The sequence below is a fragment of the Anthonomus grandis genome, chromosome 8 (genome assembly GCF_022605725.1).
Source record: "Anthonomus grandis grandis chromosome 8, icAntGran1.3, whole genome shotgun sequence".
In the NCBI taxonomy this organism is placed as follows: domain Eukaryota; kingdom Metazoa; phylum Arthropoda; class Insecta; order Coleoptera; family Curculionidae; genus Anthonomus; species Anthonomus grandis.
The window spans coordinates 12,271,092-12,336,652 of NC_065553.1; the positions used below are offsets into that span (position 1 = coordinate 12,271,092).

At 28.0% G+C, this 65,561-nt stretch overlaps 1 protein-coding gene across 1 annotated transcript; it reads left to right on the forward strand.

Moving 5' to 3' along the window:
* The first annotated feature begins 19,525 nt into the window (after positions 1-19,525).
* On the forward strand, positions 19,526-57,826 carry LOC126739790 (zinc finger protein 888-like). Its single transcript, XM_050445605.1, has 10 exons — positions 19,526-19,667; positions 35,218-35,316; positions 35,764-35,877; positions 35,974-36,168; positions 37,079-37,096; positions 39,251-39,376; positions 44,025-44,261; positions 46,287-46,507; positions 54,372-54,510; positions 57,627-57,826. The coding sequence occupies exons 1-10, from the start codon at positions 19,526-19,528 to the stop codon at positions 57,824-57,826; spliced, it is 1,491 nt and encodes a 496-aa protein (XP_050301562.1).
* The last annotated feature ends 7,735 nt before the right edge of the window (positions 57,827-65,561 follow it).

Below are 65,561 nucleotides of genomic sequence, written 5' to 3' on the forward strand. Positions count from 1 at the left end.
TTGTTTTTATACATGTTTATTTGTTGTGTTTTTTAATTCTATTTTATATTAGGTTTAAAATTTTGTGTAGACTTAGGTTTCAGTATACTAAAAGATATATTCAAGTTTAGTTTTTTTTTTTTAATTTTTTTTGGTAGCAAAAAGGGTAGCCCTAGTCCCACAGAAATATTGGCATCATAATTAATAAAATTATCTTTGTATTTATTCATTTTGGAGAAATAAAAATGGATTCCAATATGAATTGATATTGAATTAAAAACTAATTATAATGAAGCTTCAAAGATACAGTTTAATACGCTCGATCCTAATTTGCTATTGCCTTGAATAAATGTGGATTGTACTAAGTACTTTCGACATAAGAGTAGGACAATCTTTCTTGCTGGCCTAAAAAACACGGGGTATTTATTAAGATACTAAACTTGCTATGATTTTTCAGTGTTATTACCTGCCTTATTTGTTTAAAGTCCAAAATATAAAAGAGAAGCCAATCAACTTTTGTTTCAAAAGTTTGTTTATAATACCTACGAAATCCCCGTAGGTATAGGTGCAAATATGACAAACAACCTCGTACCTACGTATATTTTTTCTAATTATTACACAAAAAATAAACTTCAATCAACCCCACACAAAATACAGTTTTATTTCCAGTAGTTAGCACAATAATCCTCTATAAATTTACTAACCTGAATTAATATGAGTCCTTTATTATATATTTTATACGGGGTTTTTTTTAGATGTCTCCAGATTCTATTGTCCTGACTGTGGCAAGTCATACAAATTAGCCAAAAATCTAAAAAGGCACATGAACGTTGAGTGTCAAAAAGAAAAACGTTTTAGGTGCGAATATTGTCCCAGTGCGTATTATTACAGAACTGACCTAAGGAATCACATGCACCGGGTCCATGATGTTATTGTAAATAATTGGAATATTCCTAAAGTTTTGGGCAATTGATTGCTACTAAACTCGGAATTTAAAGAATTGTTCTTTTATTTTGTTTTATAATACTATTATGTTATTCAATCTAATATTACGCCATAAGATTATTGATAATTAAGTTGAAAAGTGTTTAATTTTTACTATATTTTTAAAATTCTTACCACTTATAATGTAAGGCTTCAGTAATTATTATTTGTTAAATAGCTTTAAAAATAATATAAGCAATAAGACAAAGCGAGTTAGCTGTTATGCATTAAGTGCCTTATTTGCAGCAATAAAATGATTTTTAGTTTTGTACTATATGTTTTGGATTTCTTTTTAAAATTATTAAATTCGATTTTTCTTGCCATTTTAACCTAAACATTTTGAAAATAATTTTCAGAGTTTAGATCTACCAGATCGACAAATTATATTATAATAGTAAAGAAATTAGAGAAACTTTTCCAAAAACAACAGTATTTAACGTTCAATCAACGTACCAGGATTGCTGAAGTATTACACATATCAGAAAAACAGGTTCAAAAGTGGTTTATGAATAGGAGAAGAAGAGGGAAGCCACCACAACGAGCTATTGAATAAAAATTATGTTTTTTATAGAAGTATTATCAACATGATTTTGCATTAATAGAAAGTTACACAATAATTTCATTCTTCTCTAATATGAATAGGTGTACAAGTTAATAGAATTAGCGTTTTAGGAAAATTAGATAAAATACAAAAATAGTTAAAATACAAAGATAATTTTTTATTTAAAAAAGTATATTATTAAAAATATGTTTTAAAATTATGCTCAACTATACACAATGTGAACCGCAATATCGTTGCAATAAACACTTGGTTTAAGCATCTTAATCAGTATTTTCTTAATTCTAATATTAATTTATAATAATCCTCAGTTAGTTGAGGAATTATTAGATTTGTTGCGAAGGTTTTGTTGGTAATAAAGTGATTTTGTTAGTAATGATGATCACTGGTTTTTGTTTTTACAACTGAATTTTAAATGATAAAAAACTAAATCCTTTCCTAAACTGGCTTATTTGATTCGAATATTCCATGACATAAATTGTTTAACAACCCAGCTTTGCAACTGTTAAGCAAAAATGATTTTTTTGTGTTAAATTTCACTTTAAAATCCTAAAGCACTACTTTGATCACCCTTTATATGATAATGATTTATTTTTCTAAAAAAATTATGATGCTTATAGTGCTGAAGCACTAGCCTATAAATTTGTTTCTTTACATTCCTAACAGAAGAGTTGTTTATTGTTTGAATTGCTAAGAAAAAAACTCATTTAATTTTCTGTAGAATATTTATGATAAAATGCTCTTTCCAAGCATTTGGTACAAAGAACAAATAGTTAATGCAAAGTATTGATTACTTACAGGCATAGAGCATAGTTATGTATTCCTAATACTGGAATATTAGTAAACAACTCGGAATTCTAGTGCTAAAATAAATCATAGGGTGTCAAGGTTAATTAAATATTTTTAGTCTACGTAAACTACTTACATTTCGGGTATTTGATAAACGTTGGTATTTATATTTGATAAAAGTAAATCAGGCATAACTTAAATGGGTATGATCTCATGTTCCCTATCAAATATTATCTATTACTATTAAAATTATAAAATATGCATAAAATTAGTTTTATTATCGCTACGTAGGTTTTAATATACTGATTTGGTACTTAGTGAGACATATACACAAACAGAAGATTTTAGACTTATTTGGATTACTTGGAACAAGACTATTTTATTAACTAACAAAATATATTCATTATATTAATATATGATTTCATACAAAAAATTGTAAGCAATATAAACTTTATATTGTGCAAAAAGTACGGCATTTTATTTTGTCCCTCTATACTTTTTGTATAAATTAAATAATACCATATTTAATATGTGATTATATAGAGCCTAACAGTTTTTTTTTAATTTTTGAAATAATACATATCTTTTGTTCTTTTATATATTCATAAAAAAATTCGTATTTAAATAGTATTGCATGAAAGCATTATAAAAATATTAATCATTAATATTAAGTTGAGGCATACAACTTATGTATTTAATACATACGTTCTTTCGTGATAGAAAACGTATTTAAAGTATATTCAGTCTATCATGCTTCATACGAGACGCTTCTTAGCAAAATGTTAATTATTAGCTTCTAATTGTCAGTTATGCACAGCAATTTTACGCAGTGGGAAAAACATTCTTACAAACTAAAACAACATTTAAGAATAGATTCAAAACTATGTCCCTCTTTTATTACGCTTCAATCCAATACGACTACTTGACTTTTGTACTTTTAGAAATTTAAAAAGGAGCGGAAAGACGCCTCTTGTTTTTTTTGTTATAATTTTGATCGCCAAAGTTTTTTTAGGAAAAACAAGCATATCATTGCTATTTTTAGCCTAAATTAGCTTAAACCTAATTTGTTATTTTTTACTGCATATACTGCCAGTGCAATTACAGTTTAAAAGAATTTCAGTTATATTGGAAATAAAGGACTATGTTTTAAAACCTTTATTACGATTAAATCCTAGGACTAGTAATAAACTGTTTTAGTTCGTTTATATTATTTATAAATCATTATCCGTACATTTACAAATTACATAATTAAATAAAGGCATAACTTAAATGGACATCATGTTCCTTATAGAATCAAGACCTTTATAGAAATTCAATACGACACAACTCTTAGATCGAGAACGACTCATATTCGTTAATCAAAATCGGTTTAATTTTGTTTTTGGCTATGTTGACTCTAGATTTTACATTATGTTTTATTTTAGTTATATATAAGAAACTAACATTTTTTTAAAGAAAAAATTATATTATTAATATTTTGTATCATGTTTTCGTTTATTTAAAACTTAACTTAACTTTTTATTATATTACAAGTATATAGAAACTAAATAGACAATTAAATATTATTTTATAGGAGTTAAGACGACTAAAATGGATAGTAATACATTGGAAGTACTAGAAGATCTTTTTCAACACCGTCAGTACTTATCACTAGGTCAACGCAGAAGGCTTGCTCAAGACTTAAATATATCAGAGAAACAGGTGCAGATTTGGTTTAATCATAAAAGAAGAACTGACAAACGTGTCATATAATAAAACAATTAGATGGTATAATTTTAAATATATTTTTATATATTAGGGTATAATGATATTTACAAGTTATGTTTGTTTAATATTATGTTTTTAGTAAATATATAGTGACTTATTTAGTAGTTTATAAACAGTAACAGTAATTTAAGTCAAGGGGCTTCTAAAAGAGATTATTTCTTCATGAAATACCTGACTCAAAATATCTTTAATTTATATTTATTAATTAATCCATGTTAATATTTAAATATCGGGTACATCTAATTTTTTTTTTAAAACGACATAAATAAATATATTTTTTTTAGTTGTCTAATTGTAAGTCTAACCCATATCTTAATCTGAAACACCATATATAATATTTGCCTCATATTTTTAAATTTATCTGAATAACATATTAAAGGTGGCGTGTTTCAGCTTATGTTTTTGATAAAAAATGAAACAAATATTTAAAAAAATGTCCATATATCCATAAACTCAACATTTTAAAGCAATAAAGTCTTATTAAAGGTCAAGTCTTATCAAAAGTCTTATCTTATTAAAGGCAATATTAAAAAACAATTTAGAAAAACTAAAGTAGCCTAGACTGGGAACTCATTTTTTTGGTTTCAATTTGCACCACTAGAACATAAAATCACGGAAATTTCTGAGGAATGTTTAGTTTTAAGGTTAAATTATTGTTCGTAAACAGATAAACATATAACAATCATCTAATTTAAAAGTAATAAAATTTACTGTTGAAATTATATGTAAAATAGGCAATAATGAATATGGCTAAAGACTATTTTAATTTTTCGACAGTCAAATAGGCATAATAAAAATCTTTACCCTTTCTTTATGCGGATTTGACACCTGGTAGAAATATTTGTCTTTATGTCCAGGTGTTCTATGCCCCCGGTTTTACCAGTTACCCTCTATTATTAATTTCACATGTGATCAGTTGTTTTTTGGTTTTTCTCGTATATACGTCATGTTTATGATTAAAAAAAAAAGTTGAGAAAATTGTTCTTACTGTTGAAATTGTTTTTTTACGTTAAAATTTATTTAAAATATATACAAATTGGAGGTAAAAGGATTACTTTAATTAATTTATTTATAAGGTAAAAGTTATAAGGTTAATACCATTTATTGTCTGATAAATAATCCATGACAAATTTAGTTATATGTATAAAGGTGTTTTTAACTAAGATTTTATCGGTTTGTTTTAAATATTTTGGATGGTGCTATTTATTTTTCTATTATGTATAACTTTCGTAGGATTTTTATCGTTTAATGACTAATTTAGTAAATTTAATGTTTTCCTTTGAAAATATTTATGATCTACAATTATTAAAACAATTTTTTCAATTTGTTTAATATATGAATATTATGAAAAACTAATTGTGTAAATTCTAATTATTTTGTTTTGCTTTTCAAGTTTTCTTTTATTTTATTTATATTTTGAATTTGATATTGTTTTTTGATAAGGCGTTAATTTAAAGCTAATAAATTGCATTTTTCTTTATATATTTTTTATTTTTCGTGATATAAGATATATAAAAAAGTTGTTGACTTTAATAATATTATGTTCATACTTTTTTTAGATATAGTACTAAATTAACATTTTGATCAAAAACATATTAATTAACTAAGTTATCTTAAGTGTATCTCGATTTGCAGCTTATTTTAACGCCTTTTAAAATCTGTGATTCATTGCAAAATAAAAAAACATTTTTATCGCCTTTTCTCTTCATTGTCACTTAATCGATTAAAAACATTTTTTACAAAACCCTTTAATGAATTTTAGGCAAAGTAAAACGTCCAGCACGAAGGTTGTTTAACAGAAGACAACTGGACTACTTAGAATCAGAATTTTTAAAAGGCCATTATAAAACTTACCAGGAAAGAATACAGATCGGGGATATTTTGGGTATGACCGAGAAACAAGTACAAATTTGGTTTAAAAATAGAAGGTGTAGAGAAAAAAATGGTGGAGTTTGTGCATATATGGGTGCACTCTAACAATTATTGGAGTGCACTCAAATTTCCATTTACATAATATCCCTGTTACTGTAATCCTGGTTTATTTTGAGGGCACAATTGCAATACAAGCTTATACCAAATATTTAATTTTACTTAATTAATTTTTTGTTTATTGTTATATTTTGTTCTTTTTATGCATGTATATACATACATTTTATTATATATGTTATTGCAATAAAGAAAATTATTTTATTTAAAAAAAATTTTGTAGATTATCTTATTAATGTGCGTAATATAATTTTATAAATGACGTGTTTTTAGCTAAAAAGTTTCAATGCTATAAGTGCCATAAACGTTACAAAAGGAAGATACACTTGAATAGTCACTTAAAATACGAGTGCCAAATGGAACCTCAGTTTTGGTGTCAGCTATGTAGCAAAGCGTTTCATCAAAAATCGAATTTAAAATCCCATGTTAAAATGGTTCACTATAAAACAAACTATGTCTATGAATAATTGGTAAAAAATAAAAATTGAACATAATGTTTATTTAAAAAGTGGTTTTATAGCTATTAGAGATTTTAATAATCATAAGTGGAATGAAAAAAGGATGCTGAATAAGTCATTTGAGACAACCAATACATCAGGACTTATATTTTTATTGATTGTAGAGGAACTGCCTACCTTGTTAGATTTTTAATTAAAACATCTGTAGAGAATGATTCCATAACTTATTTGCTTAGTTAATTTTGTTTTAATGAAAAATTTTAGATTTGCAACTACTGAGGTAAGTAGAAAATTATTACGAAATTTTTAATAGAAAAATTAACAAATATTCTTGTATATAATTTTTTATGTTTTATTTTATAATTAAGATTAACGGAAATCTAGGTTAACCGTAGCAAACTTAATGGCTCTTTTGATTTTGACGACTTTTTTTAAATGATTATTTGTTTCAGTTATATCTACCAATCAGATGCTGGATGTTATAGTATTCGAGAAAATATTGTTTAAAGCTGGATACTATCATTTATCCTTTTTCAAGGCTTCTCAATTCGGTTTTTTCCTTCTTACAGCAGTACTTTCTTTTCTAATTTACCCCTTCGTTGCTTCTTTCTTCTCTTTCTGGTCATTTATTAATCACGTCTTGTCTTATCTTTGCATCTGTTATTTTACAATGTAGTTAAGTAATGTATTTATTAACCGATTCATAACTAACTACCTTTTTTAATCAATGTCTATCTAAGTTTATCATTCTTAGAGTAAATAAATTATAAAACTAAAACGAGCAGGAAGAGGTCGAAGTTACGTCAAGGCATCTTAGGACATGAAAAGTAAAACTTGGTGATTATATAAATAATAAATAACTGTGTTTGCATTAATTCACTTCTACAAAAATCCAGCCTAGATAAAAGGTTGTGTATTATTTTCGAAAATAAATTTTTCACATAATTTTTTAAATGTTTTGAAACTATGAACACTCGTGATGTTGTTTGGAATTTATTTTGGTGCAAGATAGTTAAAAGATGTTCAAGTTTGTTTTAATTTTTGGAGTAACTAAGTGGTTATTTACGCAATTTCTGTTATTATAAAATTGAAGTACATATTTATTTATTTCGTATTTATTATTACTGATGCAACTATTTTTTTTATAAACCCTACTTTTGAATCCAGTTGATGGGCACTATATAATTTAAATTATGAGTAGAGGGAGAAAATTTTAATTTTTTTTTACTTCATCTATTTGAAGAGACTACTTCTTCAATTTTAGGCATTCCTGTTTAGTTTATGTTAGTTTTTTAAAACCACCATTGGTATGTTAATTTCCATTGACAGTATTCTTCTTTCGCTCAGGTCAGGACAACTCATTCTTAGATGTCCATTTTCACCTCTATTTTAAGAAGCAGCAATTAATTGTACAATAAGAATTTAGAGGCTTATGTTCTCTCTTGCTTACAGTAAACCCAAAGTGATCTAGAAGATTTGTGACAGTTTCTGTGAATGAAATCACTTAATAATTGAGGGATATTATTTAATGATTTGAAGGATTTATTGATTTTTATTATTTATTAATTCATTTTATGATAGTAAATAGCAGAAACAACAGATAGAGTGATACTGGTAGTCAATGAACGTGAAAGATGAGTGAATAATAAGTATTTGACTTTATATTGATCGTAGTTGTGTTTTTTCTATTTAAATAAAATTTTCTGTTTATACAATCAATTTCTTTTAGGTGACAGATTTCAATGCACTAAATGTGATAAAAGTTATAAAAGACGAATCCACCTTAACAGACACGTAAGGTATGAATGTCAGATGGAGCCTCAATTTCAGTGCCACCTGTGTCCCAAAGCGTTTCATCAAAAGTCGAATTTAAACTCACATTATGTGGTTCATAATAAATATAAAAAGAGTTTAAATTTTTCTGGCTTCGGATTTATATAAGTCAACATTCATATAAATAATTGAACATATATTTAGATAGACTTAATTTTTTTTATATATTACATGAATAGAGTAAGGTATTATGATTAGTATGTATTCGAAATTTATACCATAAACTTAATTGTAAAGGAAATGTTTACTCTAGTTAGACATGTATAATAAATTCGATGTGCCTTACCAAGAGCATTTTTAATATCTATTAGGCCATTTTAAAAATGTTTATTCATTTTTTTACTTATTTGCTTTTGTTTTGAGTTATTTTTATTTTACTTTATTGTAGATAGCACGATTTCATCCTAGTTTGTTTGTTTTTATCATCACAACGCATGGAGTTTTTGTAAGTATATCTTTGTGTGCTTTTATTTAGTTTGATGTCGTGAGTCGTCCCTTTTTAAATATTATTAAATAAACTAATATGCACACCCACATTTCAGGCACGATCATGTTTTTCGCCGAAGATTTTGACGACTACCAGCAACTGAAAGTCTTTAATCATCCAATGGTTCGTTACGGTTGCAAGAAATGCAATAAAGTTTACCAGCAAAAGAAAACCCTTGGTCGTCATTTGAGATTTGACTGCGGTCAAAAGCCCGCTTTTACTTGCCAGTTATGTCAGAAGCAGTTCAAACATGGATACATTCTTTTAAAACACATGCGCAATACCCATGACATTTATATTCAGAAGTTGCGTCAGAGGAACACTAGTATTGTAGATCTGAACAATCCTCAGACTTTACCAATTCAGACTATTACTTTGCAAGCTGAAATTGTTGGAGATAAGATCGTGTTTACTGATACAAATAAGGAGTAGTCAGTCAGAAGTTTAATATTATGGATTTGGCCATAAGCACTTTATGTCATAACATATTGAGAATATTATATAAAATATTAGGAAGATTTATTTCTGCAGGTCAGCGAGGATTATGTCCTATAGGGTATTTAGATTTTAATTGAATTAAAGCTGTATGGCAAACTTTACATTTACCAAAGGATTTTAAGGGTCATGTATAACCCTTTTTCTAGACTTAAGTATTTAAGAAATAATATGATATTAGTAGTTATCTAATATTAGATATAGGTATTTAAGGGTACCTGATGCCTCTGATGGTATGGCTCTCAAAGGTATGGCTTAGTTGTAAAAATATTTATTCTAGCTATGGAGTTAGCTTAAGAATTTTTAGGTTCGGTAAATAGAAATACACAATTTTTATTAAATGAGTGTTAGAAATTTGTGCGCTACTACTGAGAATTAGGTAATAGGGATAATTTAAGGTAAAGATGGTTAACTGGCTATATGCTTAAGTCTCTGTAATTAATTACTTAGAAATACTAGTTACTAAGAAACTCAACTTAAACTTATGGAAAAAATTAAAAATCAAAAAAGTGTGAATATCTGTCAAAATATTGAAAAACCATCGAAAAGAATAATCTGTACGATAACATTTTATTTTAACATATTGATATTGTAATTATTTTGTTAAACTACGAATTACACTTGCATGTTTTGTAGATACAATTTTTCAAAATTTCGGATTTTCTCGGGTGTCTCCACAACTGTTACGGATTCAATAAGGAAATTATTCTTCTAATAATTATATGAATATTTGGAATACATATTGAGCTTTATACATTACTTATATCAAATAAAACTACTTTTTATGTTTTAATATCACTTATCAAAGTAGCAACAGGACTTAATGGTAATATTTCCTATATACATGAACACCCTGTATATTAGCAGCTACAGAATCTCTTATATATCGATATATAGATGGATTTTATTAAGAATATATGCATGATTTTTTACTACTACCTTTCCACTATGTAATTCCCTAGTGAAGTTCTTAAGGGGTGGAGAAGATGTAAATAAAGTGTATTTGAAAGTGGTTTATAAATATCGCACTTCACTCAATAAAATTGTATTTTTCTATTTCCGAATTTTGTCTCTATATTATAAGATTTGTGTATCTGTGTTTCGTTTGTTCTAGTCTTTTTTCTCTAGTCGTTATAAAGTACTTATTAAGTAATTTTAACTAGATGAGATACTCATTAGGTGAATGTTGTGTTCAAAGCAGTACCTTTTTAGTTATTAATTAAATTATTTATTTATTTATTCTATATTTATTATTTAAGTAGTAATTTTACTAGTCATTTGTTAGTTGTGATTTTTTTGTTTGACATATAAATACTCACTCGTGTGCAAATATTTAAAAAAAAAAATCTAGTCTGCTTAATGTAAAGCTTCAAAATACTCAAATAAAAATAATACAAAATATCTTATAGAGATAACTGTATTTGTTTTATTTATTTTTCCAAATTCTTAAATAACTCATATTTGGCTCAATATAACCATAGACTCATACGTTCTGTATACAATATAGTTCAAACAATATACCACTAATAGGACATTGACCAGGTGTAAAAAAATTAAGTGTGGACCACAAGCTGGTTTTTAATTAAAAGTAATCGTTAATTTTTAGGTCTTTAAGAGAATTACATAGAGAGACATACTCAGTATCAATTTTTCTTAGGTCTGACAAGGCCTTTAGGGGCAAAACACGTGTTATCAATTAATCATTAATTGTAATATAAATTCAAGGCTTTGACCAAACTTGTAGTTCTCTAGTTTTCAATGCTCATGAAAAATAAACATTGCCATTATAACTAGTAATTCGTATAACTTGCATATGATTTTATTAATACATTTTATTTAGGATTCGATAACCTTTAATAATTTATAATTCACTTTATTCTGGTCACACATGAACGTCACAAACCTAACTACATTAAAATAGAGATTAAGAAAAATCAAAGCTGAATCAGAATTCAGCTAGATAGAGATACCTCAGAAGTTTCAGAAGACACCTCAGACTTAGTATTGGATCAAAGGGATTTTTTTTTACGAATTTAGTATATGTTCTTGACTTTATAATTTTTTTTAGGTGTTAGATGTGACTGTGGTAAAAAATTTAAACACCAAAGATATAAGAAGCTTCATAGGATGAAAGGTTGCGGAAACCCACCTACTTTTTACTGCCCATACGATGAATGCGGATACAAATTTACCGAATCGATGTTCCTCGGTTTCCATCTAACTGGATTTCATATGAAAGTAGTTTCAGCTAGAATTTAGATAGTGCTTAAATAAATTATAATTTTTTAGGAATGGTATTTTTTATTAGGTCACTTCACATGTTTTTTTTTAATTTTTATCCTGCAAGTCTTTTATTATATTTTTTGATAGCAAGGCTCTGGTTTTATTATTTATGGTGTTTTTTATTATTGTGATAAATTTTCTAAAAACATGTCATTTAGAAGTACATGGTAGTAAAGTCTAAGAAAAATTTATTGTTTTTTTTTACGATGCTTTTGATACCCTTTTACCTGAAGATATTTTTTTTTTAAATTAATTCGCAGTTTCTGTGCATTTTTCGACACACAATTTAAATAATTTATTTTTATATTAATTTATGCACAATTTATATTCCTAGTGTGAAATTTCTTATTGAAGGCAGGGTGTCTTTTAAATATTGCGACAAAATCTGAAAGGAAATATCTTATTGTACTTTCCAAAATCTAATCAATAAAAACAAACAAATAAATAATACATTTTTAATAGAGTTTCTAATCAAAACCAAACAATTCTTTAAAGAATCTTATAAAAACCTGATGAAACCACGTAAAATTAATCTGAAGTGACTTGATATTTTAATACCCTCATAGGCAAAATTGTAGACAAAATTTTCTATGGATTTCGATTGCTACTAAATTTATAATAGTATCTTTTTAAATGTGCATTTAAAAAATAGTTCTTTTTTTTAAATAAATTGTGTTTAAAGATTTTGTTTAGAATGTTTAATAGCGACTATGTGATGTATTAATAATAAAATAATTAGTACGTAAAAGCTTTTCTTTCTGCATTTATCCTTTGTTAAAGCATTTGTCACTGAACTAATATTTTTATTTTTATCTTGTATCAAACTATAATTTTATGAATATAAGAAATTCATAAAATGTACTTTACGTACTTTTGTGTACTTTTTATGTACGTAAAAAGTTTTTCCTTAATTTAAAGTATGACAAGTTTATAAAACCCCTTTAGAAGCATTGGCTTTTTAGCAATATAGTTAAAAAAATAATGTTGGCGCGGATTAAAATCGATAATGAAAAAAAAGCTAATTTTATTGGACATTAGCTTCTTTAAAATAACCATAAAATTAAAGAAAATAAAATATTTACCTTGAAATTGGAGTACCTCTAATCTATTGGATACCTCTAACTTTGGAAAGAGAAAACCTTAAAAAGCCAATGAGCATAAACATGAGTTGTAGAGTATCACCCTTACTTTGCCTTATTCTGCTTTACTACTGCCCTACTTTTGAAAAACCTAATTTTTTGTTTCATCCATATCTGGTTTAGTGAAATATAGTTTAGTAACAAATGTCTTTTGCAAAAGATTATTGCATCTAATACTTAAAGGTCAATAATTGCAAATATGGGTATTTTTATTAAAGTGCCTTTAGACATAGAAATATGTTTTTTAATTCATGGAATGAGATCTTAATAAACGATATTGTGATTGATCCTGAATTTCGTTTTTACATTCAGTGTCTGTTTTCAATACAGTATTTATCAATGTTTTTGTAATCAGAAATAGTGGATACTGTCTAGACTCTAATAAGTGAAGAAAATTTAAGTTTTTTCTTATATCACCGTTTCATTTCTATAATACCAACTGGATTGTCCATCAACTTTATGGAGAATCTAAAAAAATTACTTTCAAGTTATTAAACTACTTAAGTAATAACTAATTATTTTTAAATCACCATGTATTATACCGCTATAGATGAAAATACGTCCTTCTAGCAAAGCAGGAGAGTCACTCTAGAGGTGCAACCTTTTCATTAGACTATCATGTACTGTACCTAACGTTATAGTATATTATTTTGTTAATAAATAGACAAATATATAAATGAAGTAATGATGAATATTGAAGAAAGGTACCTATAAAAACTATATTAAATATTATAATCCACTAATATTGAGGAGTCGATGTTTCAATATAAAATTCCTTTTGAATTCAAATAAGTCTTGTAAATTCTTTTTATGGAATTTTAATTGAAATCGGGGGATTGTTAGAGTTTAATTAACCAGTTTTTGAGAAATCAATATTTTTGTTTGAAGTCATCGTCTCGCTGGTACATCAATTGCATTTACTTTATAACATAAAACCAACTATAAGTACCATGAAAATAACATCTCCAGCATAATCTGGTATAAAAAGTCTATTCTTCTATATAAATAAAATTTTAAGAAACCAAATCAGTCAACAAAATAACAATTCTCAATTCTTCCACCACCAGGTGCTCATACTAGAGATCCACATTTTACACAGAAATTACACAACATTTTAGAAAGAGATAGGTTCCAAATTTTTGTACTTAAAAAATGTGTCCATAATACCAATTTTCCATCTAATGTAATAAATTTTGCGACCATTTGCTATGGAAACAAAGGGAAATTACCAATTTCAAAGAGTTTAAAAAGAGCCAGCTCTATTTCTTATGTGAGCTAGATCCCTACAGTAAGGAAGATTTTTATTCCAAATCTGAATGTAAGAAACTGCAAAAACATTTCTTACTAAAGTCTTAATTTTTTTTATTGTTTTTTAAATACTTACTTATAGCTATTAAGGTTTATTTTAAATAGAGTAGGTTTGACCTAGTGAATTTGATTAAATTTATTTATATGTGGTCATATTTAACTGAAAGAAAAAATAATTGATCGAATGTCCCTAGGATTTTGGTTATGAAATTTTTAACATAAAAAATAACTTTATGCTTTTGGATCCGTTCTTTACTTGCCTTGTTTTAAAACTTTCAGGTTATATATGTCCTAATTGTGGAAACATCTTTAAACATCAGAAAAATAGAAATTACCATTTAAAGCATCAATGTGGCAAGGAGCCTAAATACGGTTGCACTTTCTGCACATACAAGTCACGGCAGACCGCCAATTTAAAACGACATATAATTCTCGTGCATAAATTTAAATAATATTTAGTATTTATTTTAAAGCTACTTTAATACCACCCATTTATTTATTAGGTGGAAATGTATATTCATGCCGGTAACATTCGGGATCTTTGCAAATGATCTTTGGAAAAACGCCCAGCTACTTTTGCACGAACTGTAGCTTTTCTACAAAATACTTACCATCATTTACGAAACCATATGTTTCGTAAGCATGATATACAAATTACAAAAAATTGTTTTATCAATTTTAAAAGATAAACTGAAGTAATTCATACAATAATTATCGATTTTTGTTATGACCAGTGTACAATAAAGACAACACGAAAATAAAATGATATTTTATTGTTTCGTACATATTTATACATTAGATTTGTTTCAAATAGATGAGGCAACTGAATTCCAAATAATATAACAAATATTGACATGCTGATACAACGGAGAAAAAAATGGGTTTGTTTTAAAATATTGCTTTTTGTAATACTACTTTTTGAAAATTTACTTTTTAAAATCTTTTTATTTATTAGGTGAGGATATTTATCAATGCGATGTTTGCGGTAAACAATTCCAATATTCGGGATCATTGTCGAACCATAAAAGATTTACATGTGGAAAGACCGCCAACTTATTTTGCACGAATTGTACCTTCTCTACGAAATATTCTTATCATTTGCAAAAACACATGTCTCATAAGCATAATATACAAATTACTAAGAATGACTATATCAATTATAGAAGATAGAACTGCATTAAGATGTTAAATGATTATTTGTTAATGAAAACTTGCTGTAAGTGTTAGTGAGACGTTGATGTTGTAATAAATTATTTTGTATTAAATACTGCAATAAATCTCTAATTTTGTGGAAACATAATAAAAGACCAACTACGCCATATCTATTGCTACTTACTAACCAAATGAGGTGCAAATCAAGAAAATAACAATTATTATGTATGGATCAGATATTGTCAGCAGTAATATATCAATTAAGAAGCTGCTCTTTTATATGGTCGCTTTTTAGTTTGGCTCTCCAAGCCTGCAAAACACTTTTGCAAATCTGTGCACAATCCCCTTCATAATTTCCTTATTACGATTTTTTACCCTTCTGTTCATAGTTCTATTTGATGTTTAGCTTAGTCTTCAAAAGTTTTACGAATCATTAGAATATTAGATCCAATGCTGTTGCAATGCAAACATAGTTTACATTTTGCGTACCATAATAGGAAGGAAACCGAATGATTCCAACTTAGTTTGTTGCGGAATATCAGCAAACAAAGAAATTATAGCTTATTAGGGTTGCATTGGGTTGGTACGTAAATAAGCACGCTAAAGTTTGCAGCTCTTGCTGGCGTTGATTGAATTAAAACATTTTGGATTATATGTGATGTAAATCTTTAGAAGTTACTATTTGAACTAAATAGTTTGTGGATTTGTAGATTATCCCATTGTAATATTTGTTTACTTACAATTTACTAGTTAATTTAGTAAATTTAGAAAACATATCCAGAATTATGTTTAACTGCTTTTGTTTTAGACCGAAAGTCCTGCGATTTAGACACAAATCGGCCAATTCCTTTAGTAGAACTACAAGAGAGTGAAAATATAACTACACAAGAAGAAAAACCCACAACAAAAAGACAAGTCAAAAGGAATAAAGGAAGTTTTCCGTGTCCTAAATGCACTCGAGTCTATATTAGGAAGGACTCACTACAAAGGCACCTAATGTACGAGTGCGACAAAGAACCACAATTTCCATGTCCATTTTGTCCACAAAAATGCAAGAGAAGGTCTCATCAAATTCGACATATTACCAGGCAACATTCCCAGCAAGTGGGGATGCTTCGTGAGAATAATCCCGATTGGAAAAATAATTTCTTAGTTTCCCAGGCTAGAGAATAAATCATTGGTTGTTTATCAGTAGTTTTTAAAAGTTGGAATTAGCAATTGAAGGTTACATAAAAACCAAAGTATTTATGTCAGAATGTAAAATATAACTTACCATACTTTTTTTCAAACATTTTTAGTTAGTATATATGTTGTTTTTCTTGTATTTGTATGCCCTTTTAATTCTACTGTTAAAATCTTCAATTATTTTTTTTTGTCTTGAATTATAACCTGGAATTATAAAAAATGACTTAGCATACACTTAAGTTATGCCTTAAAATATCGAAAAGATATTTTAGACTGTACTCGGTTTGAATTATTTATTCTATTATCTTTAATTAATGTATTGCCTTACATTATAGTTTCTGAAAAATCCAACTTTTGAAAACCTGTTCCTTAGGAAATATAATTTGTGTTGTAATAATTGACTACAGCTGTGAGCTTCTGCCTTATATATTATTTTTATAGGTATAAAAAAAAGGAAGAAGTATATAATATTAGCTTCACATTATTTGTATTTTATTTAAGATGATGTTTTCTGCTTTGTAAATAATTTTTGATTTACCGGGTATGGGGACAACTACATTACTGGGAAAAATATTTTATATTTTTAATAAAAAACATTTAATTTTGTATTGAGAGATTTATCTTATAGGGAAACACATTTAAGATTTTAGTTTTAATTTTGATTAAGTACTCCGGTATATCAATTTTAATAAGTTTCTTCAATGTTTTGCCTTAATTATAATTTTATATGACGACTGATATATTTAATAAATACTCATGTCATGTGTTCGTTTCTTATAATTTGTACTTAAATATAACTTGCACCGAATCTTACAGACTTTTTTTTAACTAATTAAGTTGTACAAAGAGCTTTTTTTAAATGATTGTAGGCGGGAAAAAGGTATGCCATAATAATTTTCAAACCATGTACAGTAAACCTTTACCAAACGGGATGAACATTTTCTTTTAGTATTTTATACTGACGAAATTTATTTTTAGCTCAAGATCTACGTTTACCAAAACCGTTGCCTCAATGGCCTCCAAATTTAGTATTACCCATGATGCTTTTGAGGGAAAATTTAAAACAATCAGTTTTTCAAAATATGGGAACTACTCAGCCTATGCAAAATCCTTATTTTGATTTATCCAAGTTACCCAGACCAAAAGGTAAGTGGTTAGGGTAATTTTGTCTAAAGTTTAAGCTTCAATAGTATGCTGTGTTCTATTTTGGTTATTATTATATGGAATATTTCTTACTATTAAAGATAGAGCATTTTAATTTTCACTAACAGATGCCACATTTATATCAACATTTTTAAGCTGGAAACAAAAATGATCTACATTCTTCTACTTTTACTCATACTTATATTTATTTTTATTTTAGTACAAAATACACTTATTACATACATATTAAAATCTACATTCAATAAACTCATTTCATTTAGTTCGAGCATTGCAAATAGCATCTGCTTGGTCTTATTTTCATTGTATAGCAGCCTATTTAAATAGAAACAAAGTACAACCCTCGCTTGTGCATCCCTAGATTCTAAAACTGCCAGTTTCCTTGTATTATCGGATTAGGCTATAATTATATCATCGGCAAAGAGAGTAAATCAAACATTTTTATTGCTTGCAATTAAGTCATTTATATATATTATAATTATTGAAAGATGATTGGTCCTAGTCTCGAGCCTTGAGGCACAGCTACATCTATTGGTCTCTCTATGTCACACCCTCTATGATGAATTTAATTATTTATTTTCAACGATTTATGTCTGATTTAAATTTCGCGCCAAAATTCTGAACTTTACTTCACTGAACTGATAAATATCGGTCACGCAGCTTCTTATATACTCGGCGGAACGCTGTTCTGGAAGATTCTCGTTAACCTTCAAGACGTCGTGCGGTGTGCCACTTGCGTCATATCGGAATTACATTAAAATTAGCCGGTTTCTTTGTGTTTACAATATTAAATCTACAGTTTTTTATGAAAGTTTTTGAAGTAGGATCTTATGCTGAACACAGTCGAAGGTCTCACCTAGGTCACAAAACACAGGGCTGCAGTGTAATGTTTTTTGTCAAAAACTTTTTTTATCTAAGAAATAGCATCTCGGATATCCATAACAGTGATCCTGCCTTGGCAAAATCCAAATTGATGCTCTGTTAACAGGTTGTTACTCTCAAAGTACTTCTCTTAATTCAATACATTCTTCAAAGATTTTTGATATCATAGAAGACAATGATAACGGTCTATAATTTGCACCAAAGTTTGGTTTTGTGTCACCGATAGGATTTGGTTTTGTTTTGGTTATGGTTTTTATTCAATTTTCTGCGATTAAAGAGAATAATTTATTGAAATTATCAGGGGACATCCTTGTGTACATTAGGGGACATATTTTTGTTTATATGTTCCACTTCTGAGGTATAGATTAAAAATTAAAAGTTTTGCTTTTAAGGGTGATGTATTGAAGGCTTTGTATAAGTTAACAAACAAGTAAACACTACTATGATTAGATATTTCTTCGTAGACCTTATCGTCTTAGTCAAAAAAGATGTGCGTCATTCGTCAAAGGATATGAGCAAATTTTTTTCTAATGGATCTATATTTTATTGTTGCAAAGAAAAATATATTTTCTCTAATAAAAACAATGTATAATAGTAGGAACCTAAAATGTTAAGAAAAGGTATGAAAAGACTGTGGAAGAACTTTGTAAAAACTGCAGTTCTATCTTCAATAGTAAGAAGAGATTTTGGGTTTACAACTAAAATGGAATACAGTATACAGGTCAGGGAGTTTAGTTTCAAAGAAGATGCTTTAAAAAAACTTTTGAAATACTAAAATCAACATGGTATGCATTTGGTTTTTATGTCACACTCTGTATATTTAAAATTATTGTCAAAATGTGATCGAAAAAGGGGCAAAAAAGTATATTTTATAAGACCTTATACTTATATTATTTTAATGAATTTACTCTTAATTTTAGGTTTAAAAATCCCAGTGGACAACAATGGTAGCCACGTCTGCCCGGACTGTGGACGCATCTACAAGTTGCGCAGCTCGCTGCGCAATCATCAAAAGTGGGAATGCGGCAAGGAACCCCAGTTTAAATGCCCCTTTTGCAGTTACAAAGCGAAACAGAAAATGCACATGCTGCGCCACACAGAGCGCATGCACAAAGGCATGGATTTGAGCGCGATCAAACGCGAAATGAACGCTGAAGATGACGGGCCCAATTACGAAACGCCCGAGGGTGTTAAGGATTTGTCTTTGAAGCGTTCCGATAGTGAGATTGAGGCCCAAAGTGCCTCTAAAAAATGATGAATTAGTGAATTTTTTGTTTGTTAGATTTATACTTATTGGTTATTTTTTTTAAATATTACGGGAGACCAGGCAGTAAATGAGGAGAACAAAAACCTATGAAACTGAGCCGATCTTTATGGAAATTTTGAATTAAGTTTATTTTACCTTACGGATCAAATGAGGAGCAACTTTTCAAATCGCATTTTGTCCAAAAAATACTTTTTTGGGTATTGACGGAAAACGATTTTCTTTTAAACCCTGCTATATATTTTTACAACATGGAGTTGTTTTGATAGAAATTAACGTAAAAACCCATTAAGCTATCTCAGTTAAATCAATATTTATTAGAAAATCTGGAAAAATCGAAAAAATGTTTGGACTTCAAGCGTGTTGATTCGTAACAATGTATAAAATTCGTTTTGTTTCGTTCAAAGTTGGACATAATGCTGTTTGTTCCAGTTTATTCGTTTTACAAAAAACTGGTATTGGTAGTGAAATTATTCGACTAAGAATAAAATGTCAACTAAGTACCAGGAATATGTTTTTTTTTTGTTTTTGTTTCATTTCTTCGAAAAATACAAACTTACAAAATAATACTAATGTTAATAACATACAAAGTCCACTTGAAAAAAAAAATCAAATTTGTTCCTGGTTAGGGTCTTCTTCGAGGCAGTCGCACATGGGATTTTCTTCACTACATCATCTGCAGGATCTGGAATTTCAGCTTCTGGTTCCGTCGTAGTGTTTAAGGCATGATCAAAAAATAAGAGCGAAGAAAGCGGGACTTTAAATTCCCAGTCTTGTCCAAATCTTGCACAAAGCAGCTTTCGCACATCAGTTTTCTTTTCTTCTTTGATGTTATTTACCAGTGGTATGTTACAGCGATCCTGCATATCCCTTATCAAAGTTTGGCCTCGTCTTGTTATTGCCATCGGGTGCTTCATAGCGTCGTCAAACATATAGGTGGACTCAAGTTTTATCTTAATATCAACGTAGCTGTTTTTTATAATTTTTTGTAAAAATATTCTTTTTATGTCACTAATTCCATCAATTTTTTTCGGTATTTCTCTGAGATCTTTGTAGTTTTTAAGGAACCAGTCTTCGCCTAAAACCCTGACAATTCCGTATTGTTGGTAAATTTTGATATAAGCCATGAGGCTCAACACCTCTTCAGTTTTTTGTAGATGTTTCTCAACTCGACCGAATTCCCTGTCAGCAGGTAAATAGGAGTGGCCGCGAACTGGGAAATATATTACTATCTGTTTTATGTTTCTTGGGGACTTTTTATGTAGCCAGTATGTTAAGGTATGGATGACATGTTGGTTTTTGTTTTGGCCTGCGCAGCCGTCCGCAAAAAGCCTAATTTGCATTACCGAATCTTCAATATGTACTTTTTCTAAAAAGTCTATCAAAGCTGAAGAAATTTCTTCAGCACCTCTTGCAGCTTGTGTCTCGTTTCAGACATAAAAATGTGGCTTTTTAGTTGCAACATCAGTCATACAAATAAAGTAAAATGAAATTTGTCTGAAATAGAAAGCCTCACCAATACTGACTTTGGGAATTGCTTGCACTTGTTGCAAGTCAAACACGTACGTTATACTCCCTTCTGGGATTTGCTTCATTAAAGTATGGAAAGCTTTAGCTTTCTTTTTGTTAATTACAATGTTTGAAATTAAACCTTCTTTGATAACACCATTTTCACAAGACTGAATTTCACTTTTAAGTCTAGCGCAATAGCTACAGGTATCCGAAGCGGGAGAGCCAAACCCTAGATTAAACTTTGTCTCAAAAATGTTCACGAAAGACGTTGTTTTACTTTCAACTCGTCTTCAACGGTAGTATTGTAAAGGTGAAGAAGTCGATTTATGTTCAAAGATGAATGCAAGTAAAGTCGACGGCTTTTATTTCGTGCATAATGACTTTCGCAACCTCACAAATTTGAAATAAACTCGTACACTTGCTTTCTTTTTGCAGAAAATTTCCGAAGTTTATGATTCCCTCCTCGTTTCTCTACGATCCCAATTCCAGATAAAATTCCGTCAGCAATTGTGTTTAGTTTTCGCTGACCGACCCCAAAAAACTTGGAGCATTCAGGTAGTCTCTGTTTTTCTCCAGATATTAAGAAATATTTAACTGCAACGCGATGTGGCTTGTTTTTTCTCACCTCACCACGAACTCGGCTGCGTTTTGGTTGAGCAACATCCATTAAAAAGGACAGTCTTTTATCTTGCTCCTTCTGTCTGGTTTATAAAAAACTTTTCTCTTTGCTTTTGCTAGGATGCTTCTTGAAATACTGAAACAGTTAAATTTTCCTTCTCTGTGGAGGCAGGGTGGTTGAAAATTAAGCAACAAAGGGTCAGGGTCTTGATATCTATAAAAAATAAGTATAGGTGTGAATATTTTTTATTGTAACAAACGAGCAATACTTACCTCTTCTCATAATCCATTTCCCTTTTTGTCTTTTGTCGTTACCTTTTCCTTGACCCTTCATTATAGTTGCCCAAAATAACACTGTTATCAAGGTTTTCCATTATAACGCACTTTAGCACCTATACTTTCTAGTTCCTAAATATTTTATTTAAAGAATGTAACTGGACAATATACACCTGTTCCACTGCAGAAACTTACTGAATTGCAGGTTATAACAAACAAAACTAACACAACACTAGCTTTATATATCAGCTGTTTTGTTCGAGACAGCGCCTTCTAGTGGCGAAATAGCATAATGCGTTTTGATTCGACTACATCTGTGGACAAAATGCATTTTGATGTGAACCCTATACTTTGCACGTCGATTACACAGTGACATAATGCCGTTTGAAACGTTTCATTTTTACAGGATTGTAGAACACAATAATTAATTTGCAAATCCGCTTCAAGCTCAATTTTGTCCAATTTGGACAAAATGCGTTTTGAAAAGTTGCTCCTCAAATGCTATACAGGGTCTCCCGAATTGCAGTGTCCAAACTTTTACAGCGCATTCTATATTCAGAATAAACCTCTTCTTTGCATTTTCAAGTAATTTGTGCGGGCTATAGCTCTGAGGGGGTGGATTTTAAGACACATGTTCATAGGAAAAAAAAGTCTTATCTTAATTCCAACAATATGCTCTTAAAATATTTGCACCGAGTTTTATAACATCCTGTATATAACAAGATAACCTTCAAAATGTTGACTGGTAATGTTGAATGTATTAACCTTATGTTCAATTTTGAGCATTCAATACAAAGCAACGAATATCAAAGGATGAATCTTAAAAATAGTAAGCGGCTGCGTATGATGGAATGTACATAATTACTACATTAACTAACATATGGCATAGGAAGATCAGAAATACCTCCCTAGCTCATATATTCCAAGCCTAGTACATAATTTTATCTTTTCTAGCATTTTTTTATATTGATAAAATTAATTTTTTTCTAAATACTTTTTTTGTAGTACTAGGCCTTTCTTTAATTTTCTTTTATTTATAATCTTTGCATGTTAATCTATATTCTACTCACTGCCTAAGTTACACATTTCTGCATTCAGTTTCAAAAAAATTCGGCTCCTCATTTACTGACCTGAGGTGATTACTTTACGGCAATAAAAATTTAATTTAAAGAAGATCGTAAGACCAGTCCATTAATTAATTAGGAAAATCTTATTGCCAAATCAATCGAGAACTTGGGATAACACACGTTTAATTGTTCACAAAACATTCCCAGTAAATTGAAATTAGCTTTTTCTGCTAATACATTTGAAATAAGTTACAATAGCAATATAGTAAGTAACCTTTGTACGGTGATATATTTTTAGGTTAGGTGCTTAAAATTTGGTGCATATGGTGCGAAAATAATTTTTACCCGCACGAAAGTTGCGGGTACGCTTTTTATTATTTAGGCTTTGATTTGGTGGCGTACTTTGCTCAAAAATTATTAAAAATCTACTTCTCACGAAGGTTTATATTATAACAGGATAAAACTGATATAAGTTTTTAATAAAATTTAAAATTATTTTTTATATAGTCGTTGTTTGTAAAACGTCATTAAAAGCTTAATGTGATTTTAGAAAACACAAATAATTTATTAATAATACTCACCATAAGAAATTTTGGCTGTTAATATAAATTAAAAAAAAAACTGTTTAATTCAATAATCATAATATGGCATATAATATTTTTGCAAAGATATACAGGAAAATTAAACTGGTGTATCATAAATTGTACCTTACAATGCACTTAAAATCTCGAAAGACATTACATTAAATAGTTCCTCTTTAGCCATAATTATTATGGAATAATACTCTTTTTTTTGTTAATAATTAGTTCCTACCGATGTATTTCTTATGACAATTCACCAGTTTTTTATTAATATACATAAATAAAAGTGCCTTAAAAACAGAGAAGTTTAGCTGGACGAGGTCTAAAAAAATTATAGAAATCAGTAAATGTTTTGATTATTTATTTGGTTATCCTCAGAGCCTTAAAAAGTTTAAAAGGTTAGACAATCAGAATAAAACATTCTGATTGAGATGTTTGCGGTCCACAAACCTCTCTACGTATAAAAAAGACATTAACTTTTGATAGAATATTATATAAAAATCATTCCTGTTTTATTTGTATAGGTGTAGGGTAAATTTTGCGCTTATAATATTATTACTTTCCAAATTTTTTTGATTTGGGAATAGTTCTAGGACAAGTATTTCATTACAATTTGATACCTGGTTGGCAAAAGTTTGGCATCTTTTCATTTCGATAATATTACAGTAAATATATTAATTCCAACTCAAAGCACTGGATAGGTTGTTGTTTTTATATTGAAAATCATACCTAAAATATAAGGTGAACATTGTAAACAGAGAGATTTTTGAACTATAGTGGAATACCTATTTTCAAGAATATTTGTTGCTACCTCTCGGTCTTGGCTAGACTTGGCTGCCAAAACCGTTAAATCGGTGTATTAACTATTAGTCTGCTATGTCTCTCATTTTTAGATATTATTATATTACTATATAATTTTATTACAATAATTAGGAACTTCATTATAATAAACATCATAATTCTAGTTCTATTCGTCTAAGGCGTTGTCAAAACCTTCACATTCAGGTTCATTTTCTACGTTGTATTTTTGCACTACATTGAATCATACTTAAGATGTATACATAGATTCATAGAGCTCCTGCGAGGACTACTATTGAATTTGATTTAAAATATATTGATTATTGAAAACGATGACGAAAGTAGAAACGTAATCTGTCGTAATTCCAAATTTTTGGAAATCTACCTGCATTCACTCATAATATTTAATAAATGACTACTGTGGATCTTCTTATATTGCAAGAAACAATATTTTGTTTTGCAAGAAATCTAAAGAAAAGCCCACTGACTTTATTGACCTATATGGAAGTTACATTTCTTTCTTATATTAGAGGTCGATTCTATTTTCGTAATAAAGGCCTGGCACAGAGTCTATAATTTTTTTAACATACATTAGGTTTTTAGATGATTTATATCAGATCATTTATATTTAACTTATAAGGCTAAAAAAATTATTAACTATAAAGGTGGAAACAGATTTTCTGGTTCTTCCTCCCACAAGAAATACCTATTTTTAAACCATTTTGAACATCAGGAATAAGTTTAAAGTAATTGCCTGTGATTCAAGTCTCCAAGGTTTTCTATTAAATTAAATATAAACGAGTAGATTACAATTCTGAATTTTCTTATACGATTCATCTCGGTTAATATTAAAACTTTCGTATACTTCAGTTTAATTTATTATAATTAGTATTTTATTCTGTTCAAAGGGTATCTTTAATCAAAACTGCACATTGAGAACCAAGGAATGCAACAAAATTATCCTATTCAACCTCTTTCTATTCGTAATTTCTCAGAAAATCGAATACAAATGGATCCAATGAGGTTTAACAGGATTGGTACTGACTGGCAGGTAGAGACTGTTGTAACTAAAACATTTTTTTTTCACGGTAGAACTTTTTATTTAGAATTTTTTTTCTAATATTAACGGTAAACCTTAAAAATATAAAACTCTGACAAAAAGCTCTTAGCTTCGACAACGCTATTTGAAAATTGTTGTTTTTTATTTCAGTCAAGTGGTTTTCTTCTTTATGAAAAGGCCTAACAAGTAAAGAAGGCAGATTGTATGAGTTTTTCATAGGTCATTTATAGAGAGCAACTATCTATTATATTAGTAGGTAATCGTAAAATTCGAAATAGCCTATCCAAGATATAGGAAATAGCTATCCAGCCTATATTTTTCAATGAATTGGAAGTAATCATTGTAGTTCAAGTCTATTTCATAGGACTATATACTGATTATTCTCAACTTCTCAGTCTTTATCTGAGTAACTAAAATCTTATTATTATCAGTCTTCGTTTTTGGTTAGAGATCTACAATTTATAAGCTAGAAATTAAAAAATAAAATCAATTAAGTCATTCTCTTGAACCTTTTTTACTCCTGTTATTTTAGAAAATTCTTATACTGCGTTGTACTATACGTAAAAGATAAATGGATTTCAAGAGATCTCGCCGGGATTCTGATCTATTAGAAGATATATATCACCTGACGCAATCCAAACAAACCTGTTGACAATTAATTTATTCTACATCAAAAGTTTTAGCAAAAAGAGGCTTGTATGAGTTTTTCCAATGTATTTCATGTGAGAAGAATAAATGAAAAATAATTTTCATATATTCTTTAAGCTCCTATACACGTAGTCCTTGGACAACCTTACTATTGTATATTTGGAGTTGAATTGTGAGTAAATATCTTTGACTTATAAACGAAAATTTAGATTGGATGATGGCTATGTCTATCATTTATCAATTTTAAATTCGAGGCAATGTGAACAAAGAACTAGAGGCTGATTTTATATAATTTAATTTTTTATCAGTCTTGGTATTTCATATATTTATTTTAGTTGTGAATTTCCATTGTTAAAAAAAAATATTACCTTAAAGAAGTTGGAGTTGAGTTTCTTATAACATTTATTTTACATAATTGAAACATTGAATTTTTTAATAAAAAATCTTTTTCTGCAAAAATTGAAATATCTATATCCAAATATCCACAGTTAAAAAATCAATGACTTAGGTCTGGTGTACAAACACATGCTTGATTGGTCTTCAGCAAGTTCAATCTGCTACTTGAAGTTGACAGTTATGATATCAAAAAATCAACTTGGCAGCATACTAATAATAATTAACGACTTAAGATGCCGAACTTTTTCCAACAAGCTTCTAAATTATTACGAATTTCGTTCTTTTATTGATATTAAAAATACTCCTTAGATTGTAGTTTACCATATTTTTGATAATCATGTACCATGTTTGGAAAACTTTTTTTCTATATTAAATAGATAGTTCCTAAAAAGTGATCGAGAGCTATATTTTCTTAAAAATCTAAGTGATGTTATACAACACAATATTACTCTTAGGGATTATTATTTTATTGTTTCGCTTTTTTTACAAACATATTTTTGAACGATACTGCCCCTAGAAAGTAATGTTCAGTAGGTATGATATCCATAGAAGATTTTTATAAAATTCACGGGAAAGAGTCTAGTATTAAATAGAGAATAATTTGGAAGAGAAAAATACGAAATGGATACCTCCTTTGTCATATAATACCACAAATGTCTACCTCAAATTTTACAGGAGGGCTCTGCATATGTCATTTATGTATATTTTTTATATTCTTTACACCATTTTTATCATGTGACGCATGAGCCTTTCAAAAATTCACTAAAAAATATGTTTGTCACTATATATTTGCATGATTTATTACATTATTACATATATTACTATTCTTATTATGTATATTTAAAATTGTGCTTTTTATATGGATATTATAAATATATTATACTTATTTTTAGCCTGGATATTATTATTAAATCATTTTCTTATTAAGATACGCCCAAAATTATAATTTTTTTTTACTTTTATTTTCTTTCGTAATTCAATCTGTTACAATTAAATTCATGAAGGAAAACAGTTAAAACCTGGCATAACTTAATAGGATTTGATTGCCTTTTAAAAAAATGCGTGCATTTAATCCTTAGCAGGACTTTTAAAATAATTTATATTAGGTAAGTTAACTAGTACTAAAATATTCGAGTATCGCTAGATGTATACAAGTGTCAGTTGCTTTTATTTTAAATTGGTGTGTTGTAATCTTTAAAATATATTTTTTTCAGCCTATTATTGCGACGCCTGTTCCAAATTTTATAAAACAAAAAGCTCACTACAAAGGCACAAAAGAATTGAATGTCAGAAAAGTGGAAAACACATATGTACCATTTGCAAGAAATCTTTTAAATATAGTTATGTATTGGCAAAACATACGAGTAGTACACATGTTTAATAAATACATTTTAGTGTTTTATTTTTCTTTCTGTTTTTTCCCTTATTTCTTTATCGTTTTTCTACATGTATGTTATTTTTAGGTGCTACCACAAGTAAAATACTTGCAGTCAAAAGGACTTTGGATGAATTATTTCCAGAATTAAAGAAGCAAAAAGTTGAAAATCTGATTAAAAAGTACGATACTCAATTTAAAATTCCAGAATTGAGAAGTTCCAGTTCCAGAGGAGAGAGATTTGTTTGCGATAAGTGCAATAAGAGTTTTAAATTTCACTATTCGTTTACTACTCATGTTAGTTTTTTGTGTCAAGGACGAAAATAATTCCACTTGTTTAGTTAGGAATTTAATTATTGTACAAGTAGCTTCGTTGTTAGTTATGTCAGACAATTAATAAATAGATAGATGTTAATATTTAATAAAATTTGTTTGAAAAAGTTTGCATTTTCATGGTCTTATTGATGAAAAAAAATAGGGTTATCATATGGTTATTGCTACCAAGATCTTATATTATTTATCTTGATACAAAATTATGTTACCAGTTGGTTTACTTTCTAGTAAGTTCATATTATGAACTAGCTAACTTCTTGCGGTTAAATAAGTATTATAGGCAGTCTAATAAAACAATAAATAACCACTATTTTAGAGCAAATTCGATGCCCAAAGTGTAACAAATTGTACAAAAATTCAAACACCTTAATTGCTCACATGTACCAGGACTGCGGAAAGGAGAAGAAATTCGTTTGCAAGGAATGCGGGGTTAGTTTTAAAAGGAGGCATAACTTAAAAACTCATATTGGTCGAAGGCATAGTAGGAAATCTAATGTGGATATTTCTGAATATTTAGGATGCTGAATTAGCTAACAAAATACGTGTAGAGGTTCAAATAATTATTTTTTGGCGAAGTAAAACTATTAATATTCTAGTCTAATTATAATCATAAATACCCCAAGAATTAAAAAAAATATATTTTCACTCTGTAAGTTGAAATAAAATGTATGTTTCACCATTTCAAAAATTGATATTAATATATATATTACGTTTTGTACTTAATAAATCCTTTTCTGTTTATTGAAATTGCGCTGTTTAAGACAGCAATTTTAATGAATAATTTCAATATATTACCATTCACACTGAATGGAAAGTCTACCTATTTATTTGTGAAAAAAAATATCATAAATACAACGTTTAATTTTAGGTGAAATTGTTTGTTTTTGTGGGAAAAGATTTAAGAATAAAAATTCCCACTCTGTACACCTTTCAAGGGACTGTGGCAAAGGGAAGGATTTTATTTGCGAATTTTGCACAAGGCAGTTCAAAAGAAAAGAACATTTAAAAATGCATGCTGCAAGGGTTCACAAAGAACTTATAACTTAGAGACGTGAAATTAAAAAAAAAAACTATAAATATATATTTTTATAAATTGTAGTGCAGTTTCTTTTTTTGATTTGTGATCAATAACCTCATTTATAATTTAACAAGATAAAACCAGGTAAAAAATATCATGTTTGTTATATTTTGCTATTTAAATAAAGTAATAATTTGTTTTTTCTAGATGCTAATTCAACATGTTCCAGCTGTGGAAAATCTTACAAAAACATACAGACCCTTCGAACACACGTTAGCCAAGATTGTGGCAAAACAAAAGCTTTTAAGTGTACCGTTTGTGCAAAGTTATTTAGACGACACTATCAGTTAAAGGTTCATTTGTTAGGCTTTCATAATCATGACAATGTTTCAGATATAGCAGCCTACATTGTAAATAATACTTCTAATTAATATATTTATTATGATTTAATATTAAATAAAATTATTCCCTATGTTTTAGCAAAATTTGGTTTAAATAAGGTATCAAAAACCCATTTGTCAACTGAATATTAAGACTGTTGAACGTGCATATATCAAGGACAAATATTATTTACTATAGCATAAATGGATACGATTCGAAATTAAATTTTAGTTTTTGTACCCACTACTATGTAAATTAAATAAAAATTATTGGTCGATTTGGAATATCTGTGTGTGTGCGCATTAGTAACTAAAAAAAAGGCATTGTAAGTAGGAAGCAAGATGAGTTTAATTGATAAAAAATTAGTATTACAATGTCTATTGGTAATAATAATAAGTTGTAAGTAACATGTATTTGTATAAAAACATTAATATCTCTATAAATAATTTAACTTGGACTTTTTTGAAGTTCAATAATAATAATAATAATACAGGGTTGGAAAATGTAAGTGTTTCTCCTTAGGTAAGTTTTATTATTAGCAAAAATTAAATGCAGTTGGTGATCGAACTCATATATATACTATAAGGTACAGTATCTCTAGAAAATTGTGTATTGTATTCATCTATTCCCTTAAAAACTGATATTTAAGGTGTCATAAAATATTTTTGTTAAATATTTTGAATAAACCAATTTTTTTATTTCTTTTTAAAAATTTATACATAATAAATTGCCAGTATGCAAAAAAATTTCTCTTGAAATTCATATTAATGGATTCAATTTATGCATCAACGAATGGGACCTTAAGAGTTATAGCATGATTAAGCATCGTTTAAGATTATTTTTACAATAGTACGGAAGTAGCAGAGAACAAGTAAAATTAAGAACCCATGATAGGCAAAATTTTAATACGAGTCAGTTGGCAACTCCAACATTTCCAGGGAATTCCGACGGCGTTGAAATTTACAAAACTGAATTTATTTGTACATCGAAAAAACACGATTCATCATGACTGGTGGGCTCTAAAGTTGTCAAGAAAATTATTGAAAATAAATAAAAAAAAAAGATCAATTTGAAAGACCACTAGTGTCTAATTAATACTAAGTAACACTCCACAAAATTATAATAAGAAGTGAAATTTACATCAGACAGGATACACGTTTTGCTTTACACAAAGCACCATCAACCTAAATTATGTGCTCAGTATGAGAGGAAACAAGTCATCGGTAATTTAATAAAGCTGAGATTTTCTTTAGCAAAATATAAAGTCCAGCATTATCATCTGATTTTAATACTTTTGCTACTGTACATCTTTTAATTCTAGCAAAATATCAATGTCCAACCTGCCAAAAACACTACAAGAATCCAATGACTCTCTCAGTTCATAGAAGCCAAGACTGCATGAGAACTCTTAAGCATGTGTGCTCTTGGTGTTTCAGTACTTACACTAGGAAATATGATCTCGTGAAACATTTAAGAAAAAAACATCCTGCTGAGCGTTAAATTATTATGTGCAGTTTAAAATATATTATTGTGATGTTTTATTGTAGCTGTAATTAAATTTTGTAAATATAAGTAAATAAATTATATTTTTTGAAGCTAATTTATCTTTTAAGAAAGGATCTTACAGTTGTGGTCTGACTTTTAAGAGTATTCTATTTTTTAATTAAAAAATCAAATTTTATTTAAAATTAGGTTCTTATTTCCATAATTACAGACTTGGGAAGGACTTTGCAGGCAAAGTTTAGGAAAACCTTTTACCCTCTGAGTAGTACATCCTGTAAAATTTGTTAAATAGGAATAGCAGTCAAATAATACGATATTATATATTAAATAGGGCTTTATATTCCTTATAGATTGCTGATCATTTTTGCGTCAAAAGTTTTCTACCTCAGAAATCAAACTGTAGTATTTTTGAATTTTGCCTTACAATTTCGGTGCATATAAGAATTAAATTTTTCTGTTTGCTCTGAAAAAGGTCTAATCTAGGTCGAAAAGTCGGCATTAACGGAAAAAAATATTTGAACAGCTGGGATTTTAATATATTCAGCATCCAGCTTAACCCTTAAAAATCAACACAATTTTACTTCTTTATTAAAACAACATAAAAAAAAATAAAGAGTGATATGCTTAGGAGGCACATGCAAGAGTGCGATGACAAACAAAGAAATGCATGTAAATTTGACACATGTTCAGAGCAAAATACTGCTTTTTTTTTACTCAATAAAAAAAAACAAATATTTTTTATTTATTTACTTATGACATCAATTTTTTATTGTGTTTGTTAACGATTTCTTATAGTTTTTTTTTTGTGATTTTTTGATCGTTTTAATTAGTTTTTTTTTGTAATGTTTCTTCACCAGTTAAGTTTTTCTATTTTTATTTTATTTAAGACTTTATTGAGTTTTTTTGATAGTATGTCATACATATCAAACTTGTTTTTCTCTATAAATGGTAATTTATTTAAATAGCGATTATTTATTATTATAGAATTGCTGACTATCACACAAAACTAGGATACATATGCATAAATTAAACCTTTTTGAATATAATATACTGCGTTATCTTCCAATTATATTTTTATTGCATCGTGTCCACTTAAGTTATGCACTCATGTGGGATATTTATGTTCATCATTTATTTTTGTATTCATTAGCTATTTGTTTGTTGTTTTTCTAAAGTAAGGATCTTTAAATTAAAAGAATTTTTTTTTCCATATTTTTATTTGTTTAAGTTTTTATGGATTTTTAATTTTTCACTTCTTTATACTTGTTTTCTAAGCAAATAGTTAAATGTTCCTTCTAATGCTTAAGATATTAGGATCTGAAAAAAATAACATATAATAAAAGAGGGCCAAAATATAGAAATATATTTATAAAAAAAAATTTATATTACAAGTAAATAATAATAAGAAAAACAGCTTTTTAACTGCCTAGAAGTATTAATAAAAAAATAATACTTCGGCAGAATAAAACTCTTAATATAGAAATTTTTTTTTACATCGAATTTAAAATACAATTTCAAATCAAAGAAGTTAAATCACTTATTATTGGAGTTTTGAGTCACAAAGTTATTTTTAAAGTTTTTTTAAAATATATTTTTGAAATAAACGAATTGAAAGGCTTTAATTAGAGACTTAATTAATACGTTTAATCTAGTTTATTATAACTAACTAGTTTATTCCTAGTTTTTTCCCGAAGATGCTAACATCGTATGCGAAACTCGCGTCGAGAGTAAAATATAGAGTTTTGATTGGTGGTAAAGCTCTTTTGATTTGAGTGTCACACCAAAGGTTCCAACCATAGCACTATCGCTTTCCTTAGTTTTTTGCAAACCCTCACTGTTTGCTCAAGTCGCCTATTATAGAAACGTTAATTTTATTTCACAAATACTTCTCTAAAATTTCTAGAACGTCTAAAATAGTTAGAACATAAGGGAAAGAAAATGCTCGAAAATTAGATATCGAATTTAATATGTAACTGCAGTGTCAGAACCTATAGATTCCAAAGCCTATGTTAACAGATGCAAAATATTCAATATTTATTTATTATTAGTGCATAACTCAAATAGACACGAGTTTTCTTAAGAATTTCTAGTGTTTTCCTTCAATATCATTTTGAATATTTCCAGATTTATCATTTTAACGACTCAGATTCATAATCTTATGAATGATCTCATTGGAATTATAAAAAAAAATAAAATTTTCATGTAACTTTTGATATAAAAAAATTACATTATAATAATTTAAATAGACATATTTTTTTTCCTAAGATAATTAATATTGTCATTCAAATTTATTTGTCTCTCATGGTAAAAATTATGTTTTAAATAAGGCATAACTTAAATGTCCACTATGCTCCTTTTCCTATTTTTCAAAATGTTGTTAATTATTGTTTTAGTTTCGAATATAAATTATTTTTAATATCCATTCTTAAAGGATTTATGTTGAGTTGAAATATCAAAATATGTATTTAATTGAATTTATTAATGATAGCTGGGAGTAAAATTATTTTTCATCGCTTCAATCTCATTGTATGTACGGTTAACAAATCTCTCACTTTTTAGGCAAAAAATTGAAATGCGACAAATGCGACAAACGGTATAAATTAAAAAGTTCTCTCTACACCCACCAGAAGTTTGAGTGTGGAAAAACCAAATCATTTATTTGTCACCATTGTAAAAAGGCCTTCTGGCACAAGCACAGTCTTAAGGAGCATACGTCTAAGAACAGATGCCTACCTTATGCCGTAAGAGGTTTCGCTGTTCAGAAAAATATTAAAGAAAACACTGGAGTTTAAGTTAAGAGTTTAAGCTGTTAGCACACAAATAAAAAAGTAATATTATATAATAATACCGTAATAAAAAGATTTTCTTTTCACCCTATAGTTTAGTTTGTGTACTATACCATTTTATGAATTTTCACCTGGCTCTAATAATATTATTTTGCAGCAGCTGGTAGGAAATTCGTTTGTCCCACTTGCAATAAGACGTACAAAGAAAAGAGATATTTACAAAGGCACGTGCGATACGAGTGCGGAAATAAAGGAAAATTTTATTGTAAAAACTGTGACACAAACTTCAAGCGAAGATACAGGTTTCTTCAGCACAATTGTAAAGGAAAAATTAGTTAAAGGATAAGGCTTTTAAGGCAAATTAAATTATTTTGACGAATAACATATTGTGCTTAAATTTAGAAAATAAAGGCTGCAGTAATATAATGTCATATTATAGTAATTTTCTATCTACAAAACCTGTAAAATATATTTGTTATGTGATTACTTTTTTACTGCTATCATTGCTCAATAGCTAAATCCCGTTAAGATCAATCTAATGTGATAAAAACTTCTCAAAATGAACGCAGGAAAGTAGTAATTGCAATATACATATTTTAAAAAGGTAATGTTACTGTATTTTAATGCATATAACTTTTAGGTCCTTTCCAATGTGAAATATGTGGCAAATCGTACAAACATAGGACACACCTAAGTCGTCATAGGAAATACGAATGCGGAAAAACTGCCAATTTTTTTTGTCCTTTTTGTAGCTACAAAGGCAGAAGAAAAGATCACTTTAGGCTTCATGTTATCAGATCCCATTCCGAAGATCACTATGAAGCTGTTAAGCAAAAACAGGATTTCTAGTACACTACAGATCTTAATGGATCTTATTTGTGATAAGTTTCACAGTAGAACATCAAATTTATTATTATATTTTTTACACCTATTTGGCATTTTAAAAAATATATTTGCCTTATAATGTAATAAAATAATAAACAGATTCATATTTTGGACCACAAAATGATTTTGTTTGTAATGTTAATTAAATGTACATAAAAACCTTTTTTAGACTAACAACTAACCGAACTTATCTAAAGTATACTGTGTAAATTTAACATACTGTAATAATAGAAATGTTTAATATCACTAATTTATTTGTAATGTTTTAGACATGTCGATTTATTGCAGCATATGTGGAGCAGTTTTTAAGCATGTTGCTTCCTTGAAGTACCATTTGACGAACAATGTTTGTACCAAACCAAAAAAAGGTATGTTAGTTATCATTAAAACAAAAAACTAAAATAAGTCTTGAATATAGTCATAATTATAATTTTAGAAAATCTTCTCAACACGTCATTACGTGAATTAAGATTAATCAATCAAAAGATAAATAAATCATCAATAAATTTAAAGCAAAATCAATAGGCAAATTCATAAGATGGATTATTGGATTATTTTTATTTTAAATTTAATACGATATTTTGGTTGGAAATTATTACCAACCGTTATTACGTTACCAACCGAGTTATCCAATTTTTTGCCTAAAAACAAAAATACCAATTTAAATAAAAAGTATGTTTTATGTAGTAGTTATACAATCCTGATAGTTTTTAAGACGTGTATTATAAGATCATAATTTTTAAAACAAGAAAAAAAATAATTTAAAAATTTTAAACTAGAAAGGTATAATTCAAAAGCTTATTGCGATTTTTTAGATGAAGAACAAAAGCAACTAAAATGTCCAGTTTGCGGGAAAACGTTCAAAGGTGTCACTGCTATGCAATACCATGTAAGACGTAGGGTGTGCGAACAAGTTAAACCCGCTGTTGGTAAGTTAACAACTATTCATTTCAATCAATTATCAATATACTAAAATTGAAACTTTTTTTTGTATTGCAACAAATAAATCTATTTTCTAATTTTAGGTCCTCCATGGGCATGTTCACTTTGCGGAACTCTATTTAATTTAAAACAAAGTTGGTACGTACACATGCGCAGAGAAGCTTGCAAAAAGTACCCCCAGAAGTACGGTTTGAATAACTCCAAGACTCTTATTCCTAAAATTGAATTAACTGAGGGAACTGATAATTTAAATGAACAAATAAATGAGGATTCCGAAAGTCTGGATAATTAAGACGATTGATCAACTTGTTTTTTAAATATTCTTGATTTACTATTAGCTTAGTTTTAGAATCTATAGTTATTATAGTTACTATAATCAGGGTTGAAAACGTGCGTTGCCAAATAGTACAACCTAACCATAAATTAGTTATTTTGGGATATCCAGTATTGAAAGTAAATACGCAATATAAACTTAGTATTATTAGTTATAATGTAAGTTTTAAATAAGTTTAGATGTTTGTGCCTTGCTTACTCATGTACTTTTTTTTTTAAATTTTAATATTTTAAGATTTTCTGTTTAACAACGAATGTAATTTTTTAGGATTTTATTAACATTGTGCCTTGATCTAATTAAATTAAGGAATATAATGTAATTTATGGCGCATTTTTAATCATAATTTGCAATCAGTACAGCAATTATTAATAAATTAAAATTTGTATTACCTAAAGCTTACACTCTTTTATTTTTAGGTCAAATTCTTCAAGAATTTTTATTCAGACATAAATGCAATAAATGTGGAAAAAAATACAAGCATGCTCCATCGCTTTATAACCACAAACGATTCGAATGTGGAGTTGAACCCCAGTTTAAGTGTGGCATATGTGACTATGTAGCTAAACGAAAGCATGCTTTAAAAATGCACACATTGAAGCATGGTTCATTTTTTGGGTATAATTCACCCATGTAAATATATTTAGGAAAATTATTATTATCAGTATTAATTGTATTTTAGTTGTAAGCACTAATAACTGTTACTACTGCTTAACTTGTATATGTTGCATTTTAACTAAATATATTATATATATATTTTTTTTAAAGTGTTTTTTTAAATTATTCATTAATTATATAAATTTCCGTTAATTTTTCCTAATTTGTTAAGCCTGTTACTAACAAATATTATATTTTAGTTATACCCACTGAAGACGGTAAGTTTCTCTGCAGGAAATGTGGCAAAAAATACGCAGGAAAGCAACTGGTTCTCAGTCATATTTTATTTGAATGCGGGGTACAACCGGTCATTCAATGTCCGCTTTGTCCAAGGAAATGCAAAAGGAACGACGTCCTACAAACCCACTTAAAGAATATCCATGGCATTAATTAAATTTAAGACGTTAGTGTGCTACATGTACTTGTGCTTTTTGTATGTTTTCTAAGTCCCAGTTTTTTTTTGTTTCTGAATATACTTAGAAAAGTCTAGAAGTATTTATTACAGTTTTAAATAAGTACACTGCATTTGTATCAAATTTATGAGCATCTGAACATTTTATAATAATGAAGTGTCTAGTTTATTCTTGTAAAGCATATCTGATAGCCCGGTTATTGGTATTACACAAATTAACAGATATTAAAAATAATTTTTAGGTCTCACAGAGTTCTGAGTGGTTCTGATTTCTTTTTCCATAAAACAAAATCTTATTTCAAGATCTGACGTATCTAATCACCTGTCACTTGTCATTCAAATTTGTGCTACTTGGTCAAATAGTTATTCAGCTGATAGCCATCTATCAATTTATCCATACATTCATAGATTATCTTTAAGTTAGGAGTTACAAGTTACAGGTCTTATCACAAGATCTCACTCACAGATTATATATCTGATAAAATAGTTGTTTAGCTGATTGACAGCTATAACCTTTTCAAATTAGACGTCTCCAGATCACTTTGTACTATGATGGTATTTGAAAGTGGGGAAAGTATGATGGAGCAAAGAGCAAAAATAGATTCCTTTAAGAAATTACGACAATGTAATTAAAAAAGCTAGACGCATTTTGGTAGAGACAGATACTATTGATCTAGAAATTATAGTGAAAAAAATCATTGAAAAATATAATCTCAGTTAATAACAGTTTTAATTTGAGAGGCTCCAATAGTTAAATTAAATTTATTTAATAAAAATGATGATCCTTTAGAAATTTAGTGATGCATCAAGATCTTTTGAGGCATATACGCTTAAGCTTTTGACACTTATGGTATACGGTTATACTAAATACAAATGTCAAATTTCTTACAATAAACCTATACATTTTTACTCATTTATAAATTGACGGTAGACTGTAATCATATATCTAAATTAAGATAAACTAATAAAGGCACATACCACCGATCTTCTCTCTTTTAAATTTTTGCCAAACTAAAGCTTTAAGCAAACGTCAGCATTTTAGTTTTAGAAATTGAAAATTTTGAGGTCTATCAGACACAAGAGAATTGAAAATTATGAAATTTTCGGTTTTTGTTTCTCTTTTTATGCACACTTGATGGTAAAAATACAATATCTATTAAAACTACAATAAATGTTGACTTTAGCTCTTCTGACGTATATGAGGTTTTTATCATAGTGCTCAACAATCTTTAAATAGATTATGCAGGCTGTTTTCATAGTTTATTCTGCAGGTATATTATGGTTACACCGGATATATTAATTTCAAAAAATCATGGAATAATTATGTCACTTCATAATTTTGATACAAATTAACTAGCTTTCAACTAGTTTAGGCATAAGGTAGAATAGGGATGTCCAAACCTATTACCAAGATACTCTACCCATGACATTATTCAATAGCCTATAAGTGACAAATTAACTTAATAATTTTATTAGGGTTAAATTATGCCATAATAACCCTTAAGTTACTTAAATAAATTATTTTATATATTTAAATAGGTTACTTAGTTACTTTAAATTATTTATTTCTCAAATGAAAGACTTATTTTGGGTGTATGCCAAGTGATTTGCCAAGCAATTTTTATACTTTTAAAGTCTGATTTTTTATCTTATAATTTATTGTATTTATTCATATTGAAGTAGAATTTAAATATATAGATAGATATATGAACTTTTTGCGTATTTATTTTTTTTACGGAGAAAACATATTTTTCCAGCCCTTTTTTAATTTCTAGTTTTACGCTTTTTAGGATAATTGCACTTCTAGGAAACTACACATTTTTTGAGAAATATATATATTGGTAAAAAAACATCACATGGCTTTTCTATGTTGAATAACTAAATATTACTTTAATTTCTTTAGATCTTTTGTTATTTTTTTACCTTAGTAGTATAAGTTACTTATAATATTTATTTTTAGAATGTGCCTATTTGCAATTAAATGGATTGTTTGTCTGCACTAAGTGCGGCAGAAGTTTTGCAAAAGTAACTAACCTATACAGACACTACAACATATGCAATCCTGATGACTTATCTTTACCACCAGGTAGGAACACTAGAATCAATCAAAGTAACAATTTTCAATTATGGTTCAACATACTTTTTCAATTTGTTTATATAAAAATACTTATAATTTTTTTTTCTAGTAATCAGACATAAAAAAATTTATACCAGGTTCTCGAAACTCTTCTGTCCAAATGTTTTTTTTGAAAAAGCTTAAATTAAAAAAGTCTTAAATTCCAACTTTTGCGAAAAAAGCTTTCGTTGATTTTTTCTTGGTTCTTCACATCTTTTTTACAAAAACTCTTAGTAAATTATGTGTATCACTATTTTTCTCAGACCATTGAATGACTTCTTTAAGATCTATTGCATTAGAAGTAGAAGATCTTCATAGAATTCTGATCTGATTTGCGGATACTCTGATAAATAACTTATTCAATAAAAGATTTAAGCAATATCATAAATGTTTAAGTCAAGAAGTTTGTATTCTTCTTTCACTCCTTCTTTCTTTTATTTTTATTTTCTTTACATTTTGTAGTAGCTAATATTTTCACTCATGATATGTTTAAATTATTTAAGGTTTTTTTTCTGTAGCGTATTGACTTTTCACAGAATGACCCTTTTTCTTGTTGTATCTCAATTTTTATATTTGATCATCAGTCTAATTTTGTCACTAATAATACCAGTCTTTATACAGTTTTTTTCATTCTCTCGCAGACTTTTCTGTAGTTGGTAATTTGATGAATATGAAAGAGATATCATGGCTTGAAAGTCGTATTGCTTTTAAATTTTGACGTTAGAATGATACTCGAAATATTACACATCTAAGAATCTCAATTACCCACTTTCAAAGATATAACAGTGTGTATTAGTCAAATGGAATAAATTCGAGAATAAATAATTCTTACAATCAGTAATCTTGAAAATCGGTATTTTCAAAAATACGCTCAGACAATTCGATAGGTATTTTTACTTGCCTATTTTTTCCAACAGAAACATTATAGAGGGTCTGTCATGTAGCAGTAGCCAATATCAACATTCAGAATATTCTTGACATATTTCATGTCCTTTACCAATTTTCAACTGTTCCGGAGATATTAAGTGTTTGCTAACTTATTTACAATGCATTTAATACTTATTTCCCTTTTTAGTTTTGATAATGATATAAGTAAGCAGAAACCATTGTAACATATCTTCTTACTGATATGAGATTAAAACAAGCAAAATTGTGTTTTTTACTTTAGTTTAAGATGCTTGGCCTTTGAAGTTATTATCTGTCAGTAATAGTTATTAGTGTCATAGTCGTTTTAATTCCGTTAAGTGCTTATCAGAAGAATGGTTAATTTTTACAGAAACGCACAAAATAATAATTTGACAGATTATTGATCATGGAGACAAAGGAATGACAAAGTGCAGATTGCGCGCTTATTCCATGAAAAATTTTGCAATTTTCCTTCTAAATGAATCATACAAAATTTGATATTATGCTTGAGTTTAAGGAAAATCCACATTCTTTTGATTGAAAAGCAGCGCCAATGTTTGATGTTAGCCATTGATCAAATATTTGAACACTGAAAAAAAATAAAATGCATTTCTATAAAATGATTAGGAACTCATGAAAGATAGAACGGATTTTTATGAACAAATGATGGCAAAAGAAAGATCCAATATTTGGGCAGAAATTGTTGGACATCATATCATAAGTCCCTTATTCATCGATGACAATTTGATTATTGATAATTATTTATTACTGCTGCAAAATAATGTCGTATCGACTTTAACAAACCTATATCGTGATCCAGCAAATCTAGAAGCTAATATCAAATGGTTTCTGCAAGATCGAGCACCACCCCATTACCAAATCAATGTCTGGTAGTACCTCAACCGAACATTTCCAAATCGGGGATAGGGCGACGAGAACCGATGGAATGGCCAGCACGATCCCCTCATCTAACATCACTAGATTTTTTCTTATGGGGATATGTCAAAAATATTATCTGCAAAACTGAACCCCTCGTCTTAACTGACTTAAAAACACGAATAACGCTTGCGCTTCGTTAGAAGAATTTTCTATTGAAGATTACGATGTTGCCAGGACGTTTATGGTGAGCATATTGAACGTCTCGTACATTGACGTTAATGTTTTTTGGTTAGTTAGGAGGTAAACAGTATTAGTTATAAGTTCTTGAGTATGTTATCACGAATTTATGTAATCAAATAATTTTCTTTGTTTTTTATTTTAATTTTTACAATAAATCGGGAAACACTTAATATCTCCAAAGCAGTTGAAAATTGGTATCAGACGTTGTAGATCAAATATGTCCAGAATATTCTCATGAATACAAAAATGGAGTAATATACATGATGTCTACTGTGTTAAATTGATCACTGTTACATAATACTCCCTATATATTTTTTTATTGAAATAAATAGGAAAGGAAATCAATCGACGACTCAATCGAGTATTTTTTCGAAAATTTCTCTATTTATTCATTACAGAATTCATTACATTTAGCTATGCATGCCATACACACTGTATAATTAGTCCCTTAAAAATTATTGTTGATTACAAATATTAATTATTCATAAAGCCAAACTAGTTGGCTTTTTATTTTCCCGTTAACTTGCTTCATGACAGATTTACTGCATTGGATGCTATCCATTGACACAATATTTTTCTGTGATGGTAATCTTTTGTTACAAATGCTGCGAAAAAAGTCAAGTCTTGTCTAATTGTAAAAGCAGGATCTTTTAAGTACAAACTGGTTATACTACTAGCGGCTCTAACTTCATTTCTATTTTCCGGTCTTCTCAAAAATTATCATTATTCTAAAAAAAGGTTGACTTATACTAGCAAGTTGTTTCAGTCATATTACTGTTTTTATCATATTTTTTGATGCTTGGCTAATGGAAAGTAACAGTTATGGTTGATAGGAACTAATGAATATTCTACCAAGCTTATGTTGAGGCATCGACGGTTGAAAAAGTAATCAATTATATGATGAAAAAGAAATGCGTCTTTAAATAACTATTACAGTTTTCACCATGAAAGAAACTTATATGTTTAACAGAGTTCTATCTATTAATTCAGGGATTTATTCAGATCATTTCAAAGATAACCGAATAGTATACACTATGAATGCCTAAGTAGGTTTAATACAAATTTAACAATAACTTCTTTGCCTGTCTTATATCTATGAAAAAATATTGCATGACTTTCTTCCAAGGAAGAAGTTCTGATTCTATTGTATATAAAGCAAAGAAAACTGTAATCAAAAAAGAAAATCTATCACAAATTGGGTTAATCCAGATAAAAGTAAGTTCAGTAAAAACGCGAATCGATGTCTGTTACCTCGAGAGATTTGTCACAGATAAATCGCATAAATAGTTCTTCCCTAATAAATTCGGCTACAGATAAACCCTATGGATAAAGCTAAATAAAGGTAAAAAATATAAAATCTTAAGCATTTATTTTCTATATAGGAAAATGTTATTCATTGCAGTTTACAATTCATTACAGTACAAAGTAAAATCTATCACACCTAGTTACATTCAAGATTTTACGAAACATTTACAAATTTTACGTACATTTAATTAAAAAGTTCATTGAGTAAAAGAGAAAATAAAATAAAAGTTAGTTAAAAGCCTTGGAGGTTAAAAAATACGCTGTATAAAAAAGTATATGTTAATAATTACTTTGGTATGTTGTGCTAAATGGTTATGCATTTTTATTGACATTGATCTAGTATTGAAAAAGTGAAACCAATTTTTTAGTAAATCAAGTTTCTATATGGGTTTTTTCATATGGCACAGAAATAAATTGACAAATTGAAATAACTGTAAAAATGTTATAGGAAAAAAACATATTTTATAGAAAATTTATTTGAGTTTATTAAGGATAAATTGACCCCGTAAGCTAAACAAGAAGATAAATTAATCTTTGTGCAACGTAGTTATTGTACGCATCCCATGTAATTTATTTATTACATATCTATTACATAGATATGTAATTTATTACGTATCTTCATTTAATGTATATTTATTTGAGTATATAATTAAACACAATCAATATAGACTAAGTAACGAATAAAATTAGTAAATAAATTATGAATAAATCGAAACATAAGCGAGCGGCTATTATGAACGGAGATGGTTTAATGATAATTCTCTTAACTAACATGAAACTAGTGGTAAAATATGGGATGCTCTGGTACCTATTGGTAGTTTAGACGCAACGAGACATATAATGGATTTGAACTTGCGCATCTACTTTAAGGGAATTTTTGACCTTAAAGAAGAATAGAGCGTAGGCCAATAATGATGCCCTTCACATGCCTTTTACATTTTCAACTCAGAAAATTCCTCTGTAGAATTCAAAATCTATTGCTTTTCCAAAAATTCCTTGATAACGGAGTTTTAAAAATCTAGACTAATTTTTTTTATAATTCCCTAATAATATTCGCAGAAAAAGGCCATCATTTAGTTTATAGATTATAATAGGTAGGATTTCTCTGAAGGATCTAAAAACCAATGATTTTCCAGAATCTTTTTGGAACAGTAATTTCAAAAGTCTACCCTAAAATTTTCTCATAATCCCTTAATTATTTATGCAAAAAATGTGAATTTTTCTCAATATGTGTTTTTTTACTCAACAAATTTTAATTTTTGACTTTACCACAATACTCCAATTGCAGGTCTTAAAAAAAAGAATTTTCAATGTCCAGAATGTTCAAATTCATTCACAAGATTGGACAACCTGCAGAGGCACATGAGGTTAATTTGCGGGAAGAGTTCAAGGCCGTTCAAGTGCTCAGTATGCAGCAAAACCTTTAAACTGAAGCACCATCTGAAGAACCACGTTATCGGAGTACATTTGAAAGGAGGTCCTAATATTATTTTACCCGATGAAGGCCAATTGGAAGTAATGGAAAGTATTTTGGAAGGAACAAATTTGGGCATGGAGTCTATCGTTGAATGATTTTATATAAACAGGATATTGTTGGAAATCTTATTTAATTCGAAATTGATTTGATTAGTATTTTACTTTTAAGGAATTGCAACATTCAATAACTAGTTTTATTTACTTAATTGATTATTTTATTGATTTTGTCTTAGTTGGCAAAATGGGAAAATTTGTTCTATTTTATTTTCAGTTTTTTGGAATATTTTAGGTTTATTTGATCGATAGTTTTTTATTTATATATTATAAAGTACACGCATGTGACTTAACTTTGTACAAAAGATATACTAAATATTTTTAATAAAATAAATATTAATTATAAAGTCATCATAGTTTTATCTTGTAGGAAATTTTGCCATCTTTACTATTAAAATTCATAAACTATTTGGATTCCGTTGACAATTTAAGTATGCACTTTACGCACTCTTTTAGATTTATAAAGTACCTATTTCCAGTGCTTAAAGTAAAAGTGCATTTTATTTGATATTTAGTTTCTAATTTTTTAAAGTTTTTAGTAAAATATGTTCACCGTAAATGCATAAACGAATAAAAATTCGGCATAGTAGTTGACGGCCAACATCATTTAATGATATACAAAACTACAATTTAGGGTTAAGTTTTCATGTAGAATGTTGATGTATAAAACGTATCCATTAAAAGAACTAGTAGAGTAAACAAATTTAAAGGCAAATAACTCCGAATGTGACTTTAAAGCATTTGCAATATACATTTTAAGGTAAAAAAAGATAGAAAATGCATTTTGTCATTCAAAATCAAAAAAATACTGAGGCATAAAAACGGTCTAACCTAATAAATTAGGAAAAATGTGTTTTATACATTTTTATTTTTTTACGATGTTAGTTAGATTAGAAAGTAAACTTGATTTTTATGATATTTATATTTTATATTCTTTACATCAAAATATTTGAATTTTATATTACTCAACTCTCTAATGTGTGCAAAGCCCTAACAAGAGCAACAGCAAATAATGAGAAAAATAAAAACAAATTACTATGTCATAAATGTTGATTGGTTTTGTTTCGCTTTTTGTTCGCCAACAATATATTAGTGGTTAACTAAGCATATACCATATAAAAATTTATACTAAATAAAATATTTTAGATATCTACAAATGTCCAAATTGCGATCGTAGTTACAAGCATTACTGCAACCTGAAACGCCATATGAAATACGAATGCGGTGATCAAAAACGGTTCATGTGCAGCCTCTGTCAAAAAAGTTTTACACAAAAAGGTTCAGTTTATAATCATCTAATTAAGATTCATAAAAAGTCCGATATTAACATTATCGAAGGCCGTTTGGTTTCTATACTCAAATGACACTAAGTATCATATTTTAAAAGAAATAAATACTTTTTTTCTTAAAATGTGTTTTTTTGAACTCATGTAGTTTATTTAACAATATTTGTTTTTGTAAAATTTCTGTATTAGTAAGTAAATGTTATTTTCAGCATTTATTTACAACCATGGCTTTTGGTACTGTTGCCGCTGCAAGAACAAATATCGTACAAGAAGTTCAGTAGGGTATCATATAAAATATAAATGCAACAAACCACCACAGTTCAAATGCCATTTATGCGTCAGGGAATTTCGAAAAAAGGACAGTTTGAAATTTCACCTGGTAAACAAACACGGATTAATAAGTATTTTATAATTATGTCTATTAAGAAATATGATGAGATCTACTGTTGCAGAAACCGGTGATTACTACTTGTCCTTATAAAATTGCTTTATATTTTTATAAATGGTTATTTAGTTCTATGACTTTATAAGAGACTAATTGTTGATTTTTACAAGGAATTAAGACATATATACATGGATATTTTTCTACAAAAAAAGCATGATTTATATTTTGTAAACGATTGTTCATTTAGTTTTATATTGGGGTTATGGTCATTTACTAACCATTCATCATCCCCTTCCATCCAAAATTGTTAAAAAAAAAATAAATAAATTACCTATCCACTAATTTTTAGATTTAGAGTTTGGACATGAATTTCCCAGCTTCCCATTGGCTAATTACTATTTGAAAGAGGAAGACTGGTACGTTTGCAAGCAGTGCAACAAGAGATACAAACACAGGACTTCGGTATGGCGGCATATTAAGTGGGAGTGTAACAAAAAACCCCAGTTTGCTTGTCATATTTGTGGCAAGAGAGTGACTCAAAAGACGAGCTTAAAGGCGCATGTGGAGAATGTACATAGGATTGTTTTTATTGGAAATGTTAAGTTTTAAGGTTTTAAAGGGATCATAAAGGAACGAAATATTTTTAATAAGTTTCTATCATAAGAATCTTTACTGGGGTGTGAGAATACGATGCTAACCTATAAAGGGGTGAATAGGATCTTTTAAATTTGAGCGATAGCGTAATATAGTTTTAAGGAAAAATTTATTTTTTATTATAATTTATCATACTATTGAACTTCGATATTTTTATAAAATTTAGCATGTAATTTTGCGTAATGCGTAATGATCGATTCTCCAACCTGTATATATCATGCATAGTACATAATACATATACAGATACAGGTTGGGGAATCGAGCATTATACATAGAGAGGTGTAAACTTTAATTCCCCAATTGTTTTTACTTCGTGGATATAAAAATTAAGGATTTGGAAAACTTTACGTTCATAAGATAAAAATTATTAAGAAGTTTACTTCTTCATTTTTTTTTGGCTTGTGATATCTAAAAAAAAAATCAGCTTTTTGCCTTGATTTTTAAAAAAAAATTAAACCATCAAGGCCATATTTAGAATATTCAGCAATCAATTTTTTATTAATTTCTGTTGACTCAAACTACATATTTAAGTAATTTTTATTAATTTTTTACAGTTCTATATAACGAAATTGCCAAATTTCACTAACGGAAAAAACCATAACATTAAATCAGCATTTAAAAATAATTTTTATATTTCAAAAAAGCCTTGGCGTACATATCTTATATACAGTGACCGCCTAAAGTTCCGCATAAATTCGATAAAAATAAGAGACATGATTTTTTGAGAAAACGCTCGGACCCGTCGATTTTTATTTTAAGTTACGCATTATTTCATATAAATTTTTGTATACAGGGTGGAACAAAAAAAGGATATGACGCCATCGGTCATTTTTTTAAATGGAATGCTATATTTTTTATTGCATTTATGAAATATAGGCTAAATTCCAAGCAAGTTTTGTATAACATACCTTATCTCAAAGCTCAACTGTTTCTGAAATACTTACATTTAAATAACAAGAAAACAAATAAGTACGTCTATTTACAAATTAAGGTAAAATCGAGGATAAAAATAATGATATAAACACTGCCAATTGTTTCTATTTCCATGGTTGCACTTGTAAAGAATCTCCATTTTCGAATGTCACTGTCAGTTCGAAAATTAATAGTTTTTATCAGAATGAATTATGGCCAATTTAACGGAAAACCAACGAATTGAAATTTTGATGATGATAGGGTACGGGGATCGAATGCGCACGCAAAAAGAAGTAAGTTAACTGTTTAATACCAAATACTCAAACCATCCTATTTCTCAGTCAACAGTTAGTAGAATAGAGCATAAATTCATAACTTCAGGTCATGTTAGGGATTTGCCATGATCAGGTCGTCCAAAAATTTCTGAAGAAACAAAATTAAACGTTCTACTCTCCGTCGAAGAAAATGCAAACAATGCAACTTCACAAATTTCAGTTGATAATAATATAGCCGGAACGTCAGTAAGACGCATCTTAAAAGCAAATGACTGCCCCCCTATGAAATTAGACTAATACACGAATTAAATGAGGACGATCCTGATCGAAGAAACCAATTTTGCGAGCAAATGAGGAACATTTTCAATAATAACCTTCAGTTTGTGTTACGAGTTTTGTTTTCGGATGAAGCAACTTTTTGTTTAAACCGTGTCGTAAATCGGCAAAATTGTCGGTACTGGTCAGTGTCAAATCCTCACTGGGCAACTGAGGCTCGTATCGTGGAAAATAAAGTAATAGGGCCATACTTTTTCGAAGAAAACTTAACAGGACAACGCTATTTAAATTTTCTTCAAGAAGATCTTGAAGAAAATTTTACCCAGACGAACAAGACCTTGCTGTCCCGACAAATAATTTGTGGTTTCAGCAAGACGGCGCCCCGCCACATTTCTTTCGAGATGTCCGTAATTACTTGAATACAGTGTTCCCAGGAAGATGGGTAGGACGAAGAGGGCCAATAGAGTGGCCGGCCAGGTCACCAGACCTAAATACCTGCGACTATTTTCTATGGGGGCACCTGAAAAGTAAAGTTTATTGTGAGAAGCCAAACAACGTTTGAAAAATAGAATTAGATATGAAATTAGACGTATATCACCCGAAATAATTGATAGTGTCTTACATGAGTTTGTAAACCGTCTTGCTTTCTGCCAAGAAGTTAATTTGTAAATAGATTGCTTTCTTGTTGGTTAAATGTAAATTTTTTTGAAACAGTTGAGTTTTGAGATAAGGTGTGTTATACGAAACTTGCTTGGAATTTCGCCTATATTTCATAAATGCAATAAAAAATATAGCATTCCATTTAAAAAAATGACCGATGACGTCATATCTTTTTTTTTTGTTCCACCCTGTATACAAAAATTTATGTGAAATAGTGCGCAATTTAAAATAAAAATCGGACAAATGAGGAACATTTTCAATAATAACCTTCAGTTTGTGTTACGAGTTTTGTTTTCGGATGAAGCAACTTTTTGTTTAAACCGTGTCGTAAATCGGCAAAATTGTCGGTACTGGTCAGTGTCAAATCCTCACTGGGCAACTGAGGCTCGTATCGTGGAAAATAAAGTAATAGGGCCATACTTTTTCGAAGAAAACTTAACAGGACAACGCTATTTAAATTTTCTTCAAGAAGATCTTGAAGAAAATTTTACCCAGACGAACAAGACCTTGCTGTCCCGACAAATAATTTGTGGTTTCAGCAAGACGGCGCCCCGCCACATTTCTTTCGAGATGTCCGTAATTACTTGAATACAGTGTTCCCAGGAAGATGGGTAGGACGAAGAGGGCCAATAGAGTGGCCGGCCAGGTCACCAGACCTAAATACCTGCGACTATTTTCTATGGGGGCACCTGAAAAGTAAAGTTTATTGTGAGAAGCCAAACAACGTTTGAAAAATAGAATTAGATATGAAATTAGACGTATATCACCCGAAATAATTGATAGTGTCTTACATGAGTTTGTAAACCGTCTTGCTTTCTGCCAAGAAGTTAATTTGTAAATAGATTGCTTTCTTGTTGGTTAAATGTAAATTTTTTTGAAACAGTTGAGTTTTGAGATAAGGTGTGTTATACGAAACTTGCTTGGAATTTCGCCTATATTTCATAAATGCAATAAAAAATATAGCATTCCATTTAAAAAAATGACCGATGACGTCATATCTTTTTTTTTTGTTCCACCCTGTATACAAAAATTTATGTGAAATAGTGCGCAATTAAAAAAAATAAAAATCGACGGGTCCAAGCGTTTTCTCAAAAAATAATTTCTCTTATTTTTATCGAATTTATGCGGAACTTTAGGCGGTCACTGTAGATCCTTAGCTGACACTGGTTTAAAACTTAAAATTAAACTAAAATTATTCTATCTAAAACAGATGCTAATTATGATTTAAGTGTCAGCTTAATTTTATAAAGGAAAATTATAATAAAATGCCTTGTTTTTTCTTAAAACTGTTACACGCTATAGCTCAAAGGTTCAGAGGTTTATTTTTTTATGGATTTACATCCTTAAAGCTTAGTAATTTATTCTATAACACTCTGCATTCAAGTTGGAAAAATTTAATTTTTTTTCTTGTTTTACAACGAAAATAATATTATTTGTAACTGAAAAGATACTTCAAATATTTAAATAGGCATTTCTTTAAATATTTCATGTAAAAAAATCAAATTACTTCACATTAATTAAGTAATTTTTGGTAGTTCTATATTTCTTAAAATATAATTTCATCTTTAGCGTTTTAACTTAGCTTTAAAAACTTCTTTAATATGCCGATTTGCTTTTCGCTTTTTTTATTAATTTTTATAAATAATTTTTGACTTCATCCAACGATGTATGATTAAGTTTTAAAGCATTTTAAAGCAACCACATAAAATTCTTATATTTAGAAAATCTAATGTGCAATTTACTTTTAAATTTATCCTTAAACAAATCCTAGAAGGAAATAAATAGGTTTTTTTAAAATTTAAGCTTGATTCGGCTATTACTCGAATTTTTAAAGCTTTTTAGTAGCATGTTGAACACTTTGTATTAATAAAATAAAATAATATTAAAAAAGCCTATAATATAAAATGATGTGCCTTATTAAAATCGTTGGTTCTTTATATAAAATATTTTTATATATTAATATTTTTGTAAACAAAAAATTTCTATAATTAAACAAAATTTTAAAGTACGTTTAATATTAAGCTTTTGATAAATTAAGTTAAGTTTGGTGAAATAACTGTTTGTAACTCGCTTATAATTGTTACATAATATATAGTTAACATACTATCACAAATTTTTATTGTAAAAAGATACTTAACAGCTCTGTTGGTATAAAGTCAATACTTGGGTATTAATTTAAGGCACCTTTAAAGTTTACAACGTTTAATTGAATAGGAATTTAAATTTCCTGCCAGAAATATATAGAGAGGTTTTTTTAAACTCTTTCTGGAATAAATAAATTTAGTAATATTATAAATTCAAAAATGTTACTTTAAAGGGTCTCCACACCACACCTTTGTTTTACAGATTTTTTTAAATATATTTACTTTATTCATGACATTTAACTAATAAATGACAATTTTAATCCAGATTTATGAGAAATTATAATTTTTTGATAAAATAAATGCGTTTATTAAAATTGATTTTTATAGTAAAAAATATATAGTCGCTTATTTGCTATTTTTACCAAATTATATACATCCGGGACCTTAAACACATCTTGAAATGATTAAATACAGAATGAATTATTTTGTATACTATTGATAAATTAATATCCTTAATTTTTTGCCAGTACTCATTGATCATTTTAAAATTTATTAGAAATTAAAATTATTTGGTATCATATGTTTATAAGGTGTAAATTGAATTTAGAAATAACGTTATGTATCAGTTGTATTTATTAATATGTTAATTATTACCTGAAATTTCTTTGTAAAGAAAATTTCATTTAATTCAATGGATAGTTTGTTTTTTTTTAATACTGTTACATTAGAAGTTTTTATGGTATTTTTTGTTTATTTTTTGTATACGTGCTTCATAAATTTATTCCTTTTAATAAGCTTAGTTATTTACAACCACATTATTATACATTTAATTTTAAATAATAATTTTTATAACACGTTAACAATAAAGTATATTTTTATATGTGTATGATTATTGCATTTATTAATGATTTTTTATTGATTTTCAAATATTATATTATTAGTAAATTAGGAGCCCATAATAAAATTAATAATAAACTGCTTTATATCTACTTGGTAAGTTGCTTTCTTGGGTGCCATAATACCCATGCAATAGAAATTCATAGGCAATGAGTTAAGTTAAGGAGAATGACAATTTTTAATCATTAATCTTTTTAATTTTTCTTAATCATTTTAATTTCTGACTTACTCTTATTATTGCAAGCTAATTGAGTTTCGGACTTAAGACTTTTATTGGCTGCACCGGTATAAAAAATGATTTTAGGTATTCAAAAACTTCCAAATACTATTATTCATTAAAGTAATTTAATTCCTAGATCTTCTTGGAAACCTTTTGACGTTATCTCATTTTCAGTGTTTTCTTTCCCAATTGTTTTTGATATAATTATTTTTGATATAGTTTAAAATCGTTCGTTCGGTCCGTTAATTTTCTTTCTAGTTCTTTACCTTTATATTTCATGAGTTTATTAGGAATTTCGTTTATTCCTTTCGTCCTTGTTTCTGTTTCTCACTATAAAGTAGGATATAGTTGCTATACTTTGGATAATCCAAATAAATTTATCTTGTGCTTGTTCACCTTCAATAGTATTTCCTTATCCCTTTTGTTCCATGAGATAACATTCCACCAGGATATTCTAGTAGCTAGTGAAAAGAACCGTTCTTTGCATCTATATAAAAAAATGCCTTTTTATATTAAATTTATTACTTATATTAATTATTATATACATTTTTAGGTACTTAAATTAATTAATTAATTAAAACTCATAATCCAATTTTTTTTATAGGAATAGTAATCCTAGGTTAATAAACCTATAGTTATCCTATATATGAATATATTATACTAACTAAACCTTTTTTTCAGGATTAATACCTGCCCCATATCACAACTACCAACTCCTGATGAGTCCCTTTAAGTGCGAAACCTGTGGGAAATTTTACAAATACAAAACCAGCTTGAACAAACATATCAAGTACGAGTGCAATAAGGAACCCCTGTTTCTGTGCCCGATTTGCAAAAAAAGGTTCTTCCAGAAAATTCACTTAAAAAAACATCTTTTATCTTCGGTGCATAGGAAGACGCCTGGTGGGTTCCTAATGGGGATAAAATAAATTGTGTGCCTTAATTATGAAATTCTTCCGCCAGGGTTATTGCCCTCATAGTCCGGTTTTCTAATGTGCCTTAACAATACAAAAAAAATATATTAAAATTATTTCATTTTTTATTATAAGAGCTTTAAATATATTTTGGCTGATATATATAAATTAATTTATTAAAAATCCGGTGCACTATATCGCGTATCCTGGGTGAATGTATTTTTAATTTTATTTATGTATGATTTATTTTAATATTTCAGTAAAATTATATCTTTATTTTTGACTATAGTTGAACATATGCCTGCCAAGAAAATGTGTGTTTCTTAAATATTCTACCAAAAATAAACATTTTTTTACTATAGAGTTTATAAAATACTCCATTTAATAATAATCAATTTTTTGATACATTAAAAGACGTTTGGTTAGTATTAAATAAACATAACTATATGACTATAAAACTATGTAATAAATAAGTATTATATCTTGAAGCTTTTAAGATTTTGGAGATATAGGGTGACTCTAAAATGTAACAAAGCAATAGATAGTAAGAGTATAATCTTATTTGTTCACCCTGTATTTTTCAAATCTGTAACAAATGAGTTTAAATCTAAAGTGCCTTATATTGCGCAATAATGTAGCCTTAGTAGCAACTTTTTACAAACATATATTATATATATAGAGTAATCTATTAAATTTAATTTTTATACGTATTTTGTTATGTTACGTTTAAAATAAACAAATCATATTTTTGCAATAAAAGTTTGTTTTTTTTTCTTGAAAGTTTCTTCAATTTTGTTTAAATGTGTGTCTTGTTTTTTATTAAATATTTGTAAGAATTCAAAATTATTTCTAAAAATGTTTTTAGATTTACAGACCATAGGCGAGATCAGGAAGGCAAAATGGACTGGTACGTAGGTTCTAATAAACTTTGCATCAAGAATCAGATTTTTATGTTATAAAAATAACAAATAATACCAGTAGTTAAGACACACAAATAGGCTTTTCAAACACAAATATAAAGGTGATATCCTTTTATAAATATATGTGTTTAACAAATATACAAAGCGGCCTACCGAAATCGTATTTTTGATAAAAGTTGTTTCCAGGCAACTAAGCTTTACGATACTTCTTTATTTAAGTACTTTCACACTCGTAATATAAAACAGAGAGTGTGCTATATTTTTTTTTGTAGATTTTTACATAGAAAAAGGCACCGAGTACTACGTTTGCATTAGATGTAACAAACGATATAAATATAAAACTGGCTTTAACACTCATAAACGTTTCGAATGTGGAAAACCTCCTCAGTTCTCATGCAGCATTTGTCACAAATATTTTACCCGAAAGTGCAGCTTAAAAACCCATTTAGCGGCATCCCATAAGCTCACTTTATTCCAGATTGACAATTATACAAATGTAATATAGTGATATTTCTGTTTTCTTTTTGTTCATTTATGCGAGAGTGTCTTTATCTATACGTAGTCATTCATTTATTCATATATAACATAGTAAACATTGTTGTTAAAATAATTTATTTTTTAGCTGAGTTCTTTCTGGTGGACAACTTCTATGTATGCGCAGGGTGTCACGCCAGATTTCGATATCAAAGGTCATTTGCTCAACATGCGAAGAATGAATGTGGAAAAGCCCCGAAGTTTATATGTCATGTATGCCACCAGAGGTTTACTCATCAGGGTCATTTGAGATACCATTTAAGTACCACTCATAACCTAAATTTTGATAATTTTGAGTTTTCGGTTCGGCCTGGTGACGGTAAAAAAAAGGATAACAGTAAGAAAAAGTAATTAAAACCACGGATAAGAATTAAGAATATACAATAAATATAAATAATGTTTATCTGCTTGTGTCTTGTTTAATTTCGCATTTATGTATTTAAAATTATAGGTTTCAGGCTAATAGAAAACAAAAGTTTTATGTTATAGGTTGTTTGTGTTGACTTTGTTCTTTTCAATCCCCTATATTTAACTTGACGTAATGTTAATATTGTTTTTGCAATAATTTGTTAATACATGAATAAGTTTTTTTTTAATGCACAAAATTATATGCATAACTTTAATGGTTATGGCTTATATATCCTTTTTTTGATATCCTGTCCTTGTTTTGTATAAAAACTATGCTTTAAAGGACTTTAAAATCACTTAAAGTAGCTTTGTTTTCATTATTATTTGTGATAATACTTTGCAAATTTTAATTATCACTTAAAAAATTGGTCTAATTAAGCAAAGTCGCAAAAGTTTCCTAATTGAAAAAATTAATTTTAAACTCTTATGTTATTTCAGTTTGTGCTTGCATTTGTCTACCGTTGATCCATGTCTTATAATATTAGCCCTAAGCAATGACCTAATATATAAAATTTATATGCCTTTGGTTTTTTAAAAAAGTGAAGTGAGAATGAATAAAAATATTTTATAATTTTAATTAATAACGAAATTAAAAATTAATTTGTAATCAATATAATAATTTTTCTCATAACCGTTCTAGTATGTCCAGGTTTTTCTGCCTATTTTTTTTTTGTTTCCCTCGGTTCGATTAATAATTTAAATGGATTTTACTGATCCTCTTTTTTTTGCTTTAATTAACTTAAAATTGGTAAAACATTCATTGAAAATAAAAATTATTCTCCTCTTATTTAGGTGCACTTATTTTACAGAATTTCTTAATGAAACAATATTCACCACATTACAGGTCTCTAAATTTTTTCCCCTTGACAATACAATATTATTTTACAAATTCATTCAATATTAACATTATTAAGGTTAATCATTAACCTTAAGTTTATTTCAAATATTTGTATTTATTCTGACTTGACTTTTAGTTAGTACTGAAGATGGCTTAAGCGCCAAAAGAGCTTTCCCTGCTGAACCTAAATACAAAAATCATGTTTTATTTCTGAATTTCTTAGAGCAACACAAGCATCTTCCTTCTTATATTAATATTATTATTGGCCTAATGGTTAATAGGGTAAGTTTTTTAAGCAACGAGTACCAAAAACATTTATAGTGCTTTGTGATATGTTTATTTTGCAAAGAAGTAATTAATAATGTTTTTTAGTACCTGAATAGTTAACAATTGGTTCATATTTATAAAAATTTTAAAAAATAATCCAGGCTGTACCAGTAAAACGTCAATTTTATGGAAAAAAATTCTGGTTATGGGTTTCATATTTAAAATCAATATACAAGAAAGAAGTCTTATACGCCAGTAACAATTTAATAAAATTTAGTTTCTGCTATATTGTTTGCAATGGCGCGTGTTATTACATGCCATATCTGTCTCGGACCATGTCACTAGTCATTACTGTAATTGTAAAAAATTTAAATTTTGCTGTTTTTTTTTTAAATTTTAAAATTTAACAAAAATTGTCTACAATTTACTTTTTGAGAACGAAGATGTACAACTAATGGAGGCAAAGCTGGAGGGCGCCAAATATTTTTAGGAAATTTTTTACTACCGCAAAGTGTTTTGAAGTACAGTGTACTAAAAAACGTTCTTTCCTACTTTTCACTATTACAAGATATAGTACATTAATTGGCGAAATATTGATATTTTTTTTAATGTGAATACCAATCTTGCAATTAAATTTGGCATTAAAAAGATTCCAGATTTATTCTATTATCGTTAATAATTTTACAATCATATGATTGCTAAAGTTTAATATAGCAACGTTTTTCTCGTTCGTTAGGTGTGAATTAAAATAATCAAAAATAGTCAACTAATTTATTGGCACTCTTGCATTATGAAAAACGATTATTCACAAATACTTGAAATATTTATTTCAACTGTATTTATTCACAACTATTTATCTCTTATTTAAATCTCGCGCCAATATTCCGAATTTCACTTCACTGAACTGCCAATCAGCGGCGATGTGGCTACTTATATACTCGGCAGAACACTGTTCCGGAAGATTCTTACTATGTCGAGACGTTGTGCGGTGTGCCACTTGTGTCATTACGGAATCACGGAGAATCAGATGGTTTTTCGGTATTTACAATATCCTGTTAAGTTCAATTAAAATTAGTTTTTTAGCGTTTCGAGCTTTCGAAAAAAAGTTATGTGGATTTTATTTTTTTTATTTTATAATAAAGTTTTGCTAAAACTAGATGACCCGGATTTAAGTAATAGTAAAGTTATTATATTAATATTTTTATTGCAAAATTTAATTTTCTTTTTGATGTTGATATCATTAACACCTCTCTTATAGAAAAATAATCTGGATTTAATTTTTTAGGATATTGCAATTAATACTAAAATGTTTAAAACATTAAAAAAAATAGAATTAAAGTTTTACATTATATTACGTAGGCAAAAACAATCAACCACATTTTAAAAAATAAACAATATATATAAAATCAAATATTTTGGTGCCCTTTAGCTTCACCGGTCCAAACCGGTCCTTCACTACTCCAAAAACAAAGATTGCGATTTTTTAAACTCTCAGACAATTTTTTATACCAAATTAATTATACTACAGCTCGTTCAGCACCTTTGATGTTACTAACTTACTTAAAATGACTTTACTTACACCTTACTACGCTTTAATAATTACATGCGCCATGGAAAGCTATCTTAGGACATACATTTATACCATATATTTAAATGGCTGGTGAAAATGGTTATTGTGGCCAAACATAATTAATATTTTTTTAGTGTAAGTCTATAATGTGAATTAATTTGTATAATATAAATGTATTCCACTGTGTAACTAAGACTTTTTGTTTTACTATTTCCTTTTAAAGTAAAATTTTACAAATATTTCATAAACATTATTTTTAGTTTCTGGTGACCAATTCATATGCGGATTCTGTGGAAAAATCTACAAGTATAAATACACCTTAAAACGTCATATGGAAAACGAATGCTCCGGTGAAAAACCTTTTGCTTGTGACTTATGTGGAGCGAAGTTTACTCAGTATCCAAGTATAAAAAGGCATAAGATAGCGATGCATAATTTTATAGGATTTGAGCAGATTTAATAACGACGCAGCATAGATAAGTACTTATAAGCCTAGGTAGTACAAACTGTGAATTTTTCCTTATATGTAAGCTTATTTGCTCTAATGATATAACTTCAATAATTAGTGGTTTGTGCCACGATTGCCACAAAGATATTTACAAATAAAACTCTACAAACTGATTTTTTGTTTTTTTTTTCTATGGGGATTATAGATTAAAGTTGAGTTATAAAAATACTTAAAAGCTAAACTTTTTATTATTAGCCAAACTGTGGGTATTCAGAAGTAGAAAAAATTGATATTTTTAGACAAGGAAATAACTTTTATATTAAATCCTAAAGTATGCCGAGGTTCAGCAATTATGATGAATTCTATTGCATAAATTACTTGTATATTATATTATTTCCCTATAAAAAAACCGTATTACTCTTTTTAATCAACGTCATTAAACATAAGGTCTTAAAACTCGTTATATATATTAAAATTTGCTTGAATCATTCGTTGTCTTTGATTAATAGCACGTTTGATTGAGAAGCACAAGAAATATTTACTAATTTATGTTTCTGGATACTTAAATTAACCTTTTTGCCAGATTTTTTTTTCGATTTATTTCCATTGTGTACCATAATTGTTTTATTTATCTATAATATCAACTAGCTCGTAACTTTCAAAATAATTTTTTCCTACTACTAGTGCGTAAAGCACTCACTTTACATACTCTTTCTGGTCTTATTAAGTAGTTATAAATCTGAGATTTATTTTTTTAGCAGTGATATAAAATCATGTTTAATTTTATAGTGGACGAGAAAATTACACATAGTATCAGCCATATATATTAGTTAGGATTATTACTTTATTTATTCATTTATTTTATGGAAATCGTTAAATTTTTCATTTATAGAAAGGACCGTTTTACAAACTTAATACGTAAATAACCATATTAATACCCTAATTAAATTAATATACCAAAGTGCAAAAGTATGACCTAATGTGGTTTGTAATAAACGAATAACTTTTGTAATATTTTTAATAATTTCTCATGATGCTGCATCTATACAACTTTTTGATTATAGTTATTAAGTTTATATGATTCTTGAGGTTTTTTTCTTTTCTTATAACTAATTTTTTCAGTTTTTGAACTTCGATTGTTATGTAGTTGTATGAGACATGTCTGAACTGGAATTATTTTAGGAATTATACTTTTCGATTTTTTTTAAGATGACAGACGAACATTATGAAAACCTGGATTATGTTAGGTATACCTTCCTCTCAATATAATTATTAAGTTAAATCTCATAAATAATTTTTTACAAATTTATTTTAAAATCACATATTTTTGTATTTTTTTTGTAGAAAAAGTGTATTGCCACCAATGCAACAAGCCCTACGTAAAACTGCGGTCTCTTAAGAATCACTTAAAATATGACTGTGGTCAAACAAGAAAATTCATATGCAATATTCCTTATTGTTCTTATAGAAGTAACAGAAAAGAAAACATGAAGAGACATATCCTTTCTACACACAAGTAAATATTTATCTTAAAATTGATTTTTATATAATAATTTTTTTGTGATTGGAACATGCCAAAAAAAAATTGTAAAGTCTGTAGGAAATTTTTTTTAATGCAATATAAACTAAATTTGAGTATATACTATTTTATATCTTTTGCATTAGATGTCTATTTTATATCATTTTTACATTTCTTATTTTATATTTAATGGTAATAAAAGAAATAGTTTCATTTTGTTTTTTTTTAGTATTTCCATATAACTGCGAAGTATGTCAAAAGGGTTACGAAAAATACCATTCCTACTACATGCACAAGAAATATTACTGTGGGGAATCGAAATTTGCGTGTTCATACAAACATTGTACATATACGAGCACATTGAAAACTAATGTAAAAAGACACTTTACCAGGTTTCATGGCGAGCCTCCACTAAGGTATTGGTGTCTCTTTTCAGACAAGTAGAGGGATCCAAATGCTTAATACAACCTTTAGAAATAAGACAAAAAATAATTTAATTGGCTTATAAAATGTTTTTTTTTTTAAATTTTGTTTATTTTTTAGTGCTGGTTGTATTACGAGAGTATTACCAAATAAATTAATTTTAATTTTTTTTGTTTATTATTTATTTGTTAGCAGATTTTTTACAGATAAACTATTAAAGTTTTAAGCCAAAACGAGCTCTTAGCATCTCTCATGTTAACTTATTAACTTGGTAAGCTAGGTATAATATAGATTTACAAGGTGAGTATGGTACTTCATATTTTATTTATTAATACAACAAATATAATTAAAGAAAAACAGAAGGATCTATTCTGGATCTATGTATGATTATCATTTGATGAAATGATTGAACCTATATTTTGTTAGCATTGTTTCTGTGTTAACAGAAACATAATAACAAGTCTTTGGATCCTGTAGAAAATACCAGTAATTCTTTAATTAAAATAATTTAGTTTTCTCTTGAGGAATCCATAGCTACACTTTAATATTAACTGAATATGTGCTGAGTTCTCACTAGACCTGAGACATTTTCTCTACTAGGAGAATATATTTGCCGTAAATTTTAGTATATGGCTTGGAGCTACTAGCCATTATCTCAAATCCTTAACATTTTCTTGATATAGAAATGTATTTACTTCCGGATTATTTAAGGAGTTTCAATATATTCATTTTAGTTGAATTATCAAGTCTTAGATATTTTTCTTTAGTGCACTACTGAACTAATATGCTTAAATTTGTCCAGTAAATCAGTCAAACTTATGCAAAATGCCAATACTTCTTAACTGCTTGCAAATTACTCTCTTTACTAAATCGTTTAATTTCCTTTTAGTTATACATGATGCTTTTACGCTTCCTCGTATTTATTTGTTTTAAATTTAGTTCACCTACTAGTAAATTATCACCTACTCTTCACAAACCAGTTATTGATTAGAATTGTAGGGCTTTTACTGCCTAATCTTTTTCACAAACTTAAATACGCTATTAAATCTAATATCTAGAATTGGCGGTAAATTTCTACATTAAAAGATAGACCTAATACCCAGATCCTATGCCAGAGGCAACATTGTGATAAAAGTAAGTAGAAGGCATACCACTTGACAGAACAATCTGCTTTAATTAAGACCTTAAAGCTAAATTTTAATGAACATTAAGTTTTGAACATAATTAAAAAACTTGTTTTATGTTGAGATTTACTAAACATGTTAATAACTTTTCTGTTTTAGCCCCATACGAATGCCAGAAATGCGGAAAAACGTATAAAGTAAAACGCTCTCTGGATCGTCATATAAAGTACCAGTGTTATAAAATACCATCGTTTCAATGTCCGGTTTGTTTTACTAAATCGTATCAAAAATGTCACATTAAAATGCACATGTATATAAAACATCCAGATCAATGCGAAATGAGAATTATTGACCTGCAAAATTATTTAAAAGAATAAACGTAGCTACTTGAAATGGTTTAGTACAATGGTACACTTATCTTAATGTTTTTAGTGTGTGCATAGAATTAATCATTTTATGTACGCTACTGCAAAAAGCTTTATAGGTTTAGTGCAATTAAACATTCCTTTTTAGTAGAAATTTAGTATATTGGTTGTTTTTTTGTTATTTCTTGTTGAAAGTTTTTTTAAATAAAATTAATATATTTAAATTTTGATGAAATTGTGCTTTATTCCTTTTTCTATAAAAACATGTTTTTTAGTTATTTATTGTGTAAAAAAATTTGCAAATTAAATCTGTTATAGGTACAAGCGTTTAAAAGAAAAAGAATCTTATGCATAATAAATATCTTTGCTTTAAACAAAAAAATAAATAGTACGGCAGTGATCTGAAATATACATCAAATAAGTTAATGAATAAAAGTTTCTGTATTTTCTATGAATTAAACAGTCTTTTAAAATCGTTAATTAATGATATTTTTCGTATGCAGTTCGGTTCATTACAGATGTAGTTCTAATGAGTTTTAATTACGTAAAAATACTTTACAATCATTTGATATTATATAAACTGTAATTTTTTAATATCTACGACATATTGTTTAAACTAAACCAAAATGAACTAGTTATTTTTACTAAAAAAGTAGAGCATAGTTTCTTCTAATGTTTATATTTTTACGATATTTATTTGACATGTGAATCGTCTTAAATTTACATTTGTATTTGTAGTACGTTGTTTCTTACACATACACACGCTTAATAAGTAAGCTTTAAGGACAAAAAAATGTAATCATATTTTTCTGATTTTCATTATACCAATAATTGTGATAGACGATATTTTTTCAAAATTTACTGGCAATTGGTTCTTAATCACAATTTATTGCATAACTTTAAAAGACACGATTCACTTTCACGGTATCTTTGCGGTTGCTCTTATGGTAATTATTCCTTCATAAATTGATGGATATAATTTAATGAATTTGCTATAATATCTAAGTACCTAATAAATTATAAAAGCTTTTAATAATTTCATTTTATAGAAAAATGCTTGCTTCTAAGGTTTTTTAAATAGAAAATATTTAGTGTTAATCATAGCTTAAATTAAATCATATATTGCTTTTTATTTATGTAAATGTATTTATAAGTTTTTGTGGTTTACGTAAATGATGATCTAGCTATTTAAAAACATTTTTTCTGAGATTCAATATTTATTATGACTATTTAAAAAGAGCGACATACTAGAAGTAAATAAATTATTAAATTAAGGCTTCTAGAGACTTAATTTATTAATTGCACTATTATTTTATTTTAAATAGCTAATGTTTAAACAACAACAAATATTTACAACTAAAATATATTCAATTTTAATGAAACAAGCGAACTTTTCCAATATTCTACTTAATGTTCGGCATTGACTCCGACAAAATTTATATGTAATCTGGGGTAATTGTGCTATAATTTTTAATTATGATTGTAGTTTACTTTATTTTTCTACAGTAAGCACAAATTAAGAAAAAATAAATCTGATGACTTTGATGTCTATAATAATATTTATTGTGATGCTTAAAAAATGAAGAAAATGCATCTTCGAGAATTTAAGTAAAATTATTCAAAAAGCCCTTTCAGTCTAGTCAGAAAATTTAAAATCGATATCTTTACATACTATAAATAATATGAACTAAAGCATCAACACGTTTTCAATATAGCTGTATTATATTATGTTTTTGTTAATTAGTCTAGTAGAACATAGCTATAGCTTTTTCTCCCTACTCCTACTCATACTCGATTACTTTTTTAGGCAATGTACTTTTTCCATGCTACCAATGCGGTAGAAGTTATAAAGCTAAAAGGTCTCTATGGCGGCATAGAAAGTATGAGTGCCAGCTGAAGCCAAAATTCCAGTGTCCAATATGTACCTACAGAGCTAAACAAAAGTGTACAGTGGTAGCACATGTGATGTGCAAACACCCTGATGTAAGATTATCAAAGAGTGAGATGTATAAAGTGGTTAATGAACTTTCCAGTAGATTTGAATATAATTAGATAATATGAGCGTTAATTAAAAAATATGTTTGCTGAAGTAAGTTATGTAAATATTTTGTATTACTCTATAATTCTGTATTATGTACTTCTTATTTTGAGAGTGATTATTTTTTATCTGCTTGTGATAATCTGTCTTGTTTTCATTTCTAATATTGAAATCAGGTGTTCCTTATGACTGTATATTTTAAAAATTAAGGCAATTTTAACCTGTATTGGTTAGGTTAATAGACTAGAGATAAGGTTTGCACGTAATTTCTAATAGTTTATATCAGTAATGATCAGTATTATATTTTGCAGAATATTGGATATTACGAATAGCTCAAATCTTGTCATGACTGTTTATGAGAAATCACAGTATTTAATTTAGTATAATGTAGTCCGGCCAATATATTTTTAAATTTTTTTATTAATCTTCCTGATATAATTTAAGAAACCGGGAATTTTGCTTTTTGAATTTCTGGCTGGAGAAGGAATTGATTTTTAATTTTAATTATTGGAAACGCCTGTTATTTTTTTATTTTCAAATTAACAAAAAAATAAGTGGATTTTATATTTAAATTAAAATTATAAATAGATTAAGGAAATTTTTTGAAAGTTTATTTATTTATGCAAAAATCTATGAAGCGTAAACTTAAAAATAATAATAATACATGTAAAAATATAAAGTGGCTGATTTCAAAATAGGGATATGTAATCATAATAGTAATTAAGTAAAAATAGATTAATAAGAGAAACACAATTACTTAAACTAGGCATAAAAATATTAAGTAAAAAATGGATAAAAGGCTTATTATACTAAATAAGTTAAACACAAAATTTAACTAAGATAATATAAATAAAATAAATTAAAACGGAGATATTAAAATTATCTAATTTATTTACCCATATATAATTTTATCGTATATGTCCTTATCGTATGAGTCCGCAGGTTTAGGACCAAGAAATCAAAAACTTTCTTGTTTAAAAAGGTTTCGACGTTTATTTACATGTTTTTCAAGGCTGTAATTACGAAACAGAGCAAACCTCTACAAATTTTTTTTTAAATAAAAAAATATTTTTTTCTTTATTTTTTAGGCAATAAAATAGATGAAAATAATAAGTAAATAAAATAAAATACAACATTAAAATCACAATAACTATAAAATTGACAACCAAAAGATTTTATCAAAAATTACCTGTTTACTGTAAGCTTTTTTGTCGATTGCGTATATTCTATTGGCAACAGAATAATATATGTAGATGGGCACATATGTGATTACACTTTGAACAAACATAATATAAATCACACATAATAGACAATAAATTTTTTTCAAAAAACATCACTTCTACGAAACACATACATAATATATTATTTCACCTTGCGTTCCAAAAATCTTTAAAGTATGCATACAGATCGTGTTTTTGTTCGTTACTTATAGGAAACCGCATAGAGGCGAAATTTTGCAAAGTCGCGCGTGTACGAATGCCTGCGACAGAGCACCGCCCCGGCTGGCCCGAGAACGGGATTAGTAAACATCTGACTTTCGTGGGAGCTGCGTTGTTTGGCGACAAAATGTCTCGAAACATTACGCGAAAATCCAGGCATTTTAAAAATATTTATTCTAATGCGGGTTTTACAGACATGACAATGTGTAAAACCCACATAGAATTGTAATCTTAAAATGTTTAATATGCTGTGTTTTGCATAATGAAAATTATACAAAACAAAAAAAAATCAACTCTGATAAAAATATAATAAAAATTCAGAAATAAAACTCTAATAAACAAACTTAACAACATATCATTTTTTAAATAAAAGGCTCAAATAGACCGCCTTCTTTCGCTAAACAAAAACTTAACCTATCGTAAAAGCTATTTCGCACCTCCAAAAGAGTTTCAGGTAAAATGGAATTGGCAGCTTTGACAATTTTATTTCGCAACTCCTCTAAATTTGTTGGCTTACTAAATTCATGCTTGTTAATGGTCTGCTTAAGGTAACCCCACAGATAAGTCATTTGGAGACAAATCTGGAGATCTAGGAGGCCATTTAATATCGTCAGCCCCACTAATAAGGCGGTTAGGAAAAGTATTTGTTAAAAATTCTTTTACCCTAGCCGCATTATGAGCAGGACAGCCATCTTGCTGAAAATAAACCGATCCCAGGTCTACATCAGGTATGATTTGAATGGCAGGAAGAACTTGGTTTTGCATCAACTCAAGGTACTTTTGGGCGTTTAAAGTGCCATCAATAAAAATGGCCCTATAATATTGTCGCCCAAAATACC

What these genes read in the sequence shown, in the direction of transcription:
- LOC126739790 (XM_050445605.1), top strand. Translation starts at nt 19,526, where the DNA reads ATGCACATGCTGCGCCACACAGAGCGCATGCACAAAGGCATGGATTTG. An exon ending in TTGTACCAAACCAAAAAAAG is followed by an intron (nt 35,317 to 35,763) that starts GTATGTTAGTTA and finishes GCGATTTTTTAG; the next exon opens with ATGAAGAACAAAAGCAACTA. An exon ending in TAAAGGCGCATGTGGAGAAT is followed by an intron (nt 46,508 to 54,371) that starts GTACATAGGATT and finishes TTTATTTTTTAG; the next exon opens with CTGAGTTCTTTCTGGTGGAC.